The 71,708-nt window shown below is 40.5% G+C and overlaps 3 protein-coding genes across 6 annotated transcripts; all 3 read right to left on the bottom strand.

The window, feature by feature from the left end:
* Nucleotides 1–27,478: 27,478 nt before the first annotated feature.
* flvcr2b (FLVCR choline and putative heme transporter 2b) lies at nt 27,479–49,649 on the bottom strand. 3 transcript variants are annotated; one of them, XM_014412104.4, is made up of 11 exons: nt 48,518–49,649; nt 45,010–45,151; nt 40,073–40,213; nt 38,697–38,764; nt 38,193–38,296; nt 36,159–36,269; nt 34,566–34,671; nt 33,896–34,007; nt 32,657–32,712; nt 31,528–31,689; nt 27,479–28,057 (listed from the first exon to the last, which is right to left on the bottom strand). In XM_014412104.4, the coding sequence occupies exons 1-10, from the start codon at nt 49,109–49,111 to the stop codon at nt 31,612–31,614; spliced, it is 1,512 nt and encodes a 503-aa protein (XP_014267590.3). In that variant the 5' UTR covers nt 49,112–49,649; the 3' UTR covers nt 27,479–28,057; nt 31,528–31,611. The 3 variants fall into 3 exon arrangements, with proteins under 3 accessions (XP_014267590.3, XP_014267581.3, XP_004541933.3); XM_014412095.4 differs by lacking the exon at nt 48,518–49,649 and adding an exon at nt 45,939–46,781; XM_004541876.4 differs by lacking the exons at nt 31,528–31,689; nt 48,518–49,649 and adding an exon at nt 45,939–46,781.
* A 150-nt stretch (nt 49,650–49,799) lies between these two features.
* On the bottom strand, nt 49,800–55,386 carry batf (basic leucine zipper transcription factor, ATF-like). Its single transcript, XM_004541877.5, has 3 exons — nt 55,137–55,386; nt 54,043–54,144; nt 49,800–51,091 (listed from the first exon to the last, which is right to left on the bottom strand). The coding sequence occupies exons 1-3, from the start codon at nt 55,197–55,199 to the stop codon at nt 50,885–50,887; spliced, it is 372 nt and encodes a 123-aa protein (XP_004541934.1). The 5' UTR covers nt 55,200–55,386; the 3' UTR covers nt 49,800–50,884.
* A 5,875-nt stretch (nt 55,387–61,261) lies between these two features.
* On the bottom strand, nt 61,262–70,484 carry zc3h14 (zinc finger CCCH-type containing 14). 2 transcript variants are annotated; one of them, XM_076873828.1, is made up of 17 exons: nt 69,759–70,484; nt 67,428–67,470; nt 67,217–67,331; nt 67,030–67,070; nt 66,765–66,909; nt 65,986–66,289; nt 65,732–65,895; nt 65,389–65,489; nt 65,128–65,286; nt 64,699–64,767; nt 64,406–64,544; nt 63,373–63,575; nt 63,112–63,250; nt 62,868–63,010; nt 61,803–61,885; nt 61,592–61,698; nt 61,262–61,482 (listed from the first exon to the last, which is right to left on the bottom strand). In XM_076873828.1, the coding sequence occupies exons 3-17, from the start codon at nt 67,306–67,308 to the stop codon at nt 61,479–61,481; spliced, it is 1,893 nt and encodes a 630-aa protein (XP_076729943.1). In that variant the 5' UTR covers nt 67,309–67,331; nt 67,428–67,470; nt 69,759–70,484; the 3' UTR covers nt 61,262–61,478. The 2 variants fall into 2 exon arrangements, with proteins under 2 accessions (XP_076729943.1, XP_004541935.1); XM_004541878.3 differs by lacking the exon at nt 69,759–70,484 and adding an exon at nt 67,803–67,970.
* Between the last annotated feature and the right edge of the window lie 1,224 nt (nt 70,485–71,708).

The following is a 71,708-nucleotide window of genomic DNA, read 5'->3' as shown; positions in this document are numbered from 1 at the left end:
CGAGAGCCCAAGGAGGACCACCGGAGGGGCATTGTGCCACCCTCCTGGGAAGAGCTGAGGAGAGCCCCAGATGAGGGGTCACCCAGTAGCCACATACCTGAGCGCCCAGCCCCGGACACCAAGAACTTATTTCTTGAATCCAACTTCACAGACGGTGTTCCAGCTATGTCCGTTTTTGAGAGCAGGGTTACATGGTGTAAATGAGCCTTTATATGTTTAGTGTTTCATGACCTCTTTAACCCTTCCCAGTCTGAAGGGCAGTAACAACTCCTTTTTTTTTTTTCAAGGAAGTTTGCTGATGTCTTTTCTCCTTCCCCCTATGGTTCACATATAAATTCTCCAGACCTGCAAACTGCCAGTATTTCTGCTCTTATATATGTGCTCACACACTGATAATCGTTTGATCAGGTACATTTAATTAGCATTACCTGGGTGCTACTTACCCTTTTAAATTTCTATGGAAGCAGTAAAGCTGTATTTAGTCCTATTTTGTCAACCATCAGAGTAAGTTTGTAATTAAGTGAGCTCAAAGACTCCTTTATAACTACTATAATATTCAGAGGCCATTTATATTCCTGGTTTGTGCACTTGGTACATTTATTGTTAGATTTAGAAAAATAAAATAAAATTACAGCCTATTACAGCCTACTACTGAGAAAGACAGTTTTTCAAGTTTTTTGTTTAAATCATGGTGCATATTCAAATAAACATGTGCATTTTGACGTCAGCGGATGCTTGTGGTAGCCCAGAATGTTGCTTTAACTTCTGTATCCTCACAGCACAGAACGTGCTATTAGCCATCAAACTTTCCGTTTCTATTCATTTACTTTACATCATTTTACGTGATTTACTGTTCACGTCCCAAAGCTGTTATGTGTTGTTGTTGACAGTCTGGATATTTATGACTGCCACCAGGAAACATTTCCATTGCACTTTAAAGATACTACTATTTATCATCCTCCAGCAAGATTAGTAAAAGTAAAATTCCTTAATCTGGATCAGGGTTTGATATGCTTTTTAGGCTGGACAGTTTCACTTTGTCTCCCTTGATTACATCAGATTGTTCAGATAGTCTTTCAACAGTTCTTTAAATGTAGGCAAACACCCTGGGATCTGACTCGTTTATGGTCCCTTGACAGCTGCAATGTCTACTTCTAGCTAATATTTTACTTCATTCGTAGCAATCTGATAAGAAATCAGTGCTGCTACAGAAAGGATGAAGATCTTCTTTTCAGTCCAGAGATGCCTAAAAAAAGACTTTATGATGCTGCGTATTAGGGAATTTCCAGAAAAGAGTTCCCTAATCTTTAGTTTATTGTACAATAGTTTGGTTTGTCCAAGACATGTTTTTGAGATAATGTCTTCACATCTTTTCATTGAGCAAAATTCAGTGTTTGAACTGTTTCACCAGCCTAAATTGCTTTAAGTTGAATATATGCTCTCTTGGCAGGGTCGCAACAACATCTGTTATCATTTTTTACTTTTAATGACATAATGTTTTAATGTGGGGTTCAGCCTTCACCCACTGGAGGGGGGAGCAGTGCACAGTGAGCTGAATCACGAGCATTTTTTAATGAACAATTTAGCCAACAGGTCAACCATCAAACACAAAGAAAATTACAGGCTAACTCTACAGTAATGGAGAGCGGTGCCTCATTTTAAAATGGGTTTTCTGAGCTGATTAGTGAGCTTCACTCTGTTATTTTACATAAGATAAACCCAGACTGAAAAAAAGCAGTAATGATTTATTTTAACTTTTTAAACTATAGCTAGAGGCAACCAACCAACCAGTGCCATGAAATTCAGTCTTTTCACCACACCCCAACACACAAACTCCAAAGCATGAGTCAGAAATAAAAATCTGTATCTGTGCTAAATTTCCCAACACGGGAAGGTGTCCCACACACCCTGGATATCTGTGACAGTCAGGCGTCTAGCGGTTTTGCTGATAGTTTGCTTAATAATACCATCAAACAACATTCATCATATTTATTTCACGAATTAATCCCAAGTCTGAACTTGTCTTCCAAGTGCTAGGCCTCACACGAAGCCTGCTGTGCTTGGAGGCAATCGACTGCAAACATGCTGTGGTTTTACCGATGCATTTGAGTCAAAAATGTGTCATCTTGTTAATACGAGTTAAGATATCAAAGAATATGAAGCCAGCCTTACATAATCGTGTTGATCAATCACAGCTATTCAAATGCATCTGGGAGTAGATCCCAGATTAGGTTGCAGCTTCAGCCTCAGACACTAACAATTGCAGCTCCACGGTGCCAGAGCTGCTGGGAAGAGCGTAATCTGGCAATACTGCTCTCCAGCTTTTTCTTGAGAAATAGTGAATGTGGCAGAGCAGGTTTGTCTCTTCTCCCAGTAACGGCCCCTCGCTGTCTAGCTGTGTCACTGGGCGCTTATTAGCATGTAGCTGTTCCCCGTGAGCGCAGTTGGTTTACCTCGAGGGATCAGGGGTGCATAGCCCCTCATCTGGTTCTTATTTACGAGAATAAAGGTGGAGGGGACTTTTTTTCTCTTCCCTCTTTTTTTTCTTTTAAGGAGAGCGAAATCTTTTTGTTTCTGCACTGCTTCTGATTTCGGCTTCTCAATTAGCTTTCTTGGATTGTCAGCCTTTTGGATGCTTTCTCTTGAAGCATTTTACATGAACTCAAGCATGCAATTGTCAATTTAATCACAGCTCAAGGCCAAGAATTTACAACAAAGAAAAGTAAGAGGAATACAATTTCACTTCCAGCTTTCATCTTCTGAAAAGATCTATTACTGTATACAAAAGTCAACTGCACAGGATTATGTGACAGGACACATGATTAATGCATTGCTTTGAGAATAACCCTGTGAGAAATTACCCATTTTCTCTACTCACTATAGTCTAAACCCCCTCACATGATATCTGAAATTTTAGCGTGCTCTTTCTTTTTGTCGTCATATGGACAAACAGGCCTTGCTACAAGGAGAGTTCTTAACTACAACTTTTTTTTTTATTCTTTTGGAGAGACACTTGGTTGCCCTCCACTTGTCTTATGAGCCCAACTCTAAATTGTACCATATGTTCCCAAAAATCACTTTTTGCAAAAGTACATCCAGCAGGACTTTGAGTTAAAAATAGACACTAGGGAAATTTGGAGGTTGTTCAGGTATGTTGTTGGTTAGCTTCATATGGTAGATCAATTGAAGACTCTCTATTATGATCAAGTATAGCTACAGATGTGGTTGGAGAACAGATTTATAACTGACTTGTGTTAGGATTCTTTGGCTGAAATCAGATCAAATGTTAATCTTAAGCTCATAGCCATTACCTGGAAAAACGTGGGGTACATTAAAAAAATATTATTGTGACCCCCCCCCCCACACACACACACACACTTATTAGTCACATGAAGCCAAGTCTGAAAGTACAGGATGCATTCCAGGTGGTTATGTAAAGGCTTTTGTACAGTATGCACACACACACACACACACACACACACACACACACACACACACACACACACACACACACACACACACGCACGCACACGTACACAGACAGACTTAGACTGAGAACTTATTTCACTTCTAAACAATCATTAAGTGCAAAATATTAGAATATTATGAGGGAGCATTTTCACTTCCTTGCCAGAAATTAAATAGGAAGATATACAACAAATTCCATTCGTGAGTCAAGCAGAGGAATACAGCTGGTCCTTTAAAGATTAAAAATGTCTAGCAGCAGGTCTAAAGCTCACTAAATGCCAACTCTTTGATTTGGATAAACAAACTAAAGAAAGTGGAATTTTAAATTGGCTCAAGCTAGGTGAGCAGATTATACTCCTGGACTTGTACTTGACCTAATACGTCACCTTAGGGCTTGGACACTGAGGGCTCTTCAATTGAAAACTGCTGTTTAGTTGGGTTTGGTTGCTGGTTAGAGATACGGCTTAGATCACCAGTGACGATCTTGAACATTAACGTTGGGTCAGTTTGACACAGAAGCTGACGTTTGCTCTCTGTGGAAATTTAAAGTACAGGTTAATCCTGGGAATGGGCACATATAAATGTTCAGTAGGGGACTTGCAGGGAGCAATCTAAAAATAGTACATGGCTGAAAGTGGTGCAGCAGACTTTGAAGGGGTTATTTTAATCAGATTTTAATCAGGTATGGTTTCTTTTCTCCTTTTTTTATGGGTGGAGTGGCGGAAATTTGGCTCTCACTTTGGAACTCTAATGAGAATCAGTGCTTTAAAGTGCTCTTCATTATCAGAGATATTCAGTATACTTTAGGTATGCCAAAGTGTATCTATTGTAACTGAAACTAACTGGCTCCATGGCTTATAGTCATTTGAAAAACAAAGGTTTTACTGTCTAGCTATGTCAGTAGTGAAAAACAGAAGTGGACTCTTACTGCACTTGATTAACTGATCATCAATGATATAAGTAAACTGTATAAAAGCAACAACTTTGACAGTTTGCTGGTCTGGAGCATTCAGGTGTGTCATAAGATGATTTAATCTTCCTAGGAGTGAACTTTCCAGCAAATTCACCCCAAGTTCAGACCATGCAGTAATCTGAGATACTGCAAAAAAACAACCCTAAAAATTTTCAGATTCTACAGGCCTCAGTTAGTGTACTGCAGTAAAAGGATTTTTGTTTATATAGTGCCAATTCACAACAACTGTGTCATGGTCCTTCTGTCCTCGCTGTTATGGCTCACCATTTTCTGCCTGTATCTCTCCACTTAGTAGTAGGGATAGGAATCAATAACTGGTTTCCTGCGGTTCAGTTCCTTTGAATTTGTAGTCTAGATGCCTGTGGATCGGTTCCACTTGCACTGATTTCAGTTTGTGTACCAGAGGAGAAAATTACTGGTGCAGTCTACAGTGTGAATATGGATATTCTATTTATACTTATTTCACAAAAAGACAAGAATATGATGGCATATGAAGTGGAAACTGCATCCACAACAGAAACAACTGCATTATGCTGCTAACATGAACTTCGGTTCTTTGTAAACACCTGCACAGATAGCATGCTAAGTTAGCCAAGAACCCAGAGTGATGATAAAGCTGAGTGAATGCTAACCTCAGCCCAGCAGCCAGACCCTGAACTTCCAATAGGTAACAAATGGATGAGTCAGGCTGCAGCCTCAGTTTCTACCTGTTCATGTTGCTACAGTAGAATCACTTTTGTGGGAGTAATGACCCCAACACTGATCACAACAAAGAGGGGAAATACCGCCAACATGCACAAGCATTTGACCACACAGCATGCAATTAATTAGCATCAATGTAATATCATTGAAATGCTTCTTAGCGATGGTGATGACTCCCAAAACAGAGGCAATGAGAATCCAATTGGAATCATTTAGCAATCAAACTGATAAGTGATATGGATAATTGATAATTCCCATCCCTACTTAGCGGTCTCTCTCTCCTCTATCATGTCTCTGTGTGTGTGTGTGTGCATGGGTTTGTTTTAGTGTAAAAGTGACCATGATACCAAGCATAGCAGCAAATCTACAACAGACTAACTGAAAAAGAACAGAATCAAGGTGTGGCAATGACCCAGTCAAAGTCCAGACCTCAACCTGACTAAAATGAAGTGGCAGGACCACAGCTGTGCATAAATGCCAACAAAATTCAATGGAATGAAGCAAGAGTGGATTCAAATTCCTCAGCAATGTGAGAAACTGATAGGATCATACAGCAAATAATTACTTTCGTTTATTGCTTCTAAAGATGGCTCTACAATGAGCTGAATAATGGGTTTTACCAGGCTCTATGAAGTCATATGAAAACCTTCTTTTTCACATGACTGTACATATCCCATTTACAGGAACATCAGTTTTACACTTTGGGAGAGTTTGAATAACCCCCAAACAGAAGTAAGAACCAATAATAACAGGGGTGTCAAACTCCATTAGCATTAACCGTTCTCTGCAGCGCTATAAATATTTTCTTGAGGCTCATAAGTCCCATCAGCATGCTTCTTATATTTCACTCGTAGTGTACAAATCATGTACAAATATTTATCCTGTGATGGAAACTTGTGGAGAAACAGACAACAAAATGTCAGCTATCTGAAATAATGCAGGGAGTGCAGTTGTATAAAAACCCCTGAGATAAGGATTAGGTAACAGCAAAGGTGAAGCTGTATCTACAGATAAAAACCTGTAAACACATTTATTACTTACTACTGCATATGGTCCTGTGATGCACAGCAGAACAGCATAGCATATAAAAAATTTAATTCATTAAACAGCAGTTTTAAAAGATGAAAAACAAAAAGGAGTTTACAGCCAGATATCACAAAGGGAGCATAGCGGGTAGCCAAAAATTCATTTTTTTACTGGACCCATTTCTTGGATATGCTTTATCTAAAATCTCATATTTGATTTACTGCATTATTTCTTGTATTTTTTCTTCCAAATACCCATCAAGCCCACATCCCACATTTTAAATTCTCCTGTATTTTTCCTCTGATTTTGGGGAAATTGTTTTATTTTTTTTTGCATCTATAATAGGCACACAGGCTTGAAATGTTTCACTGGATGCCATTTGTTCCACATAATGTTTTAGATCTACAATTTCAAGCTTGTGGGAGATAAAATCCCCAGATAACTGAAGGCAAAAGTAAATATGAGTTCAGATTTAGAAAAGCTTTTTTCCCCCCTCTTTCTCTTTTAAAAGAATATTTTCAAAAAAAAAATCACATTTCCAAAGATTAGATCAGCCTTTTTTTTTTTAACCTTAAACTTCAGAGCACCTTGAAACTATTACACTTACCTTTAAGTTTTACTAACTGTGACCCAGTGTCCCCAAAGTACATGCACATAAAAATGCCACAGAAATTAATTATAAGGAAAGCTGATCTTCCCATTGTTAATTTTCCAGTTAAATGTTGCCATCCCTGTGGGAGTATAGAGAATGCAGGAGGAACAAAAAAAACAAAAAACCCCAAAACTCATCAGCAGAGGTCATTCTCGTGGCTCAGGCTGTATATGGTTTCAGTCCAGGAGGCAGCAGGGTTACGGCTGTAGCTGTTAACACACAGACCAAAAAAATACACACATAACACAAACAAAAGACAGCGGTTTAACTTTATTCCGTAAGATACAAGAGAGACGGCCTTTTTGCTTTGATGCTCTGTCTGTCTTTTCTCAAGAATGAATACCATTATAGAAGGTCATTAAGATTCCTGCCTAGCAACTCAATGGCATCAGACTGCATTATGTTGGCTGTAAGCCTAAAAGGCAAAGAAAACATTGGCCCAAGTGATGATCCCAGCTTGGCTGAAGAAGCAGGGAAGATATATTTTCAGTAACATGACATCAGTAAGTGTGCAGTGCCAGTGTGTTGAATCATATGTTAGTGGATGTCAACTCGAAGAACTTTTTCACTTCATAGCGTAGTGCCAAAGGGCTACCTTTACCTCTAGTGCTCATAAAACATAGCCTTACAATTCTGCTGCAGCTAAAGGTTTGCATTTCCAATATATGCTCCTTATTCCATATTTGTATAGCTCATGAACTAACCTAGGGAGGATATGCAACACTCTGGGTAAAAGCTAGTGATTGTAAACCTGCTGTTATAAGATTAGGAGACATGGTTCTTAAAATGTCTAACTACAGGCAATCTTCCCTGGTCTGTCATAAAATTGTCTTTGTATCTCTCTCTCTTGCTTTCTCTAACCCTTTCTTTCTTTTTGGCTTCTGCAGTGAGTTTCCATGAGCCAGTGATGCCTTCCTCTCTCAAGAGCCTCTAAGATACCACATAGTAAATGTAAAGCAATAATTCACAGGGGGAAAAAATGACTGCATGGCTAACTGGTAAAGGCATGGTTGGACTGGAGGACAATGAGAGGCGGATGACAGATTGATAACGGAAGAGATGGAGCACGTACTTCTGTTCGAGCCATTATTGTTTGACTGCAAATACACGCTGCGGTACGCCTGAAGCCAAACAGTATTTTGATAGAGCAAATTCAAACCGCTGACTTTTACAGAAGCTGTAGGAGTTTAGTGTCTGGCCCGGTTTGGATTCACTGTGCACCTGAGAACGAATAGTTCAGATTAAAGGCATTCACTACTCTCATGGCCATTATTTATGTTTTTATAGATCCAACTGTTCAGGTTGAACGTGAACAGTGTTTAACTCTGTTTAACATTAGCATCTTTTCTTTAAAATTAGAATCTGTGATTTTATAGTATGGTGCAAAGGCTGACCTATTAATATTTCAAGCATTTAAAAAGGTACCTAACTTAGGTAATTCCTAAAACTTGTTTCTGCTCATCTGGACATAGCATTTTTGACTAATCATGGGCAGTAACTTCAGTTTCATGATCATCAATTAATTTGCATTAATGATCATGAAACTGACCTTATTGCCCATTGTTAAACAGTGGTGCTAGTTACAGACATTATGCACATATACTTTTTATAAGGTTGGGGAAACCTGCAGTCAGCTGAGACTGAAGAAGTCACTTGGAGGATTGACGAAATGTTTCTTCCACTGAACACACAATGTCCAGATGAACTGAATCAACTTTTTGGGATGAACACATTGTTACAATTTTTTTTAGCTGAAATTACAAAAATGCCCAAAATAACAGAGTTTGACAGGAATAAAATATTACTTATGTGTCAGGTGATTCCCAAAGAATTATTAGCTGAAAACTATCTCAGCACGGAGTCCAGTCTGTCCTTAAGAAATATGAAAACACCGGACAAGTGGAGCACAAAAATCAAAGTGGAAGGCCAGAAAAAACTGTCTGCAGCAGTGAACAGTATCTGAAAGTCATGCCCTTAAGAAATAGAAATAAATCCAGGGAAAGCCTTGGAGATCTATCTAGCTTTTCGGTTGATCCATTGACTTTTCGTCAAATGTCATCAGAAATGGTCTCAGTGAAAGAGTGACTCTCAAAGAGCCATTCTTAAGGAATGGGAATGGGAGAAAAATTATGTCAAATTAGACAAGAACTGTAAAGTTCATATACATACAGACTTTATGAAGTTCTTCCATTTATCCATTCATTTTCTGGGCAAGAGTTGGGGTGCCCCTGGACAGGTCTTTATTAAGTTGTAAACAGTTTTACTCAATGATGGAAGAGCATCATTTAATAAAGCCACAGTTCATTACATAAATTTTTATCTGTCCAAAAGAAAATATGCAAATATACAAAGGACAGAGATCAGGCAATGGGAGAAGCCATCAGCTAATTGCTTTATTACTAACCTTTTTCCATGAATGCTGAATTTCCCACAGTCTTATCTTCAAATAAAACTGAACAAATACAAAAATGAGTGCCCCTGTGGACTTTGCAAGCCTGTGATTGTGTTATTTGGCATTACTAACACCTCCCGGTGAGCTATTATTGGGCTGAAATTTTGCACTGATGGGGACAATTATCTGGTCTTTTCAGCCCATGAGGATGATGTAATTAATTGCAGTTTTATTCTCATGTTCAGCCCCAGAGAATTCTGTACGGTCAAGTAGCAGCAACAGCAGCAGCAATTTAGGTCATGGACACAAACTGCATCGTAAACTGGATCGTAAAGGGAGCTTAGAAATAGAGATGCAATAGCTGTTTTTCACAGATTCGATGACTTGGAGGACCACTAATTTCAGGGTTGCTGTGTTGGGAAGAATGAGAAGAATGAAGAAAATACACTCTCTCTGATGATTATGGCAACCATTGTTTGCTTTAGGAAGAGAACATAAAAATCCTGAATGGGTGTCACGATGAGAGAAGATCACATCAGGACACAGAGTAGGTACCAATGTCCTGTGCCGAATTACAAACTATACACTTTTATTGATCTTTTCCCAATAAGAGTATTTTTGCATAAGCTTTGTTGATATGAGTAATAAATGAAACATTCCCACACCTCGAGCTGTTAGCAATGCATGAAATTATTTTCTAAAATAGAAAAATGTGCAAAAATTGACTGGCTGACCCCAACTTGATTTATAGCTGCTGGAGAGTAAATTGGTTTCCAATGGGAAAAAAAAATTACTTTTACCCTTCACTTTTAGCCTCACTTGTGTCCATAAAGCAATTATTCATGAGAAAAATATGTTGATATTTTTTTTCCATCTCTGTTTGCATTAATCAAACCAAATCTCTCAAATGAAACTGTCAGACGTCTTGTAAGTTCAGAACCAGAACAGCAGTAAAAGGAAGTTTCCAGAGTGGCTTTTTTACGATCAGAAATTTAGTGATTTGCTAAACTGATGTCCGTCAGGTGATTTATTTTCTCTCTTTTGCTCGCCTGTCAGGCTTCCGTTTGTGTCTCCATTCATTCCATTTCAAGTTCATGTCATCCCTGATATGCACAAAGAAAAAGAAAAAAAAAGCGGTTCTTTTCAAACATGAACATTTGACAATGCAGGATAAAATAAAACACCCTTTGCAGCAGTCATCCAGATGTTCACTGTCCCGGGGTTGGAATGTGCTGCCATGTGAAGCCCCAGAAGAAGACATTCATTAAAGGATTAAGGCCCACACTTTGTACTGACGCATGAATGAGGGCCACTGAAAGGAGAAGAATGAAATGATCAAAATGATATTCAAGCACCATTTTGTGCATGACGGGAGATGCTGGCGGTGTAAGTAGCGACAATCAAAACAAAGTGCAAAGATCCTCCCTTTTCTGAGGCAGCGCCATGCTGGCAAAAACAACAACGGAGGTGGAATCCTGCTGAGGCTAAGCCTCTTTGATGCACTTTTTCATGTTATGTTTTAAGGTGTCAAACAGGCTGAGATCAAAGAAGCCATAATAACGCCGGCGGTTCTTTTTAATGGAGCAGTGATCAACAGATTCTCAACAGGCGGGAAAGGCGCATTGTTTTTGAAGCAGCAAGTCATCCACAAGATGTATTCAGAAATTAATTCAGGAAGGCAATGTTTCATGGGAATCTAATCTTCCAGGGTCTTCCAGTAAGACCTCATTTTCAATTTAAGATCTCTGAGTTCTCAAATAGTTCATTCTTTGGGGTCCTTAAACTGATCTTAAAGTGGTTCGGCTGTAGTTCCAAGCCAAACAAAGGCATTACATTTCTTTGCTTGTTTATTGAAAGTTTCAGTAATAGGCAATTTGGCAGCAACAGAAGGAATCCTCAGCCGAAAACCATAAAAGTGGCAGTATGTGTGGTCTGGTGCTGCCGTTGCAGTGAACTCCGAAGAAGTGAGAGGAGCAGGGCCAGCATATTTCCCGTAGCATAACACATGCCGACAGCAGGCAGACATGGCAAACTGGACTCTTCTTGTTCTCACACTCTGTGCCAAATTGGAGAAAATTCCTCCAGTGGCAAATATCAATTACTCACTTTAAACAAACATCCAAGGCTTTTAAATATCAACATGGTGCGTGCATGTCTCTCTATAGGGCATCTGATACGGGGAGACCACACACATGGGGTCGCCTTTCAGTATCACTTTTCTCCCCGCAGTCACTTTTTCCCCCACATTTATACTCCAAACATGCTTTTGTTGTCAGAATCAGAATGAATTTTCCTCTGATCTTAATCAAGGTAAGAGGAGAAGATGTCAACCTCTAGGCGAAAAGAAAGGTTACTTTCCCTCGGGTGACTGTGACTGATGCTGTCGAGCTGTACTCGCCTATTTCTTTGAAGTCTTGTCACATAAAGCATCAGCAGGAAAAAAAACACATCCATCATTTTCATTCTAAAATGTCTCACTTGTACATTGCACATAAGTTAAGTAAGTCCAACTGCTACGCCTGGCACTAGCCCATCTGGTCCAGATATATAGGCAACTTCAAATGGTCAGCTTCAACCTTAACAAATATGAAACTGCAGCCACAAAGCCACATGGTCCTTGTAAAGCCATGCAGATTAGATATTAAAGTGTATAGCTGACGTGGGTGGACAGCACAGCTTGTGGTACAGAAAATTCAACTCAGCGTCAAGCACATAAAAATCTGCAAAGGAGGGATAAAACCTGCTGCTAATAATTTAAAGTTCTGGATGAGGCAAAACCACAAGAAGATGATGTTTTATTGGCTCTATGTGAATGTAAAAACAGTCTGCAGGCACAAAAGAACACACAGTACGAGGCACGCTGTATCACTACACCCTGAAGAATGATTGTTATGACAGTAATTTGAGTGACAAATTTCTATTTTCAAAATCTATTTTTGACTCGGTAAGAGGGTCTATACTCGAGTGTGAATACCATGTTCAAATGTGCACAAATGAACCACACCAAAGAGGCAAACACACAAAAGTCCCATTTAAAAGGACGAAACAAAAAAGTTATAAACCCTTAGTCACCGTGGTGATTTAGACAGGTAAAAAGAGAAAGTGAAAAGTAGAAGTAACACCAAGGTGCCAAAGGAGATACCTAATTTCTGTGGCATCTATACCGGATGTTTTTTTGTTTCGTTTTGCTTTGTTTGTTTGTTTTAATGTAAAACTTGCTATTATAATCCAAACAGGTAGTAGAATTGAGTTAAACAAAGGTTAAACTGAATCAAACAAAGGTGTAACCAAGGAAAATGGCTGACAGTTTTTCTAGCAGGTATATTTTTTTTTGTTTTTTGTTTTAAATCCTGGGGGATTTTTTTTACTACAAAGATTTATGGTGCATTCCACAAAAAGTAGAAGTCGGAATTTGTGAGGTTGCAGTCGCAAATCAAATCTGGAACTCTCCCTTAATTTAGATTTTTTAAAAAGCAACGTCAGAGAAACGCCACAAACCTCGAGTCAACAATCCAAGATGGTGGCAGAGAACATAAACAACAATAAAACTTTTAATCTGTACTGTCATTGTTTTATATTTGTGACTCACTAAAAAAGCCATGGCACCTTGGTGTTACTCATACTTCTACGCAGACCCGATGCTATCCGTGAATGTGCTGTTGCGGTGTTTTTAAGCACAAAAAACATGGATTATGCTGTACTGCCAGTGATACCTGGATTTATCTACCTTGGTAAGAAGCAAAACAAACTCCAGTATCTGGAATGCAGAATTAGCATTCATTTAACAAACTACGATATCACTGGAACTTGCTAACCAAGCTAGCTAGCTAAAACTAACAAGTTAGCTCCCCAAGTCTACCCACTTTTCAGATAGTTCTTTTGAGAGTGATACAGCATATTTTTATTGTTATTGTTTTATTCTTTTAGTATTATTCTTAGAATTGTAGAAAATAGTAACTCACCATACTGGTCATTTGCTAGCTATGATGTGGTGATCTTAATCTTGAACTCTTACACTGTACAGATGTTAGCAGCACCACATGCTTTAACTTAGTGCACAAGATTCCTTCATTAGAGGAGGGCTTTGTGTTTGTGTGTGTGTGAGAGAGAAAGCTATTGTGAAAAGGAGTCAAAAGTCCACCACTCACCAGGAAATTGAAAACATCAGGGCGTTTTCACACAGGAAGGGGAAAGGAGGCTTTGATTTCTTCAAGTGTTGACAGTGCAAGGACACCTTATCCAAAAACCTCCCTCCCAATGGCTCCTTGAGCAGCACCCAATGCAGCGAAGACTTCAAAAGAACTGCAGGTCATTCAGTTTAATGGCAGCACGATGGGAAATACTGATATGATGCAATTCCGTCATTGATCATTCGGTCTGTTGTTATTGTAATTGTGATCTGGAAAAGAAGGGCAACGGCTCGAGTGTAGTGAGATCCAAAATCTCAGTTTACTGTTTAAATTATAGACAAAAATGAGATGCAGTTGTCACGCTAAAACTATCAAACGGCTGTTATCTGAACTTTGGGGTTGTGGAAACCCACCCTACTGTAAATCCAAAATAAATCTTTTTGTGGCGTGGTAGGCAGTGGCTGATTTGAGGCAGGCTGCAAACGGGAGGCTGGAAATATCACACGGTGAGAAAAGCTCTCGACTGTGAGAATAGAGATGAAGCTAGGTTTTCATATCAGACTAATAAGAGTCATATGGCGAGAAAAAGCCACCAGCAGTCCACATTAGGGCTTGATGTGGAGAGGAGAGTGAGAGATGATGGCAGCGCAGTGTTTTTCTAGGGCTGTTGCGAAAACAGACACAAGGATTCAGTGCAAGTAGCAGCCACTTCATAATGTGTGGTTTTTATAACCAGTTTTGAGTGTGAATGCAGACACAGTGTATTAGAACTAAATACAACAATCAGCACAACGGGAACGTGTCGAAGTATTTGATGAAGAACTGGAGTTTTAAATCATGTGCTAATTATGATGCTTATAAGGAAGCTATTGTTATGTGTTTTATAAACTAGCAACCTTGTCTTTATAATGGTTTGTCATTACAAAGACCTTAAAGATGATCGGAGTCTCTCTCAGACTACCTTTCACTGGGACAGCTGGAATTGGAAGAGCCTATACCAAAAGGTCTCACAGGTTTCAAGCAAAACCCTTATTTCCTTGCAAATCTCTTCACCAATATTAGCTTTAAACTAGCAAGGCGTTTTTTATTTATCTCGAGACTGATGGTGTCCAAAAGTGTAAAAAAATAGCTACAGAGGGATTTAACTTCTTCTTGTGGCTGTTTCCTTCAACAGATCACCTGCTTCCTATTACGATTATCCAATGGGTATTCTGGGCATGTGCCCAGGAGCCCTTGTACAGTTGGTGGGCTATCCAATAAGAGTGGAAATAATAATTATAATATAAAAACTGAACAACTTTTTTACTTTCAACTTAGTTCCTTTTTTGTTTTGTTTTATTTTGTTGTTGTTGTTTTTCTTTCTTTCTTTTTAATTTTTGGTGCACTTTGAAAAATCACCTCAGCTGTTGATTTGTTGATTGCAGGGTTGAAAGCTTGGCCACCACATGTCAAAGTCTCCCTGAGTAAGACATTCAGCATCTAATTCCTCACTGCATGGCTTACCACAGCTCGTGTGTGAAAGAGTGGCTCTGAGAGACCTTTGGCCTGCTAGAAAACCTATGTCGTGTAGCCCGTGCACATTATCTAAATGTTTTATCTACCACACTTCTTGATTCTTATTAATGAAGTAACCAAACTTCCCCTCGTGGACTAACAAAGTCTCACGTTTAGCTTGTGATTAAGTTTCGCTTGTAGCAAACTCAGCAACACAAAGGGGGACAAGCCAACTGCATGCAATGCATTATCAGCTTGTATTGCCCCAAGAACAACATTTGTTGCATCACTTCACATTTTTGCATGATGACTTCTGTTTTGAAAGGAATACAAAAGGCTCAGACACAAGCAAAGACTATTTTCTGTGTGGGATGGGAATAAAAGCTTCACTGGCACTGAGGGAAAGTGTATGTCTATCCATAAAACCTGAGCTGCCAGGGGCTTGTTTGACCCTTTAAGCTCCTATGTTGTGTTTAGTGATAGAAGAAGGCACACATGCATCCCCCACTTTCCAAAAATATAATGCAGCAAACCGAAATACACTTGGTCCCCTTGCATGCTAGCCAGACACAAGGTTGCTGGGAATATTTCTTTTGAGCAAATCAGAAGCTTTAGAGGTGCTGGGTTCAGTAGTTGACTTAACTTTGCTGAAGCCAGCTCTTGCTGCTGCTGCTACATATTCACTAGGCTTTGTGGAAGTCTTTGAGTATGATTGATCATAATTCATAATTCACCCAGCTGGCTTTTTGTAGCAGTGATGTAACTTCCCTTTTCACGCTCAATGATCACATTTGCAGTTGACCTTTTCTTGCCAAGGAATTGTTTCCAGAGAAATGACTTATTTTCTTCTTCAAACATATTAAAATTCAAACATGAGGGGTTTACATAATGTGCAGCCAGCAGGGCAATAAGGGAAACAGACAGACAGCTGATCCAGCAAATCAGGGATCTGCATGCTGATTCACACACCTGTTTCGTCCAGTAGTGAGCTGGACAAATGAGAAGCAGACAGAGGATCCGAGGGAGGCAGAGAATGACTGAACAGCAGGATTTTGACACGGAGTAAATCAAAGACTAGAAAGAGTGTGCACCGTGGAGCAGCAGAATAACAGGTTCCTTAAAGACATATGAATAAATCTTCTGGTTTTTTTTAGTTGATTTACATACATGTTATCCAAAGGCAGAATAAATTTGGAGCAGATTCTCACATTCTTACTACACTGTGCACAGACACATAGCTTAAAGACACATTTACGTTAGCTTTTAGCTAAGTTTCTCTGAGAATTGCATTTTTTGACCTTTGGGGTGAATTTGTTGTGCTGTGTCCATTCATGTGAAGATCGGCAGCTGTCTTGAATGTTCTTTCTCATTAAGGTCATTGCTGGTGTCTTTCCTGCTTGGCACTGGATTAACACACACCTGAACGCTCCAAACCAGCAAACTTCCAAAAGATCTGCTTGTATAGAGGTGCAAGCACTTGCTGTTTATCAATGAATCGAGTACATTGTGTCTACGTGTACTCGTATGACTTTGCTGCTTCTTTCCTTCTTCCCAATTCCTGTGGATACAGTAAGAAATTTTCCACATTTTGGCTTAATTTTTGTTGATAAATAATGACACAGTATAATATCACATGTGTTGTTACTCATCTGAGGTTGCATTTACCCAATTTTAAGATCTAATTTTAAAGACCACATTATTTTTTATTATGTCCTGAGGATCTACTTTCTCTTTGCCATGAATGCATTTTTTAGATCCAGCAGACTCAGAGTAACACTGCCAATTGATGCTCAGTGATATCTGTGACAGTAAAACAGCAAAGCAAAGTGGCCTGAAAGATCCTAAAATGCTACCCTGAGCTTTTTCAGTTGTGTACTTACTGTACTGTGCAAGAGTGTAAAGGCTGGATCGGTGCCTGTATGCGATCAGCCAACAGCAGCTGTGTTTGTTTGGTGAATCACAAACAGGGTGTGTTGGGAATATAACTCTCTGTGCCTTAACTTTTGAACATCTTCATCCACGATGACGACTGTCAGTTCAATGACAATGAGTTTGCTTGGGATCTCACAATCTGTTTGATGGATCAAAGTTAACGTGGAGGCGATATATTTCTTTTTAATGGCAGGTGATATTTGCGTAAGATGTTCTCTTTGAACACGTGCCGATGGGCGGTGGTGGCCAGCAGTGCATTGGAACAGCGAAGCATGATGTAGTTGTATAAAAAGAGACCTACAATGTGTTTGGCTCTGTGTTTTCTCAGGCTAGTGCGGGAGTCAGAGGAAGAGAGCGAAAGCAAGATTTTTATGATTGCATTTTAAAGCAAAGGTCCTGGCAGGTGACCTCCCACTAAATTCACCAGTGTAGACAGGTTAAAACCTTTCTCCAAAGCTGAACTCTTAATTGAGGGTTTCATTCACTCATCAGAAACAAAAATGCCAAAGCACAATTGATTATTTTTTGTTTATACCTATGAAAACATTCAGGTTTTTAAGGAACGGGAGATATAAGTGCATGCAGCTGATTAAATGTTAAATGCTTCAGCTCAATGGGTTGTGAGGAGAATGAGAGCTGTGAAGCAGGTCTTATAGATATAAAGACACTATGGAACCAAAGACTGTATGTAAAAGATGGGAGTGGGATTTGGCAAGTGGGGGAACCCTAAGTTTTGCTGCAGCAGTGCAGTGAGGTTAAATGACTCACTTAGAAATAAGTCGGATAATATTGTCTATTGTGAGCTCCAGTAGATTTGTTTTCCTTGTGGACAAGCTGTGGTCGGCTGACCTGTGCTGCTGCTGGTTCAGAGCCTTACCGCTCTTTGTGGATTTGGACAGCTGCACACTACAATATATAAGCAGATGTTACATGAGCCATCATGACTTCAGTCCAAACCGGTAACCAGTATAAGGCTAGTGTAAAGGTGGAATTGGCACGTTTTACAAATTGAACTTCTTCTAGAAGCCTGTTTCACAGAAGCAGTATTGACACCTGATCTGGGCGTGTATTTGTAGAGTTATTTTGAAGCATTATAAAAAAAACAAAAACAACCTTTAATTTCAATAGAGGGCAAAAGATAAAAACTGCATTCGGTACAAGCACTTTTTCACATCATGGAGGTAGTTAGTATATATTCCTATTGTGTATATTAATATGAATATTTATATAGAGATGTATATATTACTTAATGGTGTCTCCCTCATGTTTCTGCTGCTACTCAGGACCTTTCCTAATGGTGACTGAGTTTGCACCAGTGGAAAAATTCTTATTTCATTTTATTGTCAGAGATTTTAAAACAAGATAATATCAAGTGTACTTCATGTGCAGATCCAAATAGTAAACAGAGATTAGGACATTGCATTTTACCATATTTACATTCCATATCATAGCTTAAGATATTATCTTGTCTTCCTCTCCTGTCCTCTCTTTCTTATATCTGAGACTGAAGTTATTAGAGACTGAAAAATACAAAAACTTTATCTGTGATTGCTTTGGTAGCAAGCAAATTAACATGATTGCCCATAGTATGCATAAAAGATGCAGACCTATATGCAGACGCTTGCTAATTACTAAACTTGGAAAAAGTGCGATGCAGACTGTAAATAGCCAACATTCGTCTTCAAAGTTGTGTCACGGTTTGTGGAGACAGACCGTGCGGAGGTGTGTGTGTGGTGGACCCAGGTGCGAACACAAGTGAGGAGACGGGAGGGAACTTAAACAAAAAGCGAGCCTTTTATTGTTGCTGATGAACATGAATAAAACAAACGAGAACGAGAGCAGCACAAGAGCAATAACTAAACAGAAACCTAAACTGGGAACAAACTATGAAAGCTAACTATGACAGTAACCGTGACTGTGGCGAGGAAAACAGACGACCTGACAATGACACACTGAAAACAGAGGACTTAAGTACACAGGAGGTGATTAGGGGAAGAGGAAACACACGAGGGCAAACAGCTGACATACATGAACCTAATGGCAGGACAGGGGAGAGTACAACTAAGAACATGAACACAGAACACAAGACCTTTTACAAAATAAAACAGGAAACTAGACATGACACAAGGGGAACCTGATAAACCATGAACTAAGCTGCAAACTAGGCCTGACCGAATAACTAGATAACTGAAAAGAAACTGGAATACAGATGAAATAACAAAATAACATGAAACTCAAAAACACTGGGGCGCATGACAAATTAATTCACTTGATATCATTTTGTGTTAAACTGCTTGTGTTGTATTAAACTGTCACTTAATTACACATTAACTAAAGATACCAGAACACCACGGTGGGTCACCCACTGTAACCCCCCGGGGATTCCACCTCCTCTTGAGCTTCATGGCCATCACTATCTTGTTGCTTTCTTGTACATGTCAGTGATTAAATCCAATGTGTTGCATACAACAGGTTGAAACAAGGACTGGACAATATGTCAAACTTTTCCAACAGTCCATTCTCTCTAAAAATGTGATGTAATACAATCCACGTACCTTACAAATCAGAGCAAAGGTAAACTTGAATGAGTTTGTCACAGAATCTTCAACATTCACCTCGGACATATTCAGGCATTACTGGTCCAGTTCTGATAATTTCAGTTTTCATGCAGGCAAAGTGAAGTAATTATGGGTGTGTGGCACTGTTTGGTGAAGGGGAAGAAAACAGGCACCTGCTGGTCTTCATTAAAACTGAGGTCATTGCCGCTGGCTTATAGGAAGGAAAGCAAGCAAGCTTGTCCTTTCTGGGCAGAAAATGCAAGGTGGGTGATTCGAAGCAGATAGAACTTTGCCTGTAGGCAGGGTGGGTGAAAAATATTTCCTTCAACAATCCTCAAATTTGTCCTGATGGTTTTTCTGCTAAAAACACTAATAAATGGTGGTGTTATGAAGCAAGCACAGAAATCAGACGCAGTGCTTGACTGCTACCTTTGAAATGGCTTTAATGAGCTTTTAGATATTATTTTTCCACACTTTTTCAGCTTTAAAATCGAACTACTTAGATGTGGAAAAAATTATAAAAACATGCCAGATAATAAACCAAAGACTGTGTTTTTCTGATAACAGCTCCAAATTACGGGTGCAGAAGTTTCCATCGACAAACAAGCCACAAGAGCTAAGACCTAAAGCCATTTGCCGACTGTGTTATCAGTGTGTTTTATCGCTTTTATTGAATTTTATGGCGTGAACTGTCCAGGATCTCTGCAGTGATGAGCACTTTGGCTCTGGAGCTCTGCACTATTGGATTTGCCCACGAGTAAACGGGAACAGTGACCGTTTCATTATGACAGAGCTTTTTGCCCATTTCCAGTATTGCACTACCTTCTGATTTACTGGATTCAAACCCTAGCCTGCATATTAAACGAAATGCCTTAAACCTGTATGGCTGGAAAGGAGGCTACTTGAATAGAAGTTTATGACTGAGTTTTCACTCAATTTATGACCTCAGAAAACACCTACCTAATGACGATATGGACTTATTTGCTTCATTGAATTTTTCTTCAGTACAAACATTAATTTCATTTCATAAATCATGGTCCCATTTAGAATGAATAAAATGATAAGCAGGAGAGGATTTGTGGGTATGAGTGTGCACAATTTACAGTCAGATCTCACTCCCAGTGCAAAGACAGCAACAACCAGAATGTTTAGCTTGAGGCTTATCTGTTGAATTCAGACCTAACTAATAACTCTGTTTTTTGCAGTGCTGTTGTTTCTGGAAAGTATAATTACAGATGTCAGGAAAATAATATTATTTGCCACTTTAAAAAGTGCCTTATCAAGCTATATACCTTATCAACAAGCATGGAGTTGCAGAACATGTTACATTAAGTTATTTCAGCAGTTTATTTCCCTCTTTGGACCCCAAATTAAAACTACACATGGCAGAAAATGTGTCTTTTAAGAGAAAAGGTTGAGGGTCATATAGATGTAGACTGATTGTAACTTTTTTTCCCTCCAGACTGAGGACAAATGCTGCATTGGGTGATTAAATCCAGGCCCTACGCTTAGACGCTTCTGGGGCGGATTTTCCGAGAGCAAGGGACTTGGCGCCGGGGATCCTGTGCATTTTCCACCCTGATCTCTGCTTGGCAGAGGCCTAAATAATAAAGCTCTTTTTACTGAGCTGCCCGGGGTTCCCTGTATACAAACACAAGTCCCCTGCCCCTCCACCCCCCTTGTCTATGCTGTTTTAACATGACCTGCTGCCACAGGGGTTTACCTTACACCCCCACTAAGCCCCTGTCCTGCAGTTGTCTGAAAGCCAACCCCCACTCTATACCTGATTTTCTAACTCTCTCTCTCATACACACACACACACACACACACACACACACACACACACACACACACACACACACACACACACACACACACACAGACATGCTGGGGTCAAGCCATTTTGGTCTTGAGGTAATTTTACTTGGACCATGGTTCTCAATCCTGGACTTGATCAGAGGAAGCAGCAAACAACCTCACCATCTAAACCAAATCACACGGTTGAAAAAAGGTATGGAAACCCTCCAAAAGTGAAAAAGTGAAGGTACATTGCACCCATATACCTCTCTGCAGGTCAGTATTTCACATATGGTTTTGCGCTTGACTGTTATTTTTAATTGCATCATGGAGTACAGTCGAGTCCAGTACTATCACGGAAACGTAGCGAGCGGTGATGAAACGTCCATTCATGCGGCCATGCGTGGATGTGTGTTTATTTAACTACTGTGCAGGTTAATCTTGAGCCTCAAAGCCTGGTGCTGTGCGTTAGTGCCAATGCTCACAAACCTTGCACGCTCTAATCAGCCTGCCAGCTTTGAAACCTGAAGCGCCAGAGCAACCTCTTCTCAGAGTTATGACCCAGGCCCCTTAGAGGAAACGTTAAAGGTAAATCAAAGAGCGTTTGCTGCAAGCCTTTGCATGAATACCCCGCTTGTCACAAAATGTGTGCTTTACAGTAGAAAATGTTCCACGTGTCTAACAAGACTGTTTGTCAATGTGTCAGTGACAGGATTTGGTGGGACCGTCACCTCTACATGCCCACAAACATAAAGCGTTTAATGGCGACCAAGTCTGCGAACAACTGTGTAGGCGGAGGGGTGAGCTCTAAAAGCCAAAACAGTAGCTGAGTTGTGGAGGAAAATTAAGTGATTTTTCCATTTTTATATCCACTGAGCCATTTCTCCCATGTACAATAAAATTAAAACAACACATAAGCCTTGGGGAATACTGGAAGAAATTAGTCCCCAACTGCAGTAGCTAATCAACACAGCCACAACACACTGTGTAAACGCCCATTTTTTTTCTTTTTTGCATGACAGAAATTTTTAAGGCAAGTGTTTCTTGTGCTTTAGCAGACCACACAAAATTCGCCATGATGTGATGTTATTGAAAAATTGCATATAATTATAGAGTAGGGATGTTTAATAAGATTGTGTAAATGTTCTAGGTCTACTGGAAAAAATGACCGTGTTGATAAAGGCTGTATGCCTGAAATTTAAGTCGTCTTCATCTAAAATAATCATCTATACCAGTCTGAATACCTTCAGAGGCAACTTCTGAGCATAAACTACTTCATTAGATTTAGGTTCATTTATTGAAATGAATGGAAATATCGTACTTAAGGCAAACAGACTTTCGTATTTGATAGGACTGGCTTAATTCTTCTATGTGGCCTGAACTATCTTTGGCAGATTTCCTTGCCCTTTTTTTAAATAGACTTCAGGAATAGTTCTTCAGGCTTCTTGATGGGCATTTAAAGGTCTTCTTTGGATTTTGGCTGGGGTCTGGGTTCTGGGGAGGCCAATCCATGACTGATTGTGTTTCGCTTTGTCTTTTTCTGTTCAGGTGTGCTTTTACTGCATTGGCATCATTGTCACACTGAAAAATGAAGTTGTTGGCAATCAGACTCTTTCCACGTGGTACTGCGTGTTTAATCAAAATCCAGTGATGCTTTTGTGTGTTCATAATTTTATCAGTTTTGACAAGATCTCGAAAATCACTGGCTGAAATGCAGCTCTAAACCACAACAGAGCCTCCACCGTGTTGCACTCATGGCTGGAGACCAGAAAGCCTATAGAACTATTGCTCAAGACCACTTTAAAAAATTGTAAGAAAGTCTGAGTCACTCAAGACGTTTTGGATATTACTGTGAGCAACACTCATTAGCATTCAAACAGACAAAATCTCACTCGTGTTTTTAAACAACTAGAGGAGGCCACACACATACACGCTCACATTGGGTAAAAAAAATGACTGAACAAAGACAAACAAGACTGTTTTTTATCTTCTCTGTGGAGTGAAGAAGAAGAAAACAGTGGTACCAAGCGCTGCTTTGCTGGCGCCAGGCCAGTGTTAAATATCAGGACTCAGTTTACAGTTTGACTTCACAGCAGCACCTCCCTTCTCTGCAGTCCATCTGCGAGCGAGTTACATTTCTCCAGAATGTGCAGGGATGAGGTGCTCGCTGAGCAGCCTCTCCAAAACACGCAGAGTGGCCATCTGTGAATGACAAAGTCTTTAGCACACTTGCTTGAATTTCACTTTCAGTACTGGTAATACTTTCATCTCCCAAGTTTCAAGATTCCTCAAGGTCTTTTTGTTGCCATTGTTTTGATATCCCTGTTGTCAGCTAGACCTTCTTGTGTTTTAGTGGCCTGTCTCTGTTTTTCTCATTTCTCTTTTTCTGACTTTTGTCTATCCTTCTTTTTTCCACCCGTGTGTCAGCGCTCGGCTCCACACCGCTCCCTCTTTACTACTGTGTGTCAAATGTGGCCAGCAACATCAATCTCCGCTGCTGTTTGAAAAGGTAAGACAAATAGGAGGCACTGTGTCATGCCGTGATCGCCGCGGCCTCCTCTCTCCACATCTCTCTGTCCGATCCATGCTTTGTGAGTCTGATGGTTATCTGCACTCTTACGCTAACCGGCCGTGTTACTGGCAAACTGATGGCTTATTTCAAGTTTCTAACCGGCTGTGATCAGGCCTACAATCTAGTCCCTAAACCTCATTTGAAATAAACAACTGCTTACAGAATGCTTGCCTCCTGCTACCTCTCCTGCACAAGCTAAATATAGTGTAGAATTTAAACTGTGTATTTTTGGTTTTGTGGGTGCAGGATGGATCATGGTGTGGATAGCTGATAATATCTGTGAGCTAGCACTCTCGGGGTAATGACGCACTTTACCATCATGCACTGCAAAACAAATCATCTTGCCACAGAGTGAGGTACACCATCACCCATCCTGTGGTAATGCTGGTAATACTGGCAGTTTTGTAGTTCCACAAGGCCATACTTCAGCATGTCTAGGAGCGGGCCATATGACGTTATGCACCATGAGGTGTGTTACAACAACGGCTCAAGGGGGGAAAAACAGGAAGGTGCCATTTATCTTGAGTTGGCTCTGTTTTAAATGAGTATTGCTGTTGGATGATATGATTTACTTCCTTGTTGAGACTTTGATAGCATGATCTAGCACTCGTGTGTGAGGCCAGCACTAACCTGGCCCATGCTCTGTGTGTGTGTGTGTTTATGTGTGTGTGTGTTTTAAGTATAGGCCTAGCTAAAGCGGTAAGCTTAGTTTAGCATGAGTTCTATTGAAAAGAGAAATGCCTGCTGGCATCTCTAAAAGCTATAAGATTACAAGATATCTGTTGTTAGAAAAAAAGGAATGTCGACTGTGATTGTGACTTCTAAATTTGGTCGCTCGTTGCCATGGTTGCCCCACGGCAAAGAAGGTCTTTGGGTTTGAAGCCAATGGCTGGCTGGGTCCTTTCTGTATGGAGTTATTGCAAATTCTCCGTATGCCTGCGTGGGTTCTCTCCGAGTACTTTGGCATCCCCTCACAGGCATGTTTAGTTAATGTTTGATTCTAAATTGGCCATGAGTTTGAACGGTTGTCTTTCTCTCTGTGCCCTTTCATAGATGGTGACCTGTCCAAGGTGCACCCTGTTCAGACCTTGTGACAGCTGGAATAGGCTCCAGCACTCTAGCCTCCAGTGGTCCTGAACTGGATAAGAGGCTGGATGGGTGCTGCACAAAAGTGTTGGTCTGCTGGGTTGTTCTGAGCAATTTCCTACATTCTCATTCATCCAGGTCAAGGTATCTGAGACTCTCCACCGTTTGTTTTTAGAATTGAAATAGCCTCATGGATGAGAGGTGAAATGTCTTTACAAACTTAAAAAAGTCCAGTTGGCTTCTTTTTTCAGGCTTATTTTTAAATAACATTTAGAGAGATCCAGGAGAGCATTTACCACTATGCAATATACTGTTGTATAACAAAAATGCATTTACGCAAATACATATAAACTGCATCTACACTGCTTGGTAGATGGGTGCCAATGGTGATCAGGGTGGTTTTAATCTCCCACTACAGACTCTTCAGATATTTGTCTGTTGCACCTATTTACCAGTCAGAAAGGCCTGGAAATTCAGCCTTGTATAGATTCTTTCAGAAGTTTTCTGTGCCAGAGTGGAGATGTCTAACAACCGTCTCTATGATACTGAGCCCCAGGAACCTAAAAAATGTTCACCTGGTTTATTTCAGCTCCGCAATGTCACACCTGTTATTTATAACCCAGTATAAAATTACATATCTTAGCTCACCCAATACAGTGTTGCGGTTTTCCAACTGTGACAGGCCCTGTTTTATGAACTGGTAAGAAGAAAAAATGTTTCTACCTCCATGCAACTTCAATCCACTGAGACACACACTTGTTGGTATTTAGAGGAGAAAACTAAAGCAACTAAAGAAGTGACAAAAGACAAGCAGAAGCACTCGGTAAGAAACAAGTGACCCAACCTTCCTCCTGCATGTACAGTAAGTTCTTCCAAGCAGCTCTGAAATGTCATACTGGTACAAGGGGCCTTATTCAAACATCCATTTCTACACGTGGGTGGGCAGGAGTTTCCCTAGTGAGACAGAGGTCACACCCTGCCTGTCCTCATGCTTTTGTGACCTTTCTGCATGCGGTTCATGTATTCCACATTAATAAAACTCCTAGTTGTGTGTCTACTGTGTGGTACATGGCAAAAATATGAGCCCCAGAAATTCTCTCTACAGCTTCTCTTCTTGACAAATTTGATAAAATCTTAAAAGCAGCCTTGCTGGGGAGTGAGTGACAGCAGAACTGATATACTACTGCTCAGTAGTATTTCCACATATTTATAAGCTGATGAACCTGTAGCACCATGAAAAACCCATGACTCAAAATCTAGAAACATGTCTGTGCCAAAGGATCAGTCACAGGCTAACTAGAGAACAATGAGATCATCCAAGAACGGCTCTCTCAGTACTGGCCTTAAGTCAGGATGATCTCATAACAAAACTGCTCAGAGGCCAGTTATCTCTTCATGCCAATGAGAAGTTCACCATTGTCATCTTGCTTTATGCATAAGATAAATATTGTCAGGTTAATCTGCACCAGAAACTTTTAAAGTTAATTACATTGCAATCAGTAAGCCCCCAAAATGTAAATGAATTCTCTTTTTGCTCCCCCCCAGACGATCCTGTGCCTGTCTTTATGTAACACTGCTACCACCGTGTGGTCGAATGAGGTACACAAAGCCTTGCATGTATATTTGTAAAGTGGAATTTGGATAAACAATGGCAATCTGTGATCCAGTTGAATCCTATATTCATCAGAGCAAACAGATGGGTATGATGTGCTTCCCTGTTTCACTGAAGGACAGAAAAACATCATGCTTTTGCATTTGGAATTTAAATGCAAAAGGAATTTAAATCTGGGACTCCCCACCATTTGACCTTAGAACTGAAGAAGCTTCTCGGATGAGAGGTGAAACGTCTTCAAGTAACTTAAAGAAGTCCAGACGTTTTTCTTTGCAAGCTCCTTTGACTACGATGACCTGGATGACTGAGAACCTTCACAGACATTTTGCATTTGGAATCATTTGTACCTGCCACCTTTTATCATAGCAGCCTTTTACGTTTGAATTGCAATTTTCAAACAGTGTCTCGGTTTAGATCAGACCAGGAAGAATGCTGGGCTCTGCCATGTGCTGTTTGATTTATCCAAGATAAGTTAAAACCCACATATGACTTCATCTTCTCGTCAGCAACTTAGACTATAGTTCCTGGGGAACCATAGTCCCAGCGTGTGCGTGTAGATTTGTGTACTGTAAGACAGTAATGTGTTTATCTTTAAACACAACTCAGTACCGTGTTATCAGTTCACAGGATCCAGATAACAGAATGACACATTTCAATAGCAGATTCATTACTATCAGTTTTTACGTGGCAGTTAGTTTCACATGAATGGCACCAGCTCCTCTATCAACTTAGGCTATCTCCGTGTCTTATTCCCGTTATTGTAATGCCAGACTGATGTCACAATGTGGAGATAAAGGCTACGACAAAAAGTCTTCTTGGGTCATTCTTGTCATTTAGACGAGTACTTTACTTCTGGCTCCTGCTGTATTTTGATGAGAACTTTGTGAAACTGCAGAACGAATTTGGGTCTAGTCAGATGCCTCCATTTAAAAATGATTTAAACACTAAAACTGTGTAACAGTAACAATACTGCATGTCTCTACTCTCAGGCCTGTGATGGGTGTGGTGCATTTGTGTTTGAGTTATGCTGTAACGGTGAGCACATGCATGCAACAAGCATGAGGAAAAAACAAATGAATCAAAATGTTTATGCAATGCTTTTATTTCATGTTAAAGTAAAACAAGATTGTTACAAAAATACTACACAACCTTAATTCATCATATTTTTCCTGTTCTTCCCTCACAGTAGAAGCTATGGATTAGAGAACCTTTCTAAATCTTTCCCTGAATTCTAAATAAATAGTTCCCTAATTTCATAAAAAAAAATCTCTCCCTAAAATTTCTAGAAATCCTACACTGTATTTACATATTGCATACAGTGAAAAAAAGATTTTTCATCGTATACATAATCAGTAGTGCACTATACCAATAAAACTGTTGATGCACAAAAGTTTCTCAGATTTGTCTCGCAGATTCATTCATAACATTTATATTTAAATATTACAAAAATATTTCTGATTAGTGACATTATTTTCATTCATGTAATTATACAGATCAAAGAGCTTTTTTTAGCCATCAAGTTGATCTAAAGGCTTCCTTTGCACTATAACAGGGATGAGATCACGGTCATTTTTGAGGCTTGTTAGTGTGTTTGTGTCTAAAGCTTGGCTTCGATGATAACAGAAGATGCACTCAGGCTTCCATTGTGCCACTCGGAAGAATCCTGGAAATCAAAAGAGATGGGTCAGATCAGTAGGTTTTTTTTAATGCCTTCAACACAAAAAACACAGTTTGTCTCTGTAGACTTTAGTCTGTTTGGGCTAGCTTCCACCAAAAGAGTCTCTGGAGTCATGACAAACTTTAGCCTGACACATCTGTGTACATTCTCAGTCATCCAGGTCACGGTAGTGTCTTGAAGCTCAGCTAAACGTAATGATAGCTTATGCGCATATTCATACACACTATGTAAAGAAACACCCTAAGCCAGATAAATTAGCCTATATATAGCTGAATTTGTTAAATGTGAAAGAAAAGAGTTGTGCTATGTGTTAGAGCATATCTAAGCACTGCAAAAATGTCAGTGAATATAAATAAATATAAATGTTTCACCTTTCTGTCCTTTGTTGTGTTAATACACAACAAAGGACAGAAAGGCAAAAGATGAGACGCTTCAAGTGTTAATTTTCTTTTTTGTTTACCCTTATATGTACTGTAGAAAACAATCTATGATTGGGCCACGTGCAAAGGTTTTATCACATTCCTTACTTGTAAAATGAACCTTAATTAACAGATAAGATAGGTTCAAGAGCCGTAAACGATCTGACTCTTCAAAACCTTTGTGACACTCGAGTCAAAGATGAAGCTGACTGAACACTATTATCATAAATGAGAGCAAATTTCACCGGAAACCAACAGTAAAAAACCAGCTGTGGAAATCAAGAAATACTCTCAAAGATCAAGAAAACTTAAAGATAAAATTATGTGTCTGCAGGGCAAAAAAGGGAAAGAAAATCCTCATGGCACTGCACAAACAGCAGCAGAAAGTGCGCCTCAATCCAGTGTACACTTTACATGCAACTGCAAAAATCAATGTCTGAAAGTTTTTCACCACAATCACAACGTACTGGGAGGCAAAAACGATGCAACTGTTAAATCAGTAGAAAAGATTTCATACAAAAAAAAAAAACCTTCACAGGTTTGATTTTCTCTTAAAGAAAGGCAGAAGATCAGTTATGAAGATGGAAGATACAGGGAGTGCAGAATTATTAGGCAAATGAGTATTTTGTCCACATCATCCTCTTCATGCATGTTGTCTTACTCCAAGCTGTATAGGCTCGAAAGCCTACTACCAATTAAGCATATTAGGTGATGTGCAACTCTGTAATGAGAAGGGGTGTGGTCTAATGACATCAACACCCTATATCAGGTGTGCATAATTATTAGGCAACGTCCTTTCCTTTGACAAAATGGGTCAAAAGAAGGACTTGACAGGCTCAGAAAAGTCAAAAATAGTGAGATATCTTGCAGAGGGATGCAGCAGTCTCAAAATTGCAAAGCTTCTGAAGCGTGATCATCGAACAATCAAGCGTTTCATTCAAAATAGTCAACAAGGTCGCCAGAAGCGTGTGGAAAAACCAAGGCGCAAAATAACTGCCCATGAACTGAGAAAAGTCAAGCGTGCAGCTGCCAAGATGCCACTTGCCACCAGTTTGGCCATATTTCAGAGCTGCAACATCACTGGAGTGCCCAAAAGCACAAGGTGTGCAATACTCAGAGACATGGCCAAGGTAAGAAAGGCTGAAAGACGACCACCACTGAACAAGACACACAAGCTGAAACGTCAAGACTGGGCCAAGAAATATCTCAAGACTGGTTTTTCTAAGGTTTTATGGACTGATGAAATGAGAGTGAGTCTTGATGGGCCAGATGGATGGGCCCGTGGCTGGATTGGTAAAGGGCAGAGAGCTCCAGTCCGACTCAGACGCCAGCAAGGTGGAGGTGGAGTACTGGTTTGGGCTGGTATCATCAAAGATGAGCTTGTGGGGCCTTTTCGGGTTGAGGATGGAGTCAAGCTCAACTCCCAGTCCTACTGCCAGTTTCTGGAAGACACCTTCTTCAAGCAGTGGTACAGGAAGAAGTCTGCATCCTTCAAGAAAAACATGAATTTCATGCAGGACAATGCTCCATCACACGCGTCCAAGTACTCCACAGCGTGGCTGGCAAGAAAGGGTATAAAAGAAGAAAAACTAATGACATGGCCACCTTGTTCACCTGATCTGAACCCCATTGAGAACCTGTGGTCCATCATCAAATGTGAGATTTACAAGGAGGGGAAACAGTACACCTTCTGAACAGTGTCTGGGAGGCTGTGGTTGCTGCTGCACGCAATGTTGATGGTGAACAGATCAAAACACTGACAGAATCCATGGATGGCAGGCTTTTGAGTGTCCTTGCAAAGAAAGGTGGCTATATTGGTCGCTGATTTGTTTTTGTTTTGTTTTTGAATGTCAGAAATGTATATTTGTGAATGTGGAGATGTTATATTGGTTTCACTGGTAAAAATAAATAATTGAAATGGGTATATATTTGTTTTTTGTTAAGTTGCCTAATAATTATGCACAGTAATAGTCACCTGCACACACAGATATCCCCCTAAAATAGCTAAAACTAAAAACAAACTAAAAACTACTTCCAAAAACATTCAGCTTTGATATTAATGAGTTTTTTGGGTTCATTGAGAACATGGTTGTTGTTCAATAATAAAATTATTCCTCAAAAATACAACTTGCCTAATAATTCTGCACTCCCTGTAGTAGTTAACAACATTTTCTTATTGTTAAAGACTGTAATCAGCTTAATGTTGGTTATTGCTATAATGTCATTTTTTATTTCTTTTCACATACATTACATGTTCATCGTTTTAAATAACTAAAGCAAAGATGGAGTGAAAAAAAGGATTAAGTAAAGATCCAACTAGCAAGGACTTTATTCCATTCATGTTGAGCGTCCATACTTTTAACTAGATGAAATCTCTGGTGGTATTAGTAGGATATAGGACAGCGCTGTAAGCAAGCAAAGGCAACAACAGGCAAGAACAGGAAAATTAGCAGTACCGCGCTGACTTCATCTGAAAAATCACAAACACTACGCTGTGATTCAAATCCAATCAAAGCCATGCCGCGGGCAGCAACTTCACACACTGGCCTCCTAAAACACAAGAACACTAAAGTGAATCACACAGCATGATGAGCTGTATGATCTCGTTCTTGATTTCCTACTGTGATAAGCCGCGCTGTTTTATTTCTATATGGAAGTGCCATTCGCATTTATGAGGAAAGCTTAAGCCAGTCAGCTGTTCAAAAATAGGATAGTTAGAAGTAGCTGTAATCCAATGTGAGGAAGTGTTTTGGAATCAACAGGTTCATGCAGGGGTTAATGATTACCCCCAGCTGACTTAATTGTCCTTAAGTGACTTTAGCTGATTTTAGTAGAACTGCTACTGAGAAAATCAGTAGCAGGGCTTCATGGGGAAGAATCAAAAATCACATGATTTTCATGATTGTGTAATTATGATTTCTTTTGCACGATCCTCAGAAACACATAGAGACAGTAAAACAGGTGTAACAGTGAAAAGGGTGTACAGCAGGTGCTCTTGATCAGTGGCAGTGTGTGGTGATTGCTTTGTGCTCCTACCTTTGTGCACCTTTATGATGAGCTAAGATTTGAGATTTTTTTTCATTTTTTATTTTTTTTGTGGAAGCAGAAAAGTTTTATTGATCAGGCTTGAGAAGAAGTCTGCTGCTCGGAGATTAGCGATGTGGCTCCGTAGTCTTGTCCTGACTTGTGCCTCTCCGCCTAAAACAAATGCTTTTGATCACTTCTCATTCAGTGTTTATAGAGGAGTGGGGCTCCAGTCTGGAGTGAAGTTCACCAGAATCTGATCACACATATATGTTTAGTGGTTGCTCGTGCTAATCAGCTTCAAATAGTGAGGCTGGAGTATGTACACAAAAAGCTCAGGCTTCACTGTGTTCTAAGTGCTCAGTTTTCACAAAGCTTGGCTCTGTGTTCATATTAATAATAACATAGTCATCTTAAACAGACACCTGCTATTTAAATGCTCCATTTGTGAGGGGCAGCCAATCAGAAGAAGTCTTAGTAGAGTCCAAGTATAAAAATCTTGAGCTAAAAATTAGTTTAATTTGACTCCTTTTAAGATGGCTTGAGAGACTGAAACACATTTATATATATGTGAGGAATTAAACTTTAAGCACTTATCAGCAACTTCACCACAGATCTTGGAGACTCACCCAGAAAGAGAAAGAAATGTATGGTGACAGAATGACTTAAGAACAGAAGAAAATCGCAACCATAAAGTCATAACGGCTGACAAGTTCCATAAAAGTTTACATAAGAATATTTAAATGTGCAGAGTGCCAACAGAGTCAGTGAATATTCAACAGCGTCTTTTAGCTAAACTGATGCAGACATGCAGGATCACAGAAGACAAAGGCAAAAAACAGTCCTCCTCTGTGGAGCCCGGGATGCACAGGTGACTTATCGCTCACGACAGACAAACACTTAACACATGGATCATTTTCACAGTAGACATTTTGACACACTATTAAAATATTTTATTTATGGCATCTGTTGCAGTACATGGTACTAGCCAAAGGATGAAGAATAAAATGCTTTTCCTACACTGACATGTCAAAATGTCTTCCGTGAAAAGGCCTATTTGACTTCATAGTACCACCGCTTTTGTTTCATATCCCCAACAAACAAACAAAGCGCTACACCCTTGGCTTGCTTCAAAACTTACGGCTGCTTTGGCCTGCAGGTTAGCATTTTGCCTCCTGAGATCAGACTTGATTAAAGCTGTAAAAAAAGAAAGACAGAGAGAGGGTAAGTCTGCATTAGCTGATGGATCCTCCACTGCAAACACAGAGACGAACACAAGCAAAACAGGATCGTATTACTTCACACAAGTTAAACAGTTTATTGAAACAAAGTAATAACAGTGACTATCCAGTAGGTGGCTCCTATGCACAGACACGTTCAAGTCTTAATAGTGGCATTCAAGTTAAGACACCTTGTTAACTATTTTCAAAGAGTGTGTGGCTACCAATGCAAATCTAAAAACAACTAAGCCTGCTGAGAAACTCCGGTCAAAAGCAATTATTAAAAAAAACAGCGTGATTGTAATTTAATAATTAACTTCAATTTTCATGGAAGGAGGAGACTATTTCACAAAAACAATCACAGCCTTGCCTTCTAATGGTGCCTTCATGTACGTTCATACAAAGGTTTATCACCAATCGGAGAGCAGGGCGGATTTTTTTTTGTTTGTTTGTTTTTTTACAAACATTTTGTTTTTCTTTTAAAACTTCATGACCACAACAAGAAGTTTACTCATATGAACAAAAAGCAGTTAGTGAGTCAGTCTGTTGACCTTTAAGAAGTGTCATTAAAGGTTAAGGCATTTTTAAAAAGTTAAACATTGCTGCTAAACCCATCGATGGGTCATGAAAAATCTCCTAAGTGGTTTTGAAATCACCTTTATTACCTGAAAACACACCCCTGCCGAGTGCGTGTCTGTAGAGCTATGCACTGTCTTTACTAAATGGTTCCAGGGCTTAAGAAAATGTTCACCACTCCTCCCTCTGAACAGTTTAGTTGTATACAGCTTTGTTGTTCTCTAATTTCAAAGAAAATCTCTTCCTAGCGATGATGAAGAATGACGCAGAATGCCACCTCAAGCCGCAGACTCTGTTTTATCTGAGCTGCAGACAGCCTTCTTGTAAAGGGGTGACAAATTTGTCTGTTATGTGTAAAGTGCAATAAAAAATAGCATTATGTTCTCAAGTATTCCTCCAAATTACACCATAACTAAGTCCTGCTTTCTAGGAACGTGACATTCTTACATAGGAGTATTAGTAAACTCGTAACAGGATAAAGTGACAGCAAAGACAATTCTTGTGCATTTCTGTATGTGTGACATTAAATCAGTACTCTATTATGACTCAAAACTGTGTATTTTTCACAGTCACAGAGGTCTTACCTGTCATTATTGTGCCTATCAGAAGAAAGACACACAAGAAGATGTTTCCTGCCAGCGTGCCGTAATTGTCAATGATCTTGCCTTGGCAAATGGTGAATATAATTCCGAACACCTGTGTGTGGGTGCAGAACATGGGGTAGTTAGGATTAAAGCTAGCGCTTGCACGCACCCGGGAAGGATAAAGAGCAAACCCCGTCCTTGAACTCGGTTTTTGTTTTCATGCATCTTGGATCTTCTGCAGCTGGCGAATATGTTTATGCACCAGATGAAGGAAGCTCAACTACACACTGAGTTTTTGCAAATATATCACGCACAGTTGCCGTGATGTTGAGAGAATCTGTCTTGCCTGCTTATGAACAGGCATTACAAATGCATAAACAAAACTACGAAATAAATATATAAACAAGGAAGTCAAAATTGCCTCATAATGCCAAACCCCCCCACAAAAGCACGTTATTCCAAAGCAACGCCAGCCGTCAACAAAATCCCATTTTATTGTTTATATCCAAAATTCCCGTGAAAACCTGCATTTACAGTATAGTGAGTCAATTCCTCCAGAGCAACAGGCTGAATGACTCACTTTTTCCATGGAGGGAACACAGCTTACATCCATCATTTCATTGGTTCTTTTCTTCTTTTTTGCTATCACACTGAAAACATTGATCTGTACCTGTGCTGAGCAGTTGAGGAGGCCAGAAGACGTTCCCTCTGACTCTGGGTATGTCAGTTCGACTGCAAATTCAAAGCCCAGTGGCAGGTAGCCCGTCATGAAGAACCTGGACACAAGGATCCACAAAAGGGATAAAAAAGAATTTGTGAGTTTATTTAATTGCTGCTCGCTTTTTTGCTACAGTTTTATACGTGTAAATGCGTAAACAGGACACCTGCTCCGTTCAATAAAATGCCCCTTATCATGTTAGCTGACAAGTGCATGGACACTTTGTACCTACAACATTTGATTGTTCTTCCAGGAAATCAACACTCATGTTGCCTCAAGTTAATAACACTGGAGAATTTATACAGGAACAGCAGGTTTTTCAAAGCAGTCCAGTCACATCAGATTCTTTTTCTCATTCAACAGCAGGGTGTTGTTCTTCCACTAAAGTGACAGCAAGTGAAACTCAAATCAAAAGCCTCTGACATGGCTGCAATAGCAAAACACATCAGTCTGAGTCAGTAGACAGACACATTTCTTCTCTTCTGTCAATATGATACGGAGACTACAAAGCAGCAGACGCGCTGACCTTTAATGTCAAACACATTTCTTTAAAAAAATCCTGTTTAAAAAAAACAAGGCTAAAGTTATGTCTGCCATAGATCATGCAGATGCACTTCCAGAGGAAAGGAATTCCAATTTGGAAGATCACTGTGTGCTGCTGAGGGTGTAATCATTTCACAGCCACATAAAGGTTAAACTGGATGAACAAGATTGTTTTTTAATTCCAAGAAGAGAGAGGCAACCCAGAGGAAACCTAGTAGATGATTTCCCCCATAAACATTTAAATGGTTTGGTTTTCCCAGTTCATAGAGGTTATGTATTTTTATTTTTGTGATCTGAAATAATCCTGCACCATTATTACTATATGACATACTCTCGCTGTCTCTATTTTTTTGTTTTGCTTTGTTTTGCTCTGCAGCATGGGCTTCCAGGAAAACATCACTGCGAGGGGGTTTTCTTGATAAAACACATTTCAGTTAAGTTAAACTAATGCACATATATGCACATATTTATGTATTTACATAAGGACATTTTTCCTTTTCTCATGAGTTTAGGTGCAAATGCAGGCCTTTGTCTAAACTTTGTAGGGTCTACATGTTTGTAGAAGCTGAAACAACCAGGGCTGTAAATTATTATTGCAAATGTCAACAGAGGTACCGGGCCAAGGGAAATGACCAGAAGCAGAATTTAGGACATGACGGAAGATTTCTGCATGGTTTAACGGCTGAATCGAAAGTGTGCACACATACTTTTATACATACTTTTAAAATGTACAAATACAATAGCCCACTCACTTGCCTACTACGGATACATTCCATATTTTGTTATTTTTGGGTTTTTTGTTTTTTTTACAGATCCACAGTATGTATCAAAATTTTTATATTCATGAGGGGCGTTTGTTCTCTCTCGATTCACAGAAATAAAGGTGTTCTGAAGTAGAATCAAAGTAGTAAATGAGTAGAAATAAAGACCTTTAATGACATTACTTGTGTAAAAAAACAACAACAAAAAACCAAAATGTTAGAAGAAACAATAAAAGAATACCCAAGTACTCCAGCAGTGATGAAAACCACCCAGAGGTGTCCCAGGCTGAGTGTAGCAGCATAAACGATCATCCCCACCAGAGACAAGAGGTAGACTGCAAGGGTCGTCTGCCTGGGGAAAAGAAGAGCATGAGTAATACATGTCACTGTGAGCACAGCAGTGATCATTATGACTGCACACACATATGTAACAGTACGTAGTGCGGCAGTTTTGCAAGTAAAAGAAACAAAACGTAAAGCTGCAGCAAGTATTTGCCAGAAATTTAGAGAATTTCGGGTCTCTGGGGGTGGGGGGGATGGGGGCTAGAGTGTATCCCAGGTGTCATCTGGCGAGAGGCACCAGCCTATTACATAAGAGACAGGCAACCAGTGTACAGTCACCAATTAACAAACATGCATGTCTTTGGACTGTGGAAGGAAACCTTTGCACGCAGAACATGCAAAGAAAAAAAGACACCACACAGAGAGGCCCCAGTCAGCTGGAGGGTTCGAAACCAGCTCTCTCTCCTTCACTTTTTCCTCTGTGCTCCACCCACCAGACAAAACGAATGCTCCTACCTACCCTACACAGCTAACCACAAGTCATTTTTGGCTTTTAGCTTCATGTGGGCTGGCTAACTTGCTTTTCCAGGAGGGAAATCCCTCAGCTTATGTTTGTAGCACGAGGGTATACTTTTTCCCTGCATTTCATTTAATCTGTGTCTCCAAAATCTTTTATGTGTGGGCAAGACTGCTTCCTGTCCTGTTTCATGTATGCCACATTTATTAATCAGAAATCTGACATAAATCAAACAAACAAAGAAAAACGGAGCAAAGTCTAACGGGCAAATGTCGAGGGATAACATTTTTAATGCCTGAGAAAAGAGGAGGTGCAAGGGTGTAGCTCAACCCTACCTCAGACAACCTGTATTAAGGCTGAACGGCTGTTATCATTTTTTTTTGTCCATTGACAGCAAAAGATTGCTGCCTGCATGGGCGTCAATGTCAATATTTTGCCACTAGGTGTGCTGTGGAGTAATCTTTTCAATAGCAGGTACCCTTTTCTGTTTGCCTTACTGTTTGTCACACAAAATAAGGCCTTTGTAAATGTATTGAGAGGAAGGAAGTGGATTCCACACCTCGTGTGAGCCCACATCTCACAGTTCAATACAATGGGCGACAAACACTGAAGGTAAACACCACCTCTGTTTGCTTCCCCTAAACACACAGTCTCAAAGAAAGCTTATTTTATACATCCAAAGCTTCATAACAAATAAATATTAAAGCATGAAAAATGCAGTCCTGTAGAACTGGTAATAATATTCAAATATAAACTGACATAAATTTATGAATGAACACCATTCATAAATATTACAATGTAATAGCATAATTACAATGTGGGGAATTATACAATAAAGCTAAACATTATTGCTTTCCCCCTCATTTGCAATACAAAGCTGTTGTAGCTACAACAGAAGGGAGTCGACTGGGTGGACACTGCTGTCACCACACAGCCTGAGAGCACATGGGGCCGGAGGAAGAGTGCAGAGGTCGCTGCCGTAGCAGGATGCTGCACCTGAATAAACAGATATAGAGACGCAACACAAGATATGCAGGACGCCAAGTTCAGAAGGGAGAAGACAATAAACAATCAGGTGCCGATTTAGCAAAGTGCGTTGAGCGGGCGACCACATTCCATACGACTGCGAGCGGCGAGCCCAGGTTCGAATCTGACCTGCAGCCCTTTGCCACATGTCCTCCCCCATCTCTCTCTCCCTCTGCTTTCCTGTCCTTTCTTCACCATGTCTGTCAAAAAAGGTGAAAAAGGCCCAAAAAAACAGCACTCATTTGGCTGCTTTCTGGTGGCACGGAAAAAGCGGTACGTTTTTAGATTATCAGCCCATCGCTTTGTTTTTTTTTTTCAGTTTCGTTACAAATAACGTTTGATTTTTATCTCCTGCTCTGCACGTCCCTTTGTCTTCTTTTTCCCAAAACACAACACCCCCTGTGGAAGAACTGCTGCTAATGTACTTTCCCTTTTCGATGTTCGCCTTACTTGTACGTTTTCGTTCTGTCCAACCAAACGCCGCAGATGAGGGAGCCGACCATCCCTGCGATGACGATGGTGAGGCCAATCCTCCCGGCGTTCACTTCTTCTCCCTAAAAAAGCCGAGAACAATGAGCAGCGCCCAAAAACTGTATATCTACAAGCATTAACTAGAGATCCACACAAGGAGGTTGCACACACCTTTTTAGTACTACAAACAGAGAAGATCGCTCCCTTTTCCTGTTGTTTAACTTATAAAATGATTTAAGAGAAATGGCACCTATGCCTTAAATATAGCATTGGTTTGAGCTTGTAAGCGAACAAACTTCCAAACTTGGTTTAGCTGTGATAAATCTGTTATTACAGTGTTGTTTATTGAACTTAAGTTACATTAGTTTATAATATTAAACCTTATACTTGACTATTTAAGTCTAACTATTCATTTGTTGAAGAGTCACTAGAGTTACAGGCAATAGAAATGATTTGAGATGAGTGCAGAGGAAACGGACATACAGGGTAATGCACGATGATCATGCGGTTCAGCAGGGTCCCGACAGCATAAAAACAACCAACGTTCAGACCTGCAAAATAGGGAATAACATCAAATAAAATCTGAAATCAGAAAAAAACACAGGACAAAAATATCTTTCACCTTCCCACTTTTCAGGAATCATGAAACTAACATCATTAACTGAATGATGAAAAAGTTTAGTAGTTGTTTCTAATAAACCTGATCGGAGTAGTTTCTAAAACGAGGATAAATGTGTACTGAATGCGTCCCCACCTAAAAAATAAAACACTACAGCAGGCTTGGGGGAACTCCAGGCCTCAAGGGCCGGTGTCCTGCAGATTTTAGACGTGTCCTTGATCCAACACAGCTGATTTAAATGTCTAAATGACCTCATCAACATGATTCATTCTCCAGAGGCCTGGTAATGAACTAATCATCTGATTAGGTGTGTTGACCCGAGGTGATATCTAAAACCTGCAGGACACCGGCCCTTGAGGCCTGGAGTTCCCCACCCCTGCACTACAGCTACAGCTCAGTTAAAGTGACAGGGACAGGTGTGATAATCAGAGAGTCAGAAACATATTAGTAGAAAGATTAGACACATGACAAGAAAACCCCAACAAAGAATGCACCTTGGGATAATATTTGTACTTTTTTTTTTTTTTTAATTTTTGTATTATTTTTGTTACTAGTATAAAATAATGAAACATATCCCTCCCAGTTTATCCAATCTCAAGATTACTGAGTTACTGGTTAAACTGTGTGCCAAAATGCAACTACATTCAATTTCCAGCAACATAAAACCTAGATTATATTTTTTTTCTTTATCTCTTCAAAAATACACTTTATCATTCCGTTTTTTGTTTGCTCAAGTAACCAAGAGCTCCCAAAAATAAATGAATTCCTATCTCAGACTCCTTCCACTTCATCAAATCTTTGATCTTCGGGATCTTAAGGTCACATTGACCGAACGCACGTGTTAAAAATTGTCAGGTTATAAATGAACTTTGGAGCTCTTAGGGTAAATCCAATTTATCTTCTCGAGGAATACTGTCATAGCTGATGACTGAGGACTACGTAATCTGCGATAAGATAAACACCATTGCACTATGAAGGGAATTTTCAGGTGTGATTCTACCTGATATCTGTGGAGGAATCACCACAGATGACATCATTTTCACTTGGGATGGCTTGTTCAACCATGGTTATGGGAATTTATACTACCTTAGTAAAAATCCGCCTTCTAAAAACATTTAACATATTTTCATGAATTTCTAATGTTGAATTATGCAACGTACGATTTAATGTCTTTTAGCCCGTTCTAAAAGGTTAATGACAACATAATTTAACAAAAATTTGGAGAACAGTAATGACAAACCATAGGTGACGACGAGGAGCATGAAGGGCTTGTTGCGCAGCAGGTTTCGGATGGAGGCTATGTAGGAGTACTGCTCTGGTGGAATGCTGCGAGCTGTGGCCTGGGCCTGAGTCGGTGGAATTTTAGGACGCTCCTGGAAAACTGACATGTGGAAAGATCGACAACAGTGTGAAACACAGTAAACAGCAGCAGTCTGCACACTTACAATGAAAACTGGAAAGCAATAAGAAGCAACTCTATTGGTGGATACGTCCACCTGTAATATTCAAAGGATCAATCAATGCTAAGTGGTAGAAATAAGTTCAGGGTTATATTTCCTCCCTAGGGCCACAGGCTTCTTCCTGGAAGGAGCCAGTGACACATTCAGGCAAGACTGGACAGGCTCTAACGCCTCTATGTAACCCACTATACTCTCATTTGCTCCAGTGAAAATCAGCTACTGTCTGGTGTTGAAGACATCTTGGTGGAGCTACGTGCCCCCGGCCTTGTAGGGATAAACAGATGTGTGTTTTTGTATTTCTTGTAACTGAACCAGGGACACCTTTTTTCCTTCTGGCAAATCTCACATGAGGGTCTGTGTACAGTAAGCTGTTTTCACTAATCCTCCAAAAGTGTCCTACTCTTTTACACAGTTGATCTGCCAATGGTGGTGATGAGACTGAAATTATACCGTGATCTCAACTGCTGTATGCGTAGTCATCACTGCACATGGAAGAATGCAAATTTCTATTCAAATAACCTTTGGAGTTCTCAGACTGATCACAGGTAAAATTTCCTATATGGCTTGGATTTCATCGTCATGGTAATTCTCCTTTTTCAGTGAACAGTAAGTAGTCATATGTCAAAGCAGACGGTCTCCAAGTTTAACTTATACAATTGTTTTAAAGAAAGGCAGAAGCTAAGCATCTTCTCTCACCTCACAGTTTATGCAAATTTCTCAATCCTGGGACTCTGTCTGCCCTGCTGACTCACAGCCCTTTTGCAGGACTACAGATGGTCCTGCCAGCAGGACAACCCTCACACATGGCATCTTGCATGTATGCATGAGGGTGAGCTAGTATATATGTGTCATTAAACTACTGCAGCCACCTGGTGTCAAGTTTCACACTAGAGTAACCAGGAACAGCATAAGTCACATCCCTTGCTTGCTAAAATGTCAGCAGATCCAAAAATCAAGGCCCTACAATAAAACATTTTCCTTTTTTATAACTGTGCACAGTGTTGCCACTTCAGGCCTCCAAAAATATATATATAATGGGAAAAAAAAACCCTCCTCTGCCACCCTGGGATGAGTTATATGTGTTGAAATCACATAGCAACATTTGTGACTCAAAATTTGAGCCAGTACAGAAGTGCCAAATCACAAGCACTTCACAAGTTATAATGTTGTGAAATTGTGGGTAATGGGTAACTTGTAGCAGAAAAAAATGACCCCATTTGGGTGTAAAGTTGCCAAACTTTTGAAGCATTTTTATTAAATATTAACAGTTATTCAAAGTATGCAGTTTTTATGTTCTGGTGGCCACTGAAATTAGAATTATGGCACTTTCCACATTCAAGTAGATAAGTCTGGGTTTGAGGCAACATGTCTGCCAAGCTGTACTGCTTGTGTCTAGGCCTTTGAAACTAAAAGGCACTGCATGGAGCTTAGCTGAGTTTTTCTGGGAAGAATATTTGTTTTAAGTCTGTTTTTTGATAGCCAAAGGTAGGGGCTCAGGGGGTTGGGAAGCGTATCTGTAACCGGAAGGTCGCCGGTTCAATCCCTGGGCTCTCTGTCCTGGGCATTGTGTCCTTGGGCAAGACACTTTACCCTACCGCCTACTGGTGTTGGCCAGAGGGGCTGATGGCACGGTACGGCAGCCTCGCTTCTGTAAGTCTGCCGCAGGGCAGCTGTGGCTACAATCATAGCTTGCCTACACCAGTGTGTGAATGAATAGTGGCATTGTAAAGTGCTTTGGGTGCCTTGAAAAAGGGCTATATAAATCCAATCCATTATTATATCATAATAACTTTTAAAGTTAGCTTACTTCTGCCACAGAAAAAAGTTATTTCTAAGTACGTTTAAATTTCAAGGTACGCAAGTGGAACTTTTTGAGATATGTAACTTTGGGTTATTGAGTCAAATTTTCTAGATAGGTAGACAGTAAGTCAAAATTTTCATCAACACCTTATGAAGCAAGCTTGCAAGCTAGCTAGTGCTAGCTCAAAAATATGCATGTCCTCTTATCCAAATATGGCCATATTCATCTTCAGAACCAAAAACAAAACTACAATGTCACAGTAATAATGCCAAAATAAAAAAGCTGCAAATATAAAGTTTTTCACAATAGCTCGCTTTAAAAAAATGTAAATGCTAGCCCGCAAACAAACTATTTTTTTTTCTATATAAGAGATTTATTGTGTGTTATCATACACATAATACTTGACAGTTGTCTTCATATTGAAAATGATTTAACCACTGGTCATGAGGAATGTGCCCACATTGCTTGAGGGCTGTGTGCTATATTGAATGTGATACAACCACTGGTCACAAAGAATAAATTGCATGTGGTTGGTGACTGGTTCCTTAAGGTTGCTGGTTCATGGTGGATGAAATCGATCACAAAGACAGTGCTGCAACAAATCCTCCTTGGCAGTGATTTGGGTTCCATTAGTTACAAGGAAGATGTCAACTTGTCTGACAAATTACACGCTAACTACTAGTTAAGCAGTAGCACTATTTTACAAAGTGCAACACAAACAAGAAATAGGAAATCTTTGCTTTATATGCAGAAGTTGTGCCTCTGGGCTTTATGTTTTAAAAGGAGTAACTTGTCCTTTGAAGGGAAGCAGTCTCTCTTTCCAGTTTGTCTTGCACCGTTTTCTTTCCTTGGAGAGTAGCTGGAGAGTGTTTACAGACAAGTTGATGTGTTTCGTGCAAACTACGGCCCACTGAAGCATTTTTCTAGTGACCAAAGCAATTGCAAGAAGGTTTTCTTCAGCCAGTCAGGAAATACATATTTCTCCCTAGCGATCAGAGTTTGTCAGGTGGTCACAGGCCAGTTCCTAGGCCTGTGTGACTAGTGTCTAATTCACTTGACCCTACACTGTTGCACATGTCACGTAGTTTGCGGTCATGTGACTGGAAAACTTAATAAGCTACACTAATAATGGTTGGATATTTTGAGAATACACTTTGAGAAGATGAGATGATCAGTGTCACTTGTGTCTGTATGTAGCTGAAGCAAGAAAACAACCAAACACAAGTACCTGTAAGAAATGTTAAAAAAAAAAAATAAAACTGCAATTACTGACCTCAACTGAGCCAGTTCAAGCACATTAAACACAAAAATCCCTCTGAAACGTCAGATGACATTATTTGGGCAAATAATAATGTATAAATTAACAAAAGTGCTGGTACGGGAATTTACTCAACTTGCAGCCATCTTGCAGCTACACATTCACCCAGTGATTAACCTAAACTATCTACCTCCAGCCTCGTATTTACCATAAACAGAGGCATTGTGAGTCCTCCTACCTTACTCTAGGAACCATAAATAACTGTTTAGTGGGTCACAGGCAAATTTGACACAGCGAGAGTCAATTATGTAGCGTACTTATGAACACAAACACCATGTGACTGACCGAACAGTCACATAAGCACTGAATAAGCTGAGGTTTGCATTTCATAGTGCTTCATTAACAACAGCAGACTATAGCCAAAGCACTAACACTGACTGTATAGTCAGTCTAAATGCTGTGCATGGTACTACTAGGAAATTCCTTCACAAGCATCCTTTTGTGTTTAGGAATGCAGAATGCTTATGAGGAACGCCAGCCTCCGTCGTTGCCCCCCGCCCCTCCCTACCCCGCTGCAGGAAAACAGCATATTCATACATGCTCCTTATAGCAAGTCAGTGTTTTTAAAAGTAAAAGATATTTATTGCATTTTGATTAAACACTCGTACTGTTATTTTATCTTATCCATAAATGGCACAGCACATGATTCTGGGTTTCACAACAAATGCCACATTTGAAGGGGAATCATATATAAAGACACAGCAAAGCATTTTTTCCTCATCAATCACATGCTGTTTGTCATGTCACTTCCTTCTGCCACAAAGTGCTGAGTTCTCTTTTTCTTATGTCCATAGCTCAAATGACTTATGATGGATTTCAGTACACTTCTGACGACCTTACTTGTGCTACAATAATATCTTTTTTTATGAAAGTCCCCTTTTAACTAAGGTTTTGTGTTGTACGTGCATCCATGTCAGCACTTTTTTTGGTCCACTGAATGGTGCTTCTTGTCAAGAGTGTAGGTTTGGTGTAAATTAAAACCTTCATGAGGTCAGCCTACTCAATAAGAAATTCCCACGGGCATGAAGTAGGAAAAAACCTCATACAATACATGTCAAAATGCCCGAGCCTTTTATAGCAGACAGGAGCGAAAGCACCACCGAATGTCACTCTTTAACCATTCACAAAAAATCCTCGGTTACACGGTACAGTAACATCATTTTCATGCAATTTTATGTAAATTCGAAAACCTGACGGGAAAAAAACGCTTCTGTGCTTCATGATGTCTAGCCATGCGGAAAGTTTCATTTTATATGCAGAGGCGTTGAGGACACAGTTTTTACTACGGTGGAGGTTGTGTAGAGTTTCTTTTGTGCTGCACAAAGCAGCTAGAAATCGTGTTTGAAATAATAATGAACCACAGGCTTCAACTCTTTTCTTTGAAAATGCATTGTATCAAAAACCCTGACCCCCATCGGAAGATGAGTATTAAGGGTTTCAGTGCAACCAACATAATATACCCAATAATTTGGTTTTGCTGTGAAGACACCAAGAGATTACACATATAACCCAAGCTGTCTGTGTAGCAAGAAACCACCGGAACGAAATAAGAAAGTACCATCTTTGTGATTTTTGTTATTTTTTCGTGATTACCTTACCGAAGACAACAAGGACGAAGAGTAAAGTAGCCACTCCTGCCGTTATGTAGAACATGATTCGGATGTGGTGAGCCAGCTCATCCATGTCGTCCACATTAGGCACCAGGATAGGAGGCACAAGGAACCCGATTGCAATACCCAGCTGCAGGACGATGGAAGAATTTAACAGAATTAGAAGAAAACAAGTGCCACAAACAGTTTTCACTAAATTAAAACACTGAAAATCTTAGCTTTTTTAGCCCATTATTTCCATGTCTTCTACATGCCTTGTAACTTTACACAGTGCGTATTAAAAAGTTTTAATACTTGTTATTTGCCTTGAATGATTCTATTTAGAACAGGCTCCTCTATTCCAGGGAGGTTTTTTGCTGAGTTTGCAAAATGTCACATATGGTATACCCCGCTTTGCTGAACCTGATGACCTGAGTCTGCAACTGACCTCAGACCTCCTGCTCAGATGTTTTCTATTTGTGTCTGTAGAGGACTTCTTGGGTTTTCTTTTTGTGTGATTTAGGAAAATAAGATAAGGCCTCGCTGTTTCATTTTAGACCGAAGGCGAAAGAGTTTCAGTCGCCTTCTTGAGAAGCAAAAGTAGACTGAAGTAATTGTACACAGAGCTGGATGACATCACTTATGACATTGATATCAAAGCTCCAATAAATCCGAAGAAGACATTTGAGCCTAGAATTTTATTTAACTAGTTACATTATAACTTAGTTTAAAATCAGATTTAGAGCACACAACTTGAAGATTTGGACAACCTTTAAAAGTGAATTGGTGCAGCGATTAGCAGTCGTATGTGACCCTGACATCCAGTCTGCCCTGCATAATTTACAGGCAGCTGTCAGACAGCTCTGACCTCACTATACAGACCCTCCTGTGGCAAAAAAAAAAAAGAGATGCTGAATACTGACAGAGTTCACACAAACCTGGTTTCCCAGAACTCCTATGGAGCAAGCGGTGGAAACTTCTTTCTCTCCAAACCACACAGAGGCAAGGTATGAAGGAATACCGAGGATAAACACTGTGGCTACTGAGCACACAAACTGGCCAAAAAAGGTCACTGGGAAAGTATCTGGACTGGCACTACCGATTTTTATCCAAGCGCCAATGCAGTTAAAGGCTGACCCGACGAGGACAACATCCCGGATGCCCCTGTTGTCCAAGAACCAGAGGATGGGCAGAATAAGTGGAATGTAAGTGAGCAGATAAATCATGGCCAACCAATCAATAGCCAGAGCATCAATGTTGTAGAAACGCATGAATATGTTGCTAATAATGCCATACTGTAGCCACATGAAGGCATTGCTTGCTGAGACAAAACTGAAGAGAAACAGCATGAACCAACGACGGTGATACAGCTTGGTCTCAACTTTTGGGGCCAAATCCGACTGGTCACCCAAAGTCTCCATGTGTAAGCAGGACCCTGTGGAGACTGCTCTGCCAAAAGGCTCTGGACTCCATTGCAGTGATGAAAAGCCTGGAGCAAGATTCTTTGCAGCCTTGGAACACAGCCATTCTTCACCGCTGAGCTCCGAATTTGCACGGTCCCCTTTCAAAGTATTGTTTTGCGGCATTTCAACTGTCCTGAAACGGGCCCCCCGAAATGTTCGAGGCCAGAGGTCTCAAGATTCAAGAGCTTGTGTCCTAACAGCTTACTGTCCTCTGTTCAAACTGCCTGCAGTAGAGAGATGCCAGAGAGCGAGAGCAGCTGGAATTAGTGTTGCCTTACTGGTGTCCCAGGTCCCTTCGCATGTGATGACACTGTGCTCCTTTACCCCATGTCCACATATTTATTACACCCAGTCCTGTCATGTGATGTTAATATAGGATGTTAATATCTTCCATTAACTAACTAATAACTGAGAAAAACATGTTCCTCTGTTGAACTTTAACCATTTTTCTTGTTAAAGTTCACCCATTTCAGTTTTTCGGTTAATATTTCAAAGTCTTAGTTATTGTTCACTCTGAAGTATCTGTTTTCTGTTGGGGAAAATACCAAGACTTCTCCAATCTTTCAGGTTTTTTTGCATGCAAACTGTTTAAAATTTATACTGCAGAACAGACTTGGAGAAACAAACTGCTCATCCAGCATTGCGGGCACTAAATGTGTAACCTTATGTAACAAACCATTTAGATGATTATGATATTATGATGATTATGATGATTATGAATATGATTATACTACTGTGATAGGATGAAAAGCACTGATATCCAGGCAGTTTAGAATGAATCCAATTAAAAGTATTGGAGGGTTAGACAGTGGTCTAATCAGGTTTTTAAGCATCTGTTATGTTTGTGTTTTATAAAAGAGACAAAAAAAGTAAATTGAGTTTATTTGGGAGGTGTTTGCAGATTCCCAGATTGCGAACAACAGTTTGTTCTTAGTTATTCAGACTGTATCCAACTGTTTCCCAGTAAGAAATGATGACATTTCAGTGATATTTGCTTGGAGTTGATGTTAATGTGACTCAAGCGTTGCTTGTTCAGAAACTTTTAGTGTTAAGTCTGATACTTTGGTATTTCATGATACCAAAGGCACACTGCTGATCTTTGCACTCCTTTGTGCTGATTTGACAGCTCACGTGATTTTCAACTGCCCTGTTGCTCCTAATTTATAGCGGTACATCGGCAGCTCATGAACTCTTTTATGAGGGGGTATATTTTTTGTAAAAAAGCAAAACAACATTAAAACAAAATGGAAAAAATATATATAGTTGGTTAACTCTTGCTTACATGAAGTGCTCAATATTTATTATTTCATATGTACATTCACATTCAAAACAGTCTCCTCGTGAATGCTTCTACACCTCTGAATTTGTTTTCTACACTAATGGATTTTTAGCTCATCTTTAGTCCAATGCAGTGCTATCTATCTATGCATGCGTTCATGCCGCTGAGTACAGTACTTTCTGACCAGACTTTTGCCCTAGGTTTATCTATTACATAATGCACTGCTGTCTGAGGGTAATAGTAGATTCAACGGAGCTTGTAATTCATGTCCCCCTAAGTCATGCCATTGGACACATAAAGGCAGATAAAGGTGTGTATATATATATATATATATATATATATATATATATATATATATATATATATATATATATATATATATATATAGTTGTTGTCTTTTGGGATGGGGATTACTATTACTATTACTCTCCTGAAAGTGGAAGAGTCTGGGAAACTTTTTGTCGCTCATTAAAAAGTTACATATAAATTAGGACACATAGTTTTTGTTGTTGTAGCTCTTTGTTTTGTCTTGCATGTCAGTCCACGCTGTGTGCATTGTTGCTGTCCCACATCCCCAGCATCCAGTACTGTTGCTTGGTGATGCACTATGGTCACTTAAACGTGCGTAATTACGCAAACGTGCTTGGAGATATGGCAGGGTCCAAGTTATTAGCATTATTAGCCTAAACATAGGATCCATACATTCTCAAGTAGGTTAAACGTTAATTTAACCTACTTTCCAACTATAGGACGGCCTTTGCATCGAACACCCTACCTGATTCCCGAAGACTCCGATGGAGCATGCAGTGGACACTTCCTCTGAACCAAACCACACCGACGCGATTCTAGATGGCATCCCGAGGATGAAGACCTGCGCGAAAGAGCAGCAAAACTGTCCCAGGAATGTCACGTAGAACAGGTTGGGTCTGACGCTGGCCACTTTGATCCACGTCCCCGCGCAGTTGAGCGCCGTGGCGACGAGGGCGATGACCCGGAGCCCTTTTTTGTCCAGCAGCCAGGTTACCGGGAAGATGAAGGGAATGTATGTGAGCATGTAGATCATAGACATCCAGTCTATGGTGAAATCATCGACGCTGTAGAACTTGGTGAAAATGTTGCTGATAATGCTGTACTGTATCCATTGGTAAGAGTTGCTCAGCGAATATAAGCTGAACAAGAAGACGATCACCCATCGTCGGTGGTAAAGACGGGTAGCTTGCAGTCCTTCGCTGCCGTTCCCTTCACTTGAGACGTCGCTGGGCTTCGCAGCGTCGCCCCCCTCCAGCTTGACATGGTTGTCAGAGTCCGCCTTCCACACACTCTGATCCTCGTTTGGTTTAGTGTCTTCCAGCGCTTGTTTCTCACTCATGTTCCTCTAGGTCTCCTCAGTAATACTCATCGGGAATAAACTTGGCACTCAGCTGCTGTGGTTTTGTTAACCCACACTCAACAAAAGTGAAAGAACCTGAATTCGCTCTTTTTTCATTGAGGAACATTCAGCGCTTTAGGAAAGTCTAACCTACCGTAAAAGAAAGTCAGGCCTAACACGATATGTATTCAGCAGCAGAAGCTCCCTTTCCACTCTGTTTTACATAAATATATATGCTTAGAAAGAGAAAAAGTTTTTAAAAGAGGCGAGCTTCCAATGTTTTTGCGGCTGTCTCCAAAATCTATCGGTTCATTTCCTCCCGGCTGAGCACTGAAGATATTTTTGGTACCCGAACTTTCACCCAGATCCTGGGAAAGTTAACAAACTTTGAGCTGCAGATGATTTAATGCCAGTTTAATAGTTATCTGAAGTTTAGTTTCCCGATCGGTACCACGTGTCGGAGAGCCGGCTACTATAACCCTCCACCCGGACTTAAAAGACCGCGTTGGGATCTTGAAACGAACTCGGTAAGCTCATGCACAAGGGCGGAGTTTTAGATAAAACTCTTCTCTCTCTCCGTGGTATCTGAACACGCTGTAACATCGAGATTATAGACACTAACGCGCGTAATTGCGCGTCATTTGTTCTCTGGTATCTTAGTAGTGTGTGAACTATAAAACATGCTGGTAATCATCACTTTTATTGCAGTTGTTTACTCTAAAAGCATTGCAGATAACATCATTTATTTTGGGCAGGCAGTTATGAAATAACTGGCTGAGAGGTGACACGAGAGGCTCAGCTGTGCTCCAGGACACACACTCACACACACACACTCACAAAGTTTTTAAAAAGTAAAGTTATACAGGGAAGGTTTCAAAATACTATGTTCTCCTTAATATAAGCTACTTTAATCGTGCATCTCATTCTGGTAAACAGTGCCATCTAGGGACCTCCAGGATGCTGTCACAAGCTCCTGTGACACCACAGCACCACTGGTGGTGTCACACACTCTGCTGTCGTAAAGAAAAAAGAGGTCACAGTGATCATCCTAAAAGGCATTACATTTAATAAATAGATCAGCTGGCTCTTCTCACATATCAGCTTTATCAACAGAAGTCAAGACCTTTTGAACGCCAGGTTCCAATTCTTCATCATCAACAATTGCTTCTTTTTTTTTGGTACACAGTCTGAAAAACCTCTTTTCTTAGGATCTTGACTTTACATTCTCTTTGTCCACAATCAAATCTGTCAAAAGGTCCTGAGAATTAGCAATCAACAGTAACACACTAAAACAGTGAACAACACAAAAAACAAAACGAAAAAACAAAAACAAAACAAGGTGGGTGAGATGATAAAGGTGGCTCTCCTTCACACTAAAAGTATGCAATTTACAAAAATATCGCCTGAGTCACTTCAACATTTATATACTAGGTTGGTTCTTCACTCTGTGTAAACATGGACTGGCTGATAATTCTACTCAATGAGCCATTTAAGTTCACAGATAGATTACTGATAATAAATCAGAAAAGCAGAGAGACGAGCAGAAGCGAAATAAATAATTACAGTTTGGCTGCCGTGTGTGGCAGACACGTTGGTCTGTCTTGTTACTCTGTGATCAGGTTTTTAACACTGATTGAAATATCTCCAGTCAGTCTCTCTCCATTGAGGTCAGTCGTCTGTTTCGCAGTACATCTTCAGTAGTCAGTTGGGAGGGGGAGGGGGTTAGCGCTGGTAGTGTGGTACAGCGATTTGCTGGCGGTGGTGCAGTGCCAGTCAAAAGTTTGGATACACCCCAAACTTTTGGCTGGTGCTGTAGCTGCTGTGATGAGGAGGATAGAGGAGGTCCGGGGTCTGAGGAGCCAGGCCGGTGCACAGAGGTTCGTGGCTGCTCAGCACAGACGACAGATACTTGGCCTCCTCTGTCAGCTGCTTCACCTCCTTCCTCAGGGCGGCATTTTCCTTCTCCAGGTTCTCACTCTCCTGGAAACACGAAGGGAGGGGATGTTAGAGCAGAGCTGCTTTATTTACTATAAAAGTGCGTGCTTTTTGTGTGAGGTTAAGTTGGACAGCATAAAGGTGATGGTCTTTACTACTTGTTCATGAAAAAGCCACAACCACATATCCTGCTTCCGCGCTGGTGTTTTTGCAAGTTTTAGTGCACGGTATATTTTAACCCCAAACATTTCAAAAGGATAATGCAGGCCATTTTTAATAGTCCATGTATGAATGTGCTGGATGGTTTGTCTACCATTCGATGTAGAACAGAAGAGCGCAACAGCTTTGCAGAATCATTGTCCACAGTGGATGGCCTGACTTTAAATCTAAGCCACGATTAGATTGTCATTAAACTGACATACTTTCATACATGCTCAGTTTAGGGAAATTGAATAAGCTTATTGATTCCCTTAGGCCAAGGGTGTCAAACCCAAGGCCCAAGGGCCAGAATCGGCCCAGCAAAGACTGCAATCCGGCCCACTGGACAGCTTTGGAAAATGTTAAGGAGGGCATACATTTTTAAACTTTTAATCCTTTTTTTTAATAGGTTTTACACTTTTTTCTGCTTACAAAGACCTCCCCACTGCGACTCAAATTACACCAAAGTAGTTAAATAATAAATAAATAAATGGTAGAAAAGTTCCTGTTTGTCACTGTTTATTGTAGAAATTACAGTTCTTAAAAAAATGTTTTTGAAAATCCAGTCACAAACACAAATATAAATATTGGATAGTCTGGGCAGTGAGCCCAGAACTATTTCTGTAACTTTACACATTTATCACATAGTGTGCTGTTAAAATTACACTTCTTTATCTATATTTAAGATATCTCAGGGATTAAATGTGTAGTTAAATGTCTTCCCACTAACAGAGAGGGTTAAGATCACAGTGATGCCTTACGCCATCATCAGGTCAGAGTTGGAATTTGTTTAATTCTTTTCTTTATGATCAACTTTTATGTTAAGAAATGATGCCTGGATTAAATATGGTGAGTAGTTGAATCATTAAACTATTTCAACCTTTCACAAAGACTGCGAGCACAGTGAAGCAACGAGTCCACAGTTCAAGTAGGAAAACAATTTTATATTATAAAAAATGCTAAAACTGTGGCATCCCTGCCTGTTTCAGTGATCATTTGTAATGGGCCAGTCAGTAAAAGTGTAAAAGTAAAAGCATGTTGTTGCCACTTGAGATAAAGTTGTCTCTGTTTCAGTACTGAAATGAATAGCTTTGGTTACTTAGGAGTTAGTAAAACATGAAATATCTACAACATCTACATTGCTTTGTTCTAAAAGTAGAAATATTGGTGGCAACACTGCAAAAAGGAGAAGGAAAATAGACAAAAATACACATTACCCTGTTACATTGCCCTGCAACTATTGATTGAAACTGTGTGCAACTTGCACCACAGTGTGAAAAGGTACATTTCTGACATTTTTGGGTGCCACATTTTCCAAAACAAGTGGAAAGAAGGTGTCTTTCTAACCGATGATCAGTTTTTAGCAAGTAGAGCAAAAGGTACGTCACTGCTTGATACTTTTTTCTCTCTTTCTTTTCATTCGTTCTTTTTTTTCACCTTTGTGTGGGAATTGTAGGAGAGAAATCTTCCACTTGGTTAATTAAAAGGTCATCTCACCATGGCCAAAAGATCACAAAGCTGAGCTGTGAGTCCTTACTGTCACAGAACCCTTGGGCAAACCCCTGTACTTGCGTCACTTAGCCAAATACGGCCCACTGCTATCAGTGTTTTACAAGAAGTGACTGCCTTTTTCTCCCCTCCTGCCCACGACATGTAGCACTCGAGCTCATTTACAAAGAAGAAAAAAATACTACTGAAGAAACAGGAAATAAGCCACAGTGTCAAAGAGAGGGAAAATTCACCTTCCTGTTTATCTAGCGAGACGATGAAAGTAAAACCACAGGCTATATTCTGTGTGACTGACGGGTTTAAAGAGATTGATAATGTGTACCGTACTTCACAGGAAGGATTCTCACATATTCAAATCAGCTACACTGGATCTACTACAGCCTACGGTGTGGCTTTTTTTGAAGGTCAAAAATCTCTTCTGCTCATCTGATAAAGTTCACTGAAACAGCTGCTCTTGACACATTACTGTGAAAGAGCTCAGTGCCGCACGCATCTTCTTTTCTTGAACGAGGAAGTCACATGGCGAGTGGTTACGTGATCAGTGTTTTGAAATATAGGTTGATGTAAGAAATGACACCTTGTTGAGCTAGTGGAAGTGTTCAATGGGTCACTGGTTGCTTTTAACATAACAGAGCATCCAGCTGCGCATCCAGCAGAAATGTGCTGACTACCCACTCTAACGTTAAAAAGAAAAAGAACTATAAAAGATCAAACAAATAAAGCGGTGAACAAAAGGAGTCGAGCGTGAACGCACTCCTGTCGTCATACACTGTGCTGCAGTCTCTGATGCTCGTTTCTGCTGTGAAAAGGGAGTGATTGCCCACACGTGCTAATTTATTCCTTAAGCTTCTGAAAACACACCGAACAGCGTCCAAGTGTGCAGCCCAACAGAAGCCATGACACATCGCCACATGGTCAGGTAGCATTTTGTAAATATAGTACAAATCCACTCCCAGAGGCTTCAAAGAGCTGCACGGACACTTAGAAAGCGCTGCAGTCTGTTGCAGTACTCAAAATTTCTTTCCATTTGTGCTATGGAGTTACACTGGAGGTTGAACAGTTGGCAGGGCATTGCATAGCAAAAAACACCCCTGATGCTTTCATCATTATTCACAAAGATAGGCTGAATTAGCAGCTCTGACATACAAGGAGTGTTAAGTTTATCCAGTCAATCTGCAGTTATTGATTTGAAACCAGCATGGCAGACTTGTTTTCAGCATGTCCTGCTGAGACATCTGTTCGCGTTGTGTTGCTTTGAGGGTGTTAAGTGTGGTGGAAGGTGTCCTTACCAAGTGAAGGCTGTCAGCTTTTTGAGTTTGCCTCAACCTGCTCTTCTGGGCAGCGATTCGATTCTTCTCGCGGCGCATCACCTTCTTTGGGTCGTCTGAGCTCTGAAACAAAACAGCAGGCCCTCAGTTAGTGTGTTTGTGCAAATGACACAGAGGCCACCAGACGTCTCCTGAGCCTGAAAGAGTGAATCTGCGAGAAGCTCGGTGAATAGTTTGTGCTGGACGCTCTAGCCGGGGTGTGAAAATGATAGTTCAGGGAAGACTTGCCTAACATCACACCTAATGTGCAAGGGCAGGGTCGGGGAGTGGCTGAGTCATCGGTTAGCTATAACGCACACCCTGTTTCATGTCCTGAACACTCGATTTTCTTGGTATCATAATAACTAATCAATTTCAAAATGCTGAGTCGGTTGGACATCAAAGAGATAAGAAATGTAGTATCTAACCTCGTCTGAACGTCTGTTAGCACCTCTCTGAAAATCCCCCAGACAACCAGCGTTGCTCACAGAAATAACTGAATTTAGATGATCAAAGTTATTTCCATGCCTTGTAGCGTTAATACGTCGCTTGAGCGCTCTATTTCCAGAACAGGTTTGAGCAATAGTGAACACTAGAGACTGACACATGTGAAACCAGCCAGCACCGAGGGTAATGGACAGCTTCTCCCATGCACAGAAATGCACAGTACATACTGTATTTAACACGATGTCTGTTCCCAACAGCTCTCAGCTCTCATTCGCAGTTTGAGGACTTGCAAAAACAATGGAGTCCCACTACTTGGGCAAAGTGGTGCTGAGTTTTTTTCTTTTTTTTGCAATTCACAAAAGCCTACACTTGCAGCGAGTCATGCCTCCAGCCCATGTGTGCATGTGAGACACTCTGAGAAACTGTGAAAAGAGCCAGCAGAGACAGGATGGGTGTCTCTAGTGGTGGCCTTGGTTGCTGCCCACAAAAATATGCATGAAAGAATGCAGCCAATCAAAGGTGCGTGTTTAAAACATACCCACACGAGTACATCCAGAGATGTTAAACTAAAATCGCTCCGACAAAACCGGGCACATCCTCGTAAAAGTAAACGAACCATGCACACTTACCTGTCTGCTTCCAGGTGATGGGGACTTGTAACTTGTGTCATTGCTGTCAGAGCCCTGCGCCATAGCCGACTGTAGCGACTGAAACTTTGTGTCTTTGTCCACTTCTGCTTTGTGTTTTTGAGTGTGTGTGATCTGGTGAAGTGTGTGTCTGTCTGTGTGTGTGTGAAAGAGAGAGAGACAGAACGAGAGAGTGAGAGCCTTTGTAGCCGTACGAGCGCTAAGAAGAACTTGGCTTACCACGAGCACTGAGTCGCTTTCTTCCCTCTTTTCTTTTCTTCTCTGTCCCTCCTCCCTCGCTCTCTCTTTCTCTCTCTCTCTCTTACTCTCTTACTCTCTCGCTCGCTCTCTCTCTCTCTCTCTCTCTCTCTGATACTAGCTGTCTACCTAATTAGACGTACTGATGTAGTTTCTGGTAAGTTGCACTAGACTGGAAGTCACATGTCTGTTGGAAAGTTAAGGCGAGCAAGGCAATTGTGTAAAGTCCAAAAAAATAACACAACCAGAGCTTAACTCACTCCTTGAATACATTATCAGTGGATGCTCACAGCCTCACAAATGAATTACCCAGTTTGACAGAACTAAAAACTTGTTTGTTTGGAAGCAGCACAATTGTCAGGTTATCACAAAAATAACACATTAATCTTTACACAAGTGTGATTATGTCTGGGTAGTGGGGATGTGTGTGTTTGTGTGTGTGTGTGTGTGAGGGGGGGGGGGGGGGCGCACATGTGTGTTAAGCTGGCATTATGGGCTTCCTCTTTTTTTCTTTCTTTTTTCTTCTTATTTCTTTTTGTTTAGCTGTCACAGATATGAAGTTTCGACTTAGTCCTCAAGAGACTGCATCCCAAAACTCCACATGGATGACTGGGCTGTGAGTATTTACACATGCTTCATGGTAATTTCCAGAACTGTGCAGCACTTGCTGGCTTGCGGCTCACCAGCTGCGAAATAGGTAAGGTGATGTCAAGTGTACTGGCAATGAGAAATGCCCAAGGGGCTCCCCAATGCCCCACTCAGAATTCTCTCACAGCCTTTTACTCTAAACGAAGATGTTTATGTGCAAAGAGTGGGGGATCTTTGAGAAAATGTACAATTTGAGGAGGGGGAACATACTGGAAGTAATGTTTTTTTACTCACACTATTACTGTAATAGAAAAGAAAAAAAAATCACACACGCTTTTGTTTAAGTGTCCAACGCAATCCATTTAAAACTGAGCTTTTGGCTCATTTAAGGCATGCGGTGCCCTTTACTCGTTAGTCCTTTTCTTGTTTGCCCCCATCACGAGACAGCATTTGGTCGTGCAAGAACAAGATTTTCTTGTGAGAAGAAGGAAAAAAAAAAGGAGGAAAAAAAAGAGAATCAGGACTAAAACAGCTTTGCTTGGCAGAACAGTCCTCCCACACAAAAACATGTTCCACCATCACAGGAATTTTGAAGAGCTTGGGCAAGGGCAGACATTTCTAATACTTGGCATTTAACGCTGTCCAAAAGAGTTGAGGCTGCAAAAGAGAGAGAGAGAAAGAGAGAAAGGAGGAAAGCTGCTTTGTCAAATTAGGCTTAAACCAGGGTGAACACATATTAGTTTAAAGATCGTTTTTCACAGCCCGAACCCTCAACGACCCACTGTTGCTGGGAGTGTAGGGATGCTCAGAACCACCCCCAAATCCCGCCGTATCAATTTTTAAACATTGAGTGAATGATTTAAAAAATGTGTAAAAGCTTTTGAAATATCTTTATAACTGTTGTTTGTATGTCTTGCACTAATTCTGCTGCTCGGTGAGGCTCACAGAAGTAGCAGAAGGCTTGATGGCGCCTGTATTAAACTCAAGCTTTGCACTTGATCACATAACATCCAGTGTGAGTAAGAGTTCGTAAAAAAGAAAAAGAAAGAAAGAAAAGTGACAGCTCGTAAGGACAGTTTTGATGAATTTTAATTACTGCTCTAAACAATACTCCCTCCTCTTCATCGGGACTCCCTTACTTGGAAAAACCCCAGACAGGCCATTTATTTCAAATGCAAACTGCGATACCCTCATTTGTGGTCTACCTTCCTTGGAAATGACCGTGGGAGGTTTCTAATAATCACGAAATACATGTAAGGGATAATTAGGCAAACAACAAACGTGACAAATAACGGTTAAATATTTAATTCAGAATAAAGGCCGATTATGAGTCATTTCAGTGAATGTGTCAAGTCCAGTTTGAGAGAAATATTGCTCTTATTTTCTTGTTCTTTGGCCCACTCTTTCTGAGTTTTACTGTTATGCAGGCGTGAATTGTATCAGCCACTCGTTGTTTACTTACTTAGTAACTTTTTCGACATTTGAAAAGTAAAGGGCTAAAAACAAGTGAGTTTTGTACTGGATTTCTGTTATGTTACAAGGATTTGAGTTTCAAACATATTCCACCTGTTTGCCATGAAAAAATAAAAAAAACATGGCGATAATACTGCATATACTTGAGGCTGTTCTTTGTTTCGAAAAGACTGAACTATGTAATATTGTATTTTTTTGAAGGGGTGGAAGGGTAGGGCAGTTGTTTTAGGTCATTCGAGACATGAGTCAGTCTTATAAATCAAGAACTGCCTAAAAGTTGATGCCCAAATATTGTAATTTTCCATCTGTCATAACTACTGTGCAATACAAGTGAAATCATAAAATGAGGCGATCACTTCCTCCTGCTGGGAACTGACACCAAGGACTGTCAGTCGCTGTTGTTTTAAATGAAAGACGTGTGGACAACAATACTGTCAGTTAAGGTAGGTATTAAAAAAAGAAGAAGAAAAAAATAACAATTTGTTCTTCTATTTCCATCACTGTCACTCATCGTTATTTTTAATTAACTTAATTTGTTGAACAGTTCTTTAACTGGAATCGTCTCACATGGATTTGTTGCAGTACTGATATTTGCGGCTAACCTCCAGGTGGAGGTGGTGTAGGACAGGCAGAGCAGCTTGTTTGTGAGATAAAAGAAAGGCTGATGAAACTCATGAATGATGGAAAATGATGTGTAATGATGGTTTTTGTCGTGTGAGTGGTTTAAAAAGACCGGGTTTTGCTATCTTGCTCAGGCTGACGCTGCTTGTGTGATGTCATCGGCACCCCGCAGAGAAGAAAAAACAAAAGGGTAAAACAGTCGCAACATCCAAGTCATTAATTTGTTTGTGTGCTGATCTCATTGAGAGTCCATGTTTTATTCAAATACAACAAATACAGCTGAAAACGAAATATTTAAAATGAAGCTCAAAGGCCACACCGCGCCCACATAGGAGATTTCAGAGGCTCGCTGGGCTTTTGATGTGTTAAAGGTTTAAAGTGTCCCTCTCCTAACAAATGAGCACAACTGGAAGTTGACATAAATGTCAAACAAGCTGTTTGTCCCTCATGGGAAGATTTCTGGTCAGGTAAAAGTCAGGGAACTTACTTGCGTGCGTGTATGTGTGTGTTATGCCAAGGTATGTGGGTTGTGCCCATGAAGATTATGCCAAATCTTCTCTGTCAGTGGTGTTTAAATGTTATTTATAAGTAACTGTTATTTAGTGGAGTTGAAATGTTGAATGTTCAATGAGTGGTTAAACCCTAAAGGGTAAGTAAAGTGCAGTTCACCAGACAGTGAGGGTTTTTTGTTCTGAAAAAAAAAAATGTTTGTGCGCTGACAGAAACAGAATAAAACACAATGAAGGCGTTTATAGAAAATGATTACTTAATTAATAATGACCCCAGAGCACTGATGAGACTCAGCACTAATGTTATCTGGTAGTTTATGAGGGAAGTCACCAAGCCCAGCTAAGAACAACTGTAAGGTGTCATCTAAGAACTTTTCAAGTGATCCTGAATCATCCATTACTTATGCTGCTGTAGGCTCATGCTACTGCAGGACTTAAAGTTTTGTCTTCTCTCTGATTTAGTCTGTCTCTCTATGCTTTCTTTGCTCTTTCCTCTCACCCTCCAGCTGGTCACAACAGATGGCTGTGGGTCCCTGACCCGGGTTCTGCTGGAGGTTTCTTCCTGTTCAAAGAAAGTTTTTCCTTCCCACTGTCGCCAAGTCCTCGCTAAAAGGTCATTTAAAAATTATTTGGCTTTTTCTCCACAATAAGGTGGGATCTACACCTTACAGTAGCAAGTGCTTTGATGCGACTGTTTGATTGTGATTTGGTAACTCAAGCATCTGAGATCTTTCTTAGGTTTTACACCTGATTTCAAGACTTTCTTTTGAACTTGTGATTAAAGGCTGCAAATCGCAGAATTGTGTACAAGTAATTTCATTTCTAGCGGACCCATTTTATGTTTCCTCAATTGAACAGATGTTCCAGACAAAAAGTTGTGAGAATAAATTTTCTACTTTGAGTTTGTCTCCACCTGTGGGCCAGCAGGAGTATTTAGGGTGGAGGCTGTAGTTGCCGCTGTGCTGCAGGTGGAGGTGGTATAGGACGAGCAGAGCAGCAGGTTTGTGAATGTTTTTGACGTAAATGAAAAAGACAAAGAAGTGCTGATGAGGCTGCTGTGTGAGGTAGAGACAGGTATAATGATGTGTATAAAGATTGTGTCTCGCTGTATTGCTCAGGCTGAACTGCAGCGTCTATTCACAGGCGCGATCCCACTACTGAGCGACACGGGGGCTTTGACCTGCTCCGTCTCCGACCTGGGCCGGTGCACCCCTCTTTAGACGACCTGGTGGTCCCGGGCTCCCCCAGGATCACCATATCGATGCCGAACTTAGTGTGGACACCCGATCGGCATAGTCCGCTGCAGCTCAGAGCTCCTGAGCTCAAACGATCCTCTAACCTCAGCCTCCCGGTAGCTTGGATTACAGGCACGCGCCACCGCACCCGGCGAGAAATACGCACGCTCACTGAGCTTTTAACTGTGAGTCATGTGACGTCATCACGAAGCCGCGACAGAGCCGGTGTTGTACCAAAACGTGATCGTCTGCCATAAAGTGATTTCCGGTGTCTCTCTGTCTCTTTCATCTCTCTCTCTCTCTATATATATAGAGAGAGATGTATATGTGGAATGTCTTTGTTTATATTGTCACTATACTGTATTCAATAGTATTTATAAAGGGATTGCACATAAAATGAAGAAATCCCTGTTCTGCAAGTTCCTTTATGACTGTGTTACGGAACCTACATTATACTCAATCCAGCGCTTTTTTGGTCACTTTAATGCAACTTCAGCTGCCCATTAATGTCAACGACACATTCTAGCTGATAAATAAAGGAAACAAAGCCACAAAAGCCAAAAACTGATTCCAGGTTATACCTTCTGCAAGGAATGTTGTCTTAGGCTCAATGTGACGCCATATTATTCCTTATTGATATGTTTGATGTATGTTTCACAGATTATAATTCAACAAGTCATTCACATGAGTGCCACATCTCTGATCGAGAATCATGATCAAAAACATTGATGTTTATACTTTTCAGAGTCACAAAAATTATGTCTCATTATTACTGGTTAGTCAGCTTGTTTTCCACAATCATAAATCAACCAGTACATCTGTACAGACGTTTTGAATTTGAGACATTGCCAAATTTAGTTTAAACCTTAAGAAACACCCAAAGCACAATTACTAACAGGGTAATCTGTTAGTAATTGTATCTGCATATGAATGTGCACAACTAAGATTGCTCAGTGGCACCTGTAATGCAAGTTTTGGAAAGAACTCTAGAAACACACTTAACTTTAGAAATAAACCAATTGCACAGGATATCCTCCACCATCCTGCTATAACACAGGCCAAAAGACACAATCATAGGTCTATAGTCACCAGGTGAATGAGAGCAGGTTTGGGACTATTTCTATATTTAAATGATTGGTAATAAGTGGCTTTCACACTTTAGAAGGATGCAGGTGTTATTGCACACAGCTGCAGTGCTGAAGGCGTCTTTAGCTCACTGACTGCATGTATAGATTTTACAGTCTGGTTGGATCCGTGTGTATTTAATAAAAACAACTGCAGACTTTATAAAGTCACTCCAGCAGAATTTTGATAAGCAAAAAAAGGTCAAACATGTTCGCGTTTTATGCTTTTTCAGTGTATGTTACTTACCTTCAGTTAAACCGATCAAGGTCGGTGTCCCACCAAAGTACACGAATAGCATGAGCAAAATGATGATGTGAAACAGATTTTTATATAACTGTATTTATTATTTTGACAGCATGACCCACAAAAAAACTTGACTCCTCAACTTAAAAAACTATTTCCTTTAAAATCACTCCAAACAATACATTAAAATAAACTGAAACATTCGGTAAATGAAATATTGACAGCCCACAGACACAAGGACTTTCCACAGCTTCAAACGCTGACCGTCGGGCTTCTGCCGTAGTCTCTGTACTTTAGCTGCGAGGGGAGAAAGACCGTATTTATTAGGTGCATCATCAAATTAAACACATAATGCTGAATTAAATATTAAATGATGGTCTTTATCTGAGTTGCATTATCTGTTCACCTGCTCTGTGCTTTTGTCCACTTCAGGGCGTGCCTTGGAGGCACGGTTGTGGTCGGGTGGTAGAAGGTACACCCGGCTCGTTTACACATCGCAGCAAAGCGACACGGCTGTAGTTAAGAAGGAAAGAAAAGAAAAAAAAATCAGATTCGCTGTGAATCTGAAAGCGATCTGTCTGCGTTGTACAAAAACAGCTCTTGTGCAGCGTTTTTACCTTGGGATGATAAAATGGACAGTCCATCTTCTTGCACTCTGGGAAGAAGCGACAGATGCTGGTAGGCTGGGTCTGCTGCACTGCTGCAAACATAAGGGTCAAGGATAAGCTATCAGGATGATTATGATAGTTTAGAAACATGGAAGTGCTATGGATACGTAAAAACAGTGTCACATTAAATGTCTTTGAGGGAAAACAATAAGGACTTCTTTGTTGTAACACTGACATCATTAAAAACAATTTTTTGGGGAGGAAATCAACAATGATTCATTCGAATACTGACGTGGGCCACTGTTCAGTTTTTGTGAGACAGTTTTAAATTCACACGGGAATACAACTTCAGCAGATGCCAAGTCAGCTCAACACCAAGGACAACAGAAGTGAATGTACTGTCACCCAGTTCTCAGGGCCGTCCTCCCACAGGGAGGAGCATTTAAATTCTCTGCCCTCTTTCTAAGCCCAACACACGCTTTCACTTTTAGTCTAAAAGGGAACAGCAAGGTCCTGTCTTATCTTCTCTAATCAGATTTTTTTTTTATAAAAGCACTGGGGGTTTCCACAGACGCAAGCACAAGATGCCTGATAGAGAGTCGGGTCAATGCACTTGACAAAGATCTACTCTGCGTGATTATTTTAAACCTTACCAACAGACTGACCTGATGAATAGATAATCTATATCACAGGTGTAGATTAGCCCGGCAAAGACTTCAGATCTGTATCATTTAGGTTAGGTCTACTTTATTCAGAATAATGCAACAAAACTGGCTGAAGATTCAAGTGTTTTACATGAGTAAAAGGTAATAGTAGGAACGCATTCTTCCTCTGCTAACTTTAAACAGATTAGCTTCACTTTCTATCTGCACACCACCAGTTTTTTGTGTTTTGTTTTTCATCAAGTAACCGTATGTGAACTTGCTTGAGGTAATTTAGGGAAACTTTTAGTGGATCCACAATAGCTGAAAATGTTTAAACTACTAATCGCTCTCACAGAATTTAGCCAGAATCCCATCAGTGAACAGGAGGCTAGAAGAAAACCCAGCATAGGTCAAGCTGGCGAGAGAGTACCTGGTCTGGGTGGAGGAGGTGCAGCCGTGCTCCTGCGGCTCACATGAGTGAAGGGACAGTCTGGCTTTGTACACCTGGCGTCATATTTACAATTTGGATGCACAAAAAGGCATTTATCCCCAAATTTGCAGTTTGGAAAAGTCCTTAAGGAAAAAAGCAAAACACATGTAATCAGGACTTATGACTGAAAGTGAAAAAAATACCCTAAACAATCATTCTTATTGCATTTAACATAGCTACTTACTTGCACTGTGTTGTTGGGTGATGATACAGACACTCATCCCCACTTTTGCACACCGGCCAGAACTTGCATCGCTCCATGACCTTTTGTTTTTTCAAAGGGACCGCATTCTCCTCTGCCATGTCAATGTCCATCATCTCATCTGTCAACAGGTAAAAGGACAGGACTAAAGAGGCTAAAACTTGGCTTTAAAATGCAAAACAAAAATAAAATAGCTGATTATCATATCACTTTAATAACTCCGCTGAGAGCACACACACACACCTTCTGATGTGATGCCTCCCTGTAACCTCTGAAGGACGCTGACTTTGGGCTCTCTGTGGGCATGGCTCGCTGCGTCAGGTACGTTCGCAGGTGGTCTCACATCTTCCAGGTCAGTTTCACAGTCTGCAAGGTTACCAAGCGGGCTTGGTACCCCATCTAATGTCACTATGAACTTCGGGCTGGCAGAGTCGCCTCTCTCCTTGCTAGGGTAAGTCAGAAAAGCAGAACAGATGAAATGACAATCCAGTAATAGCACAAATGTCTCTTTATTTATACAAAGACACAGGCCTGTACTATGAAACAGGATATGGTCTTATCTTCGTGGTTAACTCTGGGTTTTCTGTACTACAAAGGTGGTTCACTTCTTTTCGAGGTACATCCTCGTAACATCGTCAACAGAAACAATGGCACCACCTACTGGCCAATCAATAGCATCACCATTAAATAACACTGTAATAAGTGATCCTTAAATAGTAAACTTATTTGCACTTCCTGCTCACCTTACATCGCACTTACATGAGCCTACATTTGAATTCTGTTTTCATTTATCATTCATTACTCTCAGACCATTAAACACCACCAAGACTGCAGGTGAAAGAACAGAAAATAAAACTGCCCTTTAAACATTAATTCAATGAGATACTTGATTATAATCCACCAAATTCTCCTGTAACTTAATGATTTTTTTTGAATTTTTGCTGCTTTTCTTTCCTGCTTCACACATCTATACAGTATGGATAGTACCACACTTCTATAAGTGCTTTTCCTCTCGTGCACACACACACATGCTGCTGCTTTGTCTGCAATGTATGTTTCAGATCTTCATATTTTTGTAATGTTATAGATTTATCATCATTTATAAAATCAGTCGCTCTGCTGCCAGGACACAACGATTGATCAGATGTCAACAGCACCTGTTTTATGAGAACTCATTGCATTGACAACCAACTTTGTGCCACTACTCAGTCCATTCCACTCATAATGGAAAGACACCTTGTGTATGCCACCTCAGTAAAAATACAAACATACAAACCTGGTCTGGACAGTGCGTGGTACAGCAGACAGGACTTGCTGCTGATTTCCAACTGGAGATTCTCCCACTTGTGGTCGACTCATTATGAAAGAACGCGTATCAAATGTCTTCACTTCACCGCCTGCAGTGACCTCCACCCCTAGAGGCATGACAGATTGAAAAAAATATGTAAATAGAATTTTGGGAGCTATCAAGTGTTTTTGGGAAGACTCATTACTTCTCAATAGTTTTGAAACTTTCTAAAGTTGCATGGAATATCATTCGGAAATCGCTTGTCTAAAACTAAAACTCACCATATTCATTTGGTTCTCCTCTACCGCTGCTCTCCAACTGAAGCCGCGATGCTAACGATCTTGTTGGAGCTGGAATAAAATGTATTAAATAAATAAATAAATAAAACAAACAAAACAGCACTTTGAGAACCTCACAAAGTTTTTTAAAATTGTTACTTGCCTGCCGAAGTCAACACACATCTAATTATACAACTATTTCATTACTATGCTGTTCAGTTATGATGATCCATAGTTCTGCTATACACTAATCATCCAAATAAAAACCATCCGGGCTTGTGACATACATAAAATATATATATAGACATAAATAATTATGGTCATCTGCTCCTTCAGCTACAAAACATCAGACATAGGTTGCAAACAGACATATACTTGTGAGCTAATGAGACTATGTGATCATCTGTGCGCATGAAACTCTATTATATATACCAGATGTTCTGGAGGGAGGTAGATCTGTGGCGGTGTAGGTCTGCACCCGGGGCGCCAGGCTGTGGAGGTGCTCCTGGACTAGCTGGATGGCTGCACTCATCTCCTCATTGCTGGCGAGACGAGTACGAGGCGCCACAGGAACAGTCTGTTTCTGTGGTACTGCGGGGAAAGGTCAACGTAAGAGAATGACACAAACAACAATGGAAAATCAGCTTAACTTACAGGATGTTTGTGGTTAAATGTACGACAGTGGGAACGCACTTGTTGGGTAGGTAGTCGTTTTGGTGATTGAGTCCTGTGCCTCAGAGATGGCTTTCAGTATCAGATTTCTGTTGGCTTGCTTGGCTGGTGGGAGAGTAGGTCTGAAACAATACAAACCTCAAAACTGTTAGAGCTCAGCAAAGCGCAAAATTGATCATCTGTGACTCACTTCTTAAGCTTTACTGCAAGAAAACACACATGTGGTTTGGGTACACACGACCTACAAAAGTCCCATAAATAAAAGCATCCACGAGGCAGATAAACATTACCTTACTTAACCGTTTTCTTTCCACAGTATAAACCCAACCCTGAGGTTAATATGACATCAAGTGTTCATACTGACTTCCGTTCTGGTTTGGAGGGGAGGGACACTCTACTGGAGAGGCCTCTGCCACTGTAGCTGCTTTCGTCCTCGTCCACATCGTCGCTGTCCTCGTCTGCATCTCGGTTCACTCTTACGACAGAACTCACTACCGGTGCCTTCCGCTTCCTTGAAAACTCTTCTTGCTGAACGGTGAAAGCAAGGCATTATTACTATATCCAACTACCTAACACACCGTCACCAGAAAGTGAGCAAAATAAGCACTCTGATAATACCTTGTTGGATCCAGTTCTAGAGGTTCTGCTGGTTCTGCTGCCCTGCTGTCTAGCATGAAAGGACGCTTCCGCAGAGCTTACTGATGTGAACTGGCCCTGACCGGGTCTATAGATATCAGCGCTGTGTCTGCTAGCTGCTCCGTGTGTACGACTGTGGTTGGTGCTGATTTCTAAAGGCTCGTCAGCGATGAGGTCGTCGTCCATCTCTGGTTTGATGTCAAGAACTGCCTCCGATGGGAGCGGCTCCACCAGGGGCCTAACACTGGAGGAGAGCTGTGAGGAACCCTTTTCCAAGGTCCCCCTCCTGATAACAAACAAACAAACAAACAAAATACAAGAAAAATGTAACCACACTCAAACACACTTCTTGGTCTGCTCTGACCAAAGACTTTCTTTGTTGATGAGTACTTCTTTGTTCCAGTAAATAGTCATTTTTAACATCATAATACTTTCTGGGGGAAATCCGGACATGCTTTTGTGTTTTGTGTGAATTATCACTGACTTGCATCATAAAAAAGTATAACAAAAACCTTAAACAGTACAAATAATACAAACACACAGAAGAACTGAGCCACCATTTATGAGACCTTCCAAAGAGGAAATGGATATTACCACAGTTAAACTTGGAAAAATAGTGGTTGGAGACCTCAGCATGAGCAAAATTATCCCAAACAATGAGCAATCAATTCACAATTTGCTTTAAGTTACTACATAGATTTTCCTGCTGAAGCATAATTTGGAAATTAGGGGGCAACCTGAGAAACTACTGCGTCAGGTACCTGCTCTCATGTGCAGAGCTGGATACACGGGCTTCTGTCCTATCTCCTCTTAATTCCTCCGCTCGGCCGTTTTCACCTACAGACGATCGGCTCTTCCCGCTCACAGTAGCGCCGTCTGACTGCAGCTGCTTGAGGGATGCGGGCTCTGAGAAAAACAGAAACATGAGCAATGCTAAACTCCTGAGCCTCACATGTTCATAAAAAAGACAAACTTCCCATTGCTGGTTAAAAAGTGCAGAGATGTATTCAACGCAGCCGGGCTTACCTGCTGCAACAGATCTTAATTTCTCCAGAACACCATGAAGCCTAAAAATGAAGAAACAAAAACAAAGTTAAGGCAAAAAGGTACAACTTTCTTTCATATTTTACATATTCAGAGCGCTCTGAATACTCCAGGAGAGTAGAAAAGCGCCATATAAGAACCAGTCCACAAATAAACAATATAATCGCACCAGCTTGTGAATTTCATCGTGTTGTTTCCGAGGAAGAGCGAGAGGTCGTCGGCCATCTGTTGGGAGGTTTTCTTGTTTGCCACCATCACCATAATATAATCTGGGAGTTCTTCATCTGTGAAGAAAAAGAAACACGCACATCGTGTATGGTAAGACTACACAACCAGGTAACTGCTGTCTCAGAGGTAATCACTGAATATCATTCACGTACCAATATATGCACCAAGCTCCTGAAGCTTTCCTTTGATAGCAGCCTGGAAGAGATTAAAAGTACAACCGGAAGATGTTATTTCAACAAATTCTAGGTAGCGTAGCTAGCTGCGCTGTTATCATTCAACAACCCAAGGATTAACTTAACGTAGCACTGAGTTTATGCTGTGGAAACTGTTCAAATCAAAAAGAAATTATTGAGTCTATGACGATGCCTGCCGGAGTGAGGTACCAATCCCTCGGCCTTGAAAATAAAACAATAAGTTAGGCTAGGCTGACACATTTAAGCTAGCGAGTCAGTGTTAGCTTGTAGCTCCTTTGTTACGCAAACATTAATCACGCAGACCACTCAGCTTCAACCCGCACTGTTACTCACCCTTATTTTCTTACTAATTTCTGTACCGATTTCCATTATTGTTGTTTGAGTCAAGCGAATTAGTTCTAAAAGAGGCAACTGTTTTTCCAGCTGCACCGCTAAACACCAGGGACAAATGTGACGTAGAATCACGTGACAAATCAAATCAAGGCAACCGAATAGGGACAAAAAGCATACATCTGTCTATCGTATGCGATGTCTTTTTGTCTTTGTTCAGCATTTAGAGTAATCACTTTAAGTTGATGCTGGAAAAAGTAAACTTGTTAGTAAAATGTTCCAATTAAAGGAAAGGGTTTGAAAGCGCTGGGTGACTGAAGCTGGGGTGAACCATGCCTCAATCACAACACCTCTCAGATGACCTGGATGGTCATCAGCAATGTTCCCTCTAATTTTTCATGTGTCTGAGCGAACACACAAACTCCCTGAGCGGTCCCTTGGACCACTGTGAGCAACAGCAGACGTGAGCACTGTGGTCACGCCAGCATCGAATCCATCCAAGTCACATGGTTTATTAAAATAATCAAATTTATGTTAGACTACTTTTAATTAACTGCTTTAGCCCACTTACAAAGAAATTAAAAAAAAATCTTGTTCATGACCTGTGTAGTATGTTAACACTATTGGAAGTAAAAATAACTTGAACTCCAATTTTGAAAATACAACTTTCTTTTTTTTTTCTTCTTTTTTTAAATAAAGCTCTGACTTGTATTATGAGTATGAGTCTGTGATCTGGGAGAGAGTCATGTAAATCTCTGTCTGCAAAATACAGTAAATAATAACCAATGTTGGGCAATTAATTATATAGTTACTTCTTCAAAAAAGTAACTGAGCTTTGCAAACAACAAAGTTTTTTGCAGCTGTTTACCTAAAAATGCAGCCAAGGCGGTTTTTAAAATAAACTTCAAACTATTTACAGAACAATCAGCTGTTCTGCGTCAAATTTGATGGCACACAAATTATTTGTGCCACTCCAAAAAATTATTTCTGTCCACTATGAGATAAAGGAGCTGGGGCTCGCTCGGGCCCCTTCGGGGGTGGGGTGCCCCCGGCCTCTCGGCCTGGGGCTCGGTCACTCAGGCACAGCTGGCGGCCGGCGGAGCTCACGGGCGCGTCACTGCAACTCCCCCTGGCTTCTGCTCCGCGGCTGCTGAGTGAACCCTCATCTGGGACTCTCCTCAGCTCTTACTGGAACAGTGGCGCGGCTGCCCCTCTGTTGGTCTTCCATGGTTTCTTGTGTTCTGGGGGCCTCTGGATGTCTGGAGTTTTGATCTCCTCCATACCTGCCTCACACCCTGGAGGACGGGGCTGTGGCCCCCCCACACTCCCTAGCAGATCGTTACATGGAGAAACCTTTGGAATACAAGCGCGCTGATCCACACAGGTATGCACACGGGTGTTCACTGCTCGTAGACCCAAATTACACCTTTCTTGGCTGCTACTTCGAAGCACATCTGTCCTGCGTGCTGCACAACAACATTGAATATTTAGTATTTACTGCTGTTTACACTTAGCTAGATTAATGCGATGGTGTTGTGTTTAGTATGTTGCTTTGTTTCTTTTTTTTTTTTTGTCTTTTTTTGCTTGTTTTCTATTCTTCTCTCAACAGGTGATCCAGGAGAATTTTTTTTCTCCCCCCCTTTCTCACTGTCCCTCTCCCCTTCTGTTTTTCCTTTCCTTCCTCTTTCTTTCTCCCTTTCCTATCTCTCACTCATGTCTGTCCCGTCTGTAACATCTGAAAATAAAATATAATAAATAATAAAAACAAAGATCGACCAAATGGACCAATACGGCAATGCCACGATGATCCATTTGGCAAAGTAAATCCATTGGGTATCCTTGTTGGTCTTCAGACAACAATTCTGATGGCTAAAGAACCAAATGGGACAGGCGGGAAAAATAAATAAATAAATAAAAATAAAAATAAAAAAGAGATAAAGGAGAACAACAGCCTGATACCTGCAGGCCTGACAACAGGAGATGTATCACTCCTGAAGGAAACGGTTTCCAAGGCCTACTCCGTGGATCGGCTTCCTTCGAGGCGTGGACGTCTATCAGCAGAGAATGTACCTTCACCTATCAGCAGAGAATGTCCCTTAGTCTGTAACACAGTCAAATATATTCTCAAGTAATATTCAAGCATGCCATTCAGCGTGTTAGTACGAGCTCGGGAGCAGCTTGGGAGAACAAGAAAACAGAGACTGCTTTAGATTGTCTTCCCAAAGTGACTCAACTTTATTCACAAGTACAACAGTTTATATAGAGGGTAAAATTCATGAGACAGCAGATTTATCAGTTTAAACCAGTACAGACCAAGATAAGGCAGCGTCTTCCTGCCCTTGGGTGAAGAAGCATCCTTTGTGTAGTTTATTAGTTCAGCTACAATTGTGATTATCTCAGCGACATATTTTCAAGGCACAAAACGAAGAGTTCTTTCATTAGTGAAATCTGAAACAAACCATTTGGCCTTCAACAGGCGTCTAAAAGATTAAGAAACTAATGTAGCTGAGGGAGTGATCTCTGTGGTATTTCAACCTTGTACCAGCCTGTGATTCTCACACATCAATTCTTGGGTCAAAGAGAAAAATAACTAAAACAAAGGGGCCTTATTGAATGACAGAGTTTTCCTGCATAATGTCACTATAAAACAATATCCAGTAAATGCTACCATGGTACTAAAATACCTAACAACTCCTGTAACACCTGTAACATTTAGCAGTCGCCTCATTGTTCTGACACACACAATAAAACTACTGACTACACTACACACTAACTACACAAGATTTGCGCTAAACGTTGCAAATCTCTGTCACTCCTAAAAATTCCCCCCTTTCTAAACAACTAAATGTCATGTTGCCATATAATTTTTTGGATTGGTCGACATGGTACATTTTTCGACCAATAGGAAAGGGTGGGGGTTTTGGTTTTTGCTCACAGTCAGAGAGTGCTTTCGAGTGTTTTCCTTATAAAACACAGTTTTTACCATTTCTTCCCGCAGTAAATATAAACAACGATAGTATTCAGGAAAAAACAAACAAACATTGCATATATTTTTATCATAACTCTGGTTTTACGTGGCCTATCAACACAATTTAAAAACTGGTATAAAGTCCACACATTTTCCGTCAATTGTTCCGTCTGTCCTGCTCACATCTCCAATGGTTGTACACGTTGTCATTAACGTGGCGTCACTCCACATCAGCCACACCGCTTTGCTAGCTAAAACACTGGTGTCGGCACATAAGGACGCTGTCATAGCCTGTCAACAACGTTGACTAGCTGCGTATATATGAATGTGAATCGCATTATTGGCTGGACTATGGGATAAGGTGGCATCGTTCTAATCCCATACGGGAGCAGCCAGTCACTTACTGACTAACACTGCAAAACAGAATTGTTAAAGTTTTAATTTCAATTCAGGTTAGATTCTTTTGTGCGCAACACAGATTTTCTGTGCGCAGAGACCATGCCAGCATGCGCAATTGCGCACGCGTGCAGCTTAGAGGTAACATTGGTCATCAGTCCACTCTAAGACGAAAAAAGATCTTAGTACTCTTCCAGGGAGTGCGTGTTCTGCAAAGGTTAGTTTATTCAGTTTTTACACGTTATGGTACCCAGATACACAGACAGTATAAACAGTATGCACAAGGTCCTTACTCTATGTACACAGGAGTGACCAGATACAATGCTTACAGTACAGTGCAAAAGTAGAGGCAATATTTCGTCTTTATTTGTTGTTTGAAAATTGGGAAATAGGTGCAATGGTTCACTGAAATTGGCAAACTTGTAAGGAAATATAGTAAGGCAATCTAAAAACTTAGTTTAGTTTATATACTTCTAATGAGCTCAAAGGTCAATATTTCTTATGAACAGTGTGTGTGTTTTTCCATCCAGGTATATATATGCAGT

The sequence above is a fragment of the Maylandia zebra genome, linkage group LG15, assembly GCF_041146795.1.
Source record: "Maylandia zebra isolate NMK-2024a linkage group LG15, Mzebra_GT3a, whole genome shotgun sequence".
Taxonomy (NCBI): Eukaryota; Metazoa; Chordata; class Actinopteri; order Cichliformes; family Cichlidae; genus Maylandia; species Maylandia zebra.
Note: the sequence above shows the minus strand (reverse complement) of the source record. Positions and strands in the feature narration are given on the sequence as shown.

Excerpts from the sequence above, each read along its gene's own strand:
- flvcr2b (XM_014412095.4), bottom strand. The coding sequence starts at position 46,586 with ATGCCGCAAAACAATACTTTGAAAGGGGACCGTGCAAATTCGGAGCTC. Across the intron at positions 38,297-38,696 it reads TGATCATCGTGCATTACCCT|GGAGAAGAAGTGAACGCCGG; the intron begins GTATGTCCGTTT and ends CGGCTTTTTTAG. Across the intron at positions 34,672-36,158 it reads ATCACTGCTGGAGTACTTGG|GTTCTTCATGACGGGCTACC; the intron begins GTATTCTTTTAT and ends CCTTGTGTCCAG.
- batf (XM_004541877.5), bottom strand. The coding sequence starts at position 55,199 with ATGGCGCAGGGCTCTGACAGCAATGACACAAGTTACAAGTCCCCATCA. Across the intron at positions 54,145-55,136 it reads CATCACCTGGAAGCAGACAG|AGCTCAGACGACCCAAAGAA; the intron begins GTAAGTGTGCAT and ends GTTTTGTTTCAG. Across the intron at positions 51,092-54,042 it reads AAGCTGACAGCCTTCACTTG|GAGAGTGAGAACCTGGAGAA; the intron begins GTAAGGACACCT and ends TCGTGTTTCCAG.
- zc3h14 (XM_004541878.3), bottom strand. The coding sequence starts at position 67,838 with ATGGAAATCGGTACAGAAATTAGTAAGAAAATAAGG. Across the intron at positions 64,545-64,698 it reads AGGAGAACCAAATGAATATG|GGGTGGAGGTCACTGCAGGC; the intron begins GTGAGTTTTAGT and ends TCATGCCTCTAG. Across the intron at positions 61,699-61,802 it reads GTCCATTTTATCATCCCAAG|CCGTGTCGCTTTGCTGCGAT; the intron begins GTAAAAACGCTG and ends TCTTAACTACAG.